We start from the raw sequence: 72,089 nt of genomic DNA on the forward strand, positions 1-72,089 counted from the left end.
GGTGAACGAATTACTGTCGAGCAATAGATAGAGCCACGAAAAGTCATGACGATATCTAAGGCAACGATCATACATATAGGCATCACGTCCGAGACAAGTAGACCGATACTTTCTGCATCTACTACTATTACTCCACACATCGACCAATATCCAACATGCATCTAGTGTAGAGTAACGCCTTAAGCAAGATGACATGATGTAGAGGGATAAATTCATGCAATAAATATAAACCCCATCTTTTTACCCTTGATGGCAACAACACGATGCGTGCCTCGCTACCCCTTTTGTCACTACGTGAGGTCACCGCACGGTATGAACCCAAAACCAAGCACTTCTCCCATTGCAAGAATCATAGATCAAGTTGGCCAAACAAAACCCACAACTCGAAGAGAATTACAAGGATATGAAATCATGCATATAAGAGATCAGAAGAAACTCAAATAAGATTCATTGATAATCTGATCATAAATCCACAATTCATCGGATCTCGACAACCACACCGCAAAAGAAGATTACATCGGATAGATATCCATGAAGATCATGGGGAACTTTGTATTGAAGATCCAAGAGAGAGAAGAAGCCATCTAGCTACTAGCTATGGACCAGAAGGTCTATGGTGAACTACTCACGCATCATCGGAGAGGCAATGGTGTCGATGAAGAAGCCTTCCGTCTCCGAATCCCCCCTCCGGCAGGGCACCAGAACGTGCCCCAGATGGGATCTTGCGCAGACAGAAGCTTGCGGCGGCAGAAAAGTATTTTCGTGGATCTCTCTCGTGGTTTTGGATTTTTTGGGGATTTATAGGCGGAAGAAGTAGGGCAGACGAGCCACACGGGCCCCACAAGCCTGCTAGGCGCGGACCCCCCTGGCCGCTCCTAGGGGGCTTGTGGCCTCCCCTAGTGGCCTCTGCCTTGGTTCTCACGCTCCCTGCATATCTTCTGTTCCGGAAAAAATCTTTTCGGAGGTTTTATTCCGTTTGGACTCCGTTTAATATTGACCGCTGAAAGGGGTCAAAAACATAGAAAAAACAGGAACTGGCACTGAGTTAATAAGTTAGTCCCAAAAAATATATAAAAGGCATACAAAACATCCAAAGTTTGACAAGATAATAGCATGGAACCATAAAAAATTATAGATACGTTGGACACGTATCAAGCATCCCCAAGCTTAACTCCTGCTCGTCCTCGAGTAGGGAAGTGATAAAGACTGAATTTTTGATGTGGAATGCTACCTAGCATATTTGTCCTTTGTAACTTCTTTCATGTGACATGAATGTTCAGATCCGTAAGATTCAAAACAATAATTTCCTATTGACTTGAAAACAATAATACTTCAACCAAACTAGCAAGGTAATCATGAACTTTCAAAATAACAAGGCCAAAGAAAATTATCCCTACAAAATCATATAGTCTGGCTATGCTCCATCATCCCCACACAACTAATTTAAATCATGCACAACCCCGGTATTGGCCAAGTAATTGTTTTCGCACTCTTACTTTCTCAAACCTTTTTCAACTCTCATGCAATACATGAGCGTGAGCCATGGATATAGCACTATAGGTGGAATAGAGTGTCGTGGAGGTTGTGAGACAAAAAGGAGGAGATGGTCACATCGACTCGGCGTATCAAAGGGCTATGGAGATGCCCATTAATAGATATCAATGTGAAAGAGTAGGGATTACCATGCAATGGATGCACTTAGAGCTATAATTGTGTGAAAGCTCAAAAGGAGAACTAGTGGGCGTGCATCCAACTTGCTTGCTCACGAAAACCTAGGGCAATTTTGAGGAATCGCATCATTGGAATATACAAGCCAAGTTACATAATGAAGATTTCCACTAGTATATGGTGGTGACAAAACAAGAGACTTTCAATCATGAAGAACATGGTGCTATTATGAAGCACAAGTGTGGAAAAAGATAGTAGCATTGTCCCTTCTCTCTTTTTCTCTCTTTTTTTGTTTGGGATCTTTGGACTCTTTCCATATTTTTTTGTGTGGCCAACTTTGGCCTGTTTTTTTTTATTTCCTCACATGGGACAATATTCTAATAATGATGATCATCACACTTTAATATACTCAAAGCTCAATGCTTAGAATGATGATGACTCTTATAGGAAATGCCTCCGTCAGTGTACCAGGATGTGCAACGATCTAGCTTGGCGTATGACTCGCTAGCTATCTTACGATCATGCAATGGCAATATGAAAGTGACGGCACAAGTGATGAGACGGAACGGTGGGAGTTGCATGGCAATAAATCTTGGAATGGCTATGAAAATGCCATAGTAGGTAGGTATGGTGGCTGTTTTTAGGAAGGCATATGGTGGGTTTGTGCACCAGCGAAAGTTGCGCGGCACTAGAGAGGCTAGCAATGGTGACAGGTGAAAGTGCATCTATACCATGGACTCACATTAGTCATGAAGAACTCACATACTTATTGCGAAAGTTTTTATTAGTAATCGAAACAAAGTGCTCTATGCATACTCCTAGGGGAAGGGTTGGTAGGTGTTAAAGATCGCGCGATCCCGACTGCAACACAAAGAATGACAATCAATAAATCAATTATGCTCCGACTTCCTAACATAGCGGTTCACCATACGTGCATGTTACGGGAATCACTAATTTCAACACAAGTATTTCTAGATTCACAACACCCTACTAACATAACTCTTAATATTACCAAATCCATGTGCCAAAACTAGTTGAGAGGAATCAAACTTCTCTTTCTAATCAATGCACATGAAGATGGAAGTTTTATTGTATCCTCTTTGGGTGCCTATCACCTTTGGGACTACTTTCATAGCACAAGCCAACTACCAAGTTACTAAGAGAGAGCACTCTCAAAAAGATATAAGTGAAGATCGAGAGTTCTTATTTCTCCAAAATATGACACCGCTGTGCTCTAAAAGATCTAAGTGAAACACTTAGAGCAAAGTTGTCTAGCTCAAAAGATATAAGTAAAGCACATGTGAGCTAAATTGCCTAACTCAAAAGATATAAGAGAAGCTCAAAGAGTATTCTAGCAAATTCAAGATGAGTGCATGTCTCTCTCAAAAGGTATGCAGCAAGGATGATTGTGACACAACAAAAAGAAAAGACTCCTACGATACAATACGCTCCAAGCAAAACACATATCATATGGTGAATAAAAATATAGCTCCAAGTAATGTTACCGGTGGATTGAAGACGAAACAGGGGATGCCTTCCCGGGGCATCCCCAAGCTTAGGCTTTTTGGTGTCCTTTAAATTGGCTTGGGATACCTTGGGCATAACCAAGCTTGAGCTCTTTGCACTCTTTATCCCTTTGTCCATAAGAACATCCCCCAAAACTTGAAAACTTCACAACAAAAAACTTAAACAGAGACTCGTGATATCATCAGTACAAGAAAACAAACTACCACCTTTTTACGTACTGTAGCAAACTTGATTTCTATTTATATTGGTGTTAGATTACTGTATTCTCACTTCTCCATGTCTAATACCCCCCGATACTATCCATAGTTTCATCAAAATAAGCAATCAACACAACAAAAACAGAATCTGTCAAAAACAGACCAGTCTATAGCAATCTGTATACTTCGTATACTTTTGGTATCTCAAAAATTCTGAACAATTACGACAATTTGGGAAATTGTCATGTCAACCAGCAGCAAAAAGAATCAACTTAAAATCTCTTTCTGGATAAAAATAAAAAATAATTTCGTGAGCGAAAAGTTTGTGTCTTTTTCCAGCAGGATCAAACAACCATCACCAAACTAGTCATAAAGGTTTTACTTGGCTCAAACACAAAAAGAAACTCAAAAGACACAATCATAAAAGAATTATGATGTGTGGACACAACAAAACAGAAAGCAAAAAGTAAAGATAAATTCATTGGCTTGCCTCCCAACAAGCGCTATTGTTTAACGCCCTTAGCTAGGCATAAGGTGATAGAATCACGTATCGTCGTCTTTGTTACTCAAACCATAAGTAGCCCTCATCATGGATTCATAAGGCAATCTTATTTTCTTTCAAGGAAAATGTTCCATGCCCTTCTTTAAAGGAAATTGAAATCTAATATTCCCTTCCTTCATATTGATGACAACACTAATACTCCTTTGGTAAGGTCTACCAAGAATGATAGGACATGTAGGATTGCAATCAATATCAAGCACAATGAAATCCACGGGTACATAGTTCCTATTTGAAATAATAAGAACATCATTGATCCTTCCCATGGGTTTCTTAACAGTAGAATCCGCAATATGCAAATTAAGAGAGCACTCATCAATCTAATTAAAGCCTAGAACATCACATAAAGACTTTGGAATCGCGGAAACACTAGCACCCAAATCACACAAAGCATTGCATTCATAGTTTTTGATCTTGATTTTGATAGTAGGTTCCCAGTCATCATGTAGTTTTCTAGGAATAGAAACCTCCAATTCAAGTTTATTTTCAAGAGATTTCATCATAGCTTCGACGATATGATCGGTAAAGGCCTTGTTTTGGCTATAAGCGTGTGGAGAGTTTAGCATGGATTGCATCAAGGAAATACATTCAATCAAGGAGCAACTATCATAATTGAATTCCTTGAAATCCAAAGTAGTAGTTTCATTACTACTCAAAGTTTTGATATCCTCTACTCCACTTTCAATGTTTTTAGCATCAAGATAGATAGACTCCGAATCATTGGGGTGTTTTTCAACCAAGGTGGATTCATATCCATACCCATCATCATTAGGTTTGACACTAGAAAACAAGGATTCAATGGGAGTGATACGTCCATTTTGCATCATGTTTTCATGTTGATATTTATCGCTTCTTGGGCTGTTATTTCACTTCACGGTACAATTCTTATGCCTTTTCTCTCTTATTTTGCAAGGTTTACATGAAGAGGGAAAATGTCGGCAGCTGGAATTCTGGCATGAAAATGGAGAAAAGTTGAGATACCTATTCTGTGCAACTCCAAACTCCGTAAAAATCAACGAGGATTTTTTCCAGATTTATAAAAAATACTGGGAAGAAGAAGCGCCAGAGGGGCGCCAGGGGTTGGCCCCAAGCCTGCACGGCGCGGCCACCCCCCAGGCCATGCCATGAGGGCTTGTGGGCAACCTGCTGGCCCACTTGCCCCCCTCTTCTGCTATATGAAGGGTTTCGTCTGGGAAAAAAATGAAGGATGAGGTTTTTCATGGATTCGCCGCCGCCACGAGGCGGAACTTGAGCAGAACCAATCTAGAGCTCCGGCAGGACGATCCTGCCGGGGAAACTTCCCTCCCGAAGGGGGAAATCGTCACCATCGTCATCACCAACACTCCTCTCATCGGAGGGGACTCGTCACCATCAACATCTTCATTAGCACCATCTCATATCCAAACCCTAGTTCATCACTTGTAACCAATCTCCGTCTCGCGACTCCGATTGGTACTTGTAAGGTTGCTAGTAGTGTTGATTACTCTTTGTAGTTGATGCTAGTTGGATTACTTGGTGGAAGAGTTTATGTTCAGATCCTTCATTCTAATCATTACCTCTCTGATCATTATTATCATTATGCTTTGTGAGTAGTTACTTTTGTTCCTGAGGACATGGGATAAGTCATGCTAATAGTAGTCATGTGAATTTGGTATTCGTTCGGTAATTTGATATGTTGTATGTTGTTTTTCCTCTAGTGGTGTTATGTGAACGTCGACTACATAACACTTCACCATTATTTGGGCCTAGAGGAAGGCATTCAGAAGTAGTAAGTAGATGATGGGTTGCTAGAGTGACAGAACCTTAAACCTTAGTTTATGCGTTGCTTCGTGAGGGGCTGATTTGGATCCACTAGTTTAATGCTATGGTTAGGCTTTGTCTTAATTCTTCTTTCGTAGTTGCGGATGCTTGCGAGAGGGGTTAATCATAAGTGGGATGCTTGTCCAAGTAAGGGCAGTACCCAAGCGCCGGTCCACCCACATATCAAACTATCAAAGTAACGAACGCGAATCATATGAACATGATGAAAACTAGCATGACAGAAAATCCCGTGTGTCCTCGGGAGCATTTTTCTTCCTATAAGACTTTGTCCAGGCTTGTCCCTTGCTACAAAAGGGATTGGGCCACTTTTCTGCACCGTTGCTACTTTTGTTACTTGTTGCTTGCTACGAATCATCTCACCACACAATCACTTCTTACCAACAATTTCAATGCTTGCAGATTTTACCTTGCGGAAAACCACTTGTCAGATCCTTCTGCTCCTCGTTGGGTTCGACACTCTTACTTATCGGAAGGACTACGATTGATCCCCTATACTTGTGGGTCATCAAGACTCTTTTCTGGCGCTGTTGCCGAGGCATGAAGCGCCTTTGGTAAGTGGAACTTGGTAAGGAAACATTCATATAGTGTGCTGAAATTTATTGTCACTTGTCACTATGGATACTAATCCTTTGAGGGGCTTGTTCGGGGTATCTTCACCTCGAACGGAAGCACAAAGAGTTTCTCCTCAACCTGCTGCACCTACTGAAAATATTTTCTTTGAATTTCCTTCGGGTATGCTTGAGAAACTTCTGGCTAATCCTTTTACAGGAGATGTAACATCACATCCAGACTTGCATCTAATCTATGTAGATGAAGTTTGTGGTTTATTTAAGCTTGCAGGTTTGCCCGAGGATGAGGTAAAGAAGAAGGTCTTTCCTTTATCTTTGAAGGATAAGGCGTTGACATGGTATAGGCTATGTGATGATACTGGATCATGGGACTACAATCAGTTGAAATTGGAATTTCATCAAAAGTTTTATCCTATGCATTTAGTACATCGTGATCGGAATTATATTTATAATTTTTTGCCTCGTGACAGAGAAAGCATCACTCAAGCTTGGGGGAGGCTTAAATCAATGTTATATTCATGCCCCAATCATGAGCTCTCGAGAGAAATTATCATTCAGAACTTCTATGCTCGGATTTCTCATGATGATCGCACCATGCTTGACACTTCTTGTATCGGTTCTTTTATGAACAGAGATATTGACTTCAAATGGATTTATTGGAGAGAATTAAACGCAACTCTGAAGATTGGGACCTTGAAGAAGGTAAGGAGTCAGGTATGAATTTCATGTTTGATTGCGTGAAATCCTTTGTTGAGACAAATACTTTTTGTGACTTTAGCGCTAAGTATGGACTTGACTCTGATATAGTAGCTTCATTGTGTGAATCATTTGCTGCTCATATTGATCTCCCCAAAGAGAAGTGGTTTAATTATCATCCTCCTTTAGAAGTCAATGTAGTTAAACCCACTCCAGTTGAAGAAAATTCATTGCCTATAATGATCCTGTGGTTCCTAGTGCTTACATTGAGAAACTAACTTTCCCTGTTAGGATAAAGGATCATTCTAAACCTTCAACTGTGATACGTACAGGCTATATTAGAACACCTACACCCCCTGAGAAAATTAGAGTTGAACCTAGCATTTCTATTATCATAGATCTTCTGTCCGACGATGTTGAGGGACATAATATTCACTTATGTGAAGATGCTGCTAGAATTGCTAAACCTCACGCTAGAGACAAACATAGGCCTGTTGTTGGCATGCCTGTGGTTTCTGTTAAGATAGGAGATCATTGTTATCATGGTTTATGTGACGTGGGTGCTAGTGTTAGTGCAATACCTCAATCCTTATATGATGAAATCAAAGATGAGATTGCACCTGTTGAGATAGAGCTTATTGATGTCACTATTTAGCTTGCCAATAGAGATCTATCTGCCCTGTGGGAATTGTTAGGGATGTTGAAGTCTTGTGTGGTAAACCGAAGTATCCTGCTGATTTCCTCGTTCTTGCTACCGCACAAGATAGCTTTTGTCCCATCATATTTGGCAGACCCTTCCTCAATACCGTCAATGCTCATATTGTGTGTGAGAAGCAAACTGTCACTGTTGGCTTTGAAGGTGTGTCACATGAGTTCAATTTCTCCAATGGTAGACAACCTCATGAAAAGGAGTTGCCTAGTAGGGATGAAATTATTTCCATAGCTTCTATTTCCATGCCTCCTACTGATCCCTTAGAGCAATACTTGCTTGAGCATGAAAATGATATGCACATGGATGAAAGGGATGAGATAGATAGAGTTGTCTTAGAACAATATCCGATCCTTAAGAATAACTTTCCATGTTGAACTGCTTGGGGATCCACCCCCACCAAAGGGTGATCCTGTGTTCGAGCTTAAACAGTTGCCTGATACTCTTAAGTGTGCTTATCTAGATGAAAAATAGATATATCCTGTTATTATTAGTGCTAGCCTCTCAAAGCATGAAGAAAAGAAGTTACTAAAAACTCTGAGGAAGCACCGTGCTGCTATAGGATATACTCTTGATGATCTTAAGGGCATTAGTCCCACTCTATGCCAGCACAAGATCAAAACTGATCCTGATTTCAAACCAGTTGCTGATCATCAAAGGAGACTGAATCCTAAGATGAAAGAGGTAGTAAGAATAGAAATACTAAAGCTCCTGGAAGCGGGTATTATCTATCCTGTTTCTCATAGCGATTGGGTGAGTCCGGTGCATTGCGTCCATAAGAAGGGAGGCATTACGGTTGCCCCTAATGATAAGGATGAATTGATCCCACAGAGGATTATTACTGGCTATAGGATGGTGATCGATTTTAGGAAATTGAATAAGGCCACTAGGAAAGATCATTACCCTTTGCCTTGTATCGACCAAATGCTAGAAAGGTTGTCTAAACACACACACTTCTGCTTTGTAGACGATTATTCTGGTTTCTCCCAAATACCAGTTGCACAATCTGATCATGAGAAAACCACTTTCACCTGCCCTTTCGGTACCTTTGCTTATAGACGTATGCCTTTTGGCTTATGTAATGCACCTGCCACCTTTCAAAGATGTATGATGGCTATATTCTCTGACTTTTGCGAAAAGATTGTTGAGGTTTTCATGGATGACTTTTCCGTTTACGAGTCTTCCTTTGATAATTGCCTAAGGATCCTTGATCGAGTCTTAAAGAGATGTATAGACACCAATCTTGTCTTGAATTGGGAGAAGTGCCACTTTATGGTTAATGAAGGCATCATCTTAGGACATAAAATTTCTGAAAGGGGTATAGAAGTTGATAAGGCTAAGGTTGATGCAATCGAGAAAATGCCATACCCCACAGATATCAAAGGTATAAGAAGTTTCCTTGGTCATGCTGGTTTCTATAGAAGGTTCATTAAAGACTTCTCTAATATTTCTAGGCCTCTTACCAATCTCTTGCAAAAGTATATTCCTTTTGTTTTTGACGATGATTGTGAGGAAGCCTTCGAAATACTTAAGAGATCTTTGATAACTGCACATATTGGTCAACCATCTGAATGGAACTTACCTTTTGAGATCATGTGTGATGCTAGTGATTATGATGTTGGTGCTGTTCTAGGGCAAAGAGTCGATAAGAAGTTGAATGTTATTCACTACGCTAGTAAAACTCTAGACAGTGCCCACAGAAACTATGCTACTACGGAGAAGGAATTCTTAGCAGTCGTGTTTGCATGTGAAAAAGTTCAGGTCTTACATAGTTGATTGCAAAGTCACTATTCACACTAATCATGCTGCTATTAAGTACCTCATGGAGAAGAAGGACGCTAAACCTAGACTTATCAGATGGGTTCTCTTGCTACAAGAATTTGATTTGCACGTTGTTGACAGAAAGGGTGCTGATAACCCCGTAGCAGATAACTTGTCTAGGTTGGAGAACGTCCTTGATGACCCACAACCTATTGATGATAGCTTTCCCGATGAGCAATTGAATGTCATCAATGCTTCACGTAGTGCACCGTGGTATGCTGATTATGCAAATTATATCGTTGCCAAATACATACCACCTAGTTTCACGTACCAGCAAAAGAAGAAATTCTTCTTTGTCTTGAGACACTACTTTTGGGATGATCCTCACATTTATAAGGAAGTAGTAGAGGGTGTTATTAGACGTTGTGTACCTGAACATGAACAGGGACAGATCCTACAGAAGTGTCACTCCCAGGCCTATGGAGGACACCATCCGGGATATAGAACTGCACACAAGGTATTGCAATCAGGTTTCTATTGGCCCACTCTCTTCAAGGATGCCCGTAAGTTTGTCTTGTCTTGTGACGAATGTCAAAGAGTAGGTAATATTAGCAAACGTCAGGAAATGCCTATGAACGATTCACTTGTGATTGAACCTTTTGATGTCTGGGGCTTTGATTATATGGGACCTTTTCCAAAATCCAATGGGTATACTCATATCCTAGTTGCTGTTGATTACGTCACTAAGTGGGTAGAAGCTATCCCCACTAGTAGTGCTGATCACAACACCTCTATCAGCATGCTGAAAGAAGTTATCTTCCCTAGATTTGGAGTCCCTAGATATCTAATGACCGAAGGTGGTTCACATTTCATTCATGGTGCTTTCCATAAAACGCTTGCTAAGTATGATGTCAACCATAGAATTGCGTCTCCCTACCATCCTCAGTCCAGTGGTCAAGTAGAGCTAAGAAACAGAGAGATTAAACTAATTCTGCAAAAGACTGTCAACAGGTCTAGAAAGAATTGGTCTAAGAAGCTCGACGATGCACTGTGGGCTTATAGAACTGCCTATAAGAATCCCATGGGCATGTCTCCGTACAAAATGGTGTACGGTAAAGCATGTTATTTACCTCTTGAGCTAGAGCATAAAGCTTATTGGGCAATCAAAGAGCTCAAATTTGATTTCAAACTTGCCGGTGAGAAGAGGTTATTTGATATTAGCTCGCTTGATGAATGGAGAACTCAGGCATATGAGAAAGTCAAGTTGTTCAAAGAAAAGGTTAAGAGGTGGCATGACAAGAGGATACAAAAGCGTGAGTTCAATGTAGGTGATTACGTCTTGCTATATAACTCTCGTTTAAGATTCTTTGCAGGCAAGCTTCTCTCTAAATGGGAAGGTCCCTATTATGTTGAGGAAGTATATCATTCTGGTGCTATAAGATCAACAACACGGAAGGTAATTGTCCGAGAGTGGTAAATGGGCAGAGAATCAAGCATTATATCTCACGTACTCCCATAAATGTTGAAAGCAATATTATCAATACCATAACTCCAGAAGAATACCAAAGGGATATTTATCAGCCTGTTTCAGACTCCGAAAACAAAGAGGTATGTGTTTCGGTAAGAAAACAGAGTCCAAAACTTTTCCAGTGGGAAATTTTCTCCGTTTTGAAATATTTGAAAAAATACAAAAATTGGAAGTAGTCCGGAAAGTGCGCGAGGAGGCGACAAGCCTGCACGGCACGGGCCCACCCCCTGGCCGCGTCGTGAGAGCTTGTGGCCACCTCGTGCACCTCCCGGACTCCGTTTTCGTGCAGGGTACTCTTTCTGGTCTGGAAAAAATCATTATATATACTCCCGTTTGTTCTGACCCCTGCATCACGCAGATTTCCTCTGTTTTCGTTTCGAGCTTGTTTTCTGCCGCAGATTTTGGGCAAGATGTCGTCTCAGGAATCTGTGGGGGAGAACAATCTCCCTCGAGCCTTTGGAGAAGTAAATGCTGATCTGAAAAGAATGGAGGCCAAGGAGAGGCTACGTAAAGAAACCAATGGAAAAACTAAGGAGAGGAATCAGGCGTGGGATGAAGTGCAATCTGTGCTTAACAAGCAAGAAGTTGAGGAAGTGGATTTCCTCCAACCCTACCTCCACCTAGTGTCTCCATCCTTGATTGAACTCTTTAGGTTTTGTGAAACAACTCATGCTCGCAATACTTGTCTCACTCGTGAAGTTGTTTTGCTAGAAAAACATATCGCAGATCTCCAAGGTATAAACCAAAGATTAATGGCCCTCTTGGAGTCAAAGATTGCAACTACTTGACCACCTTCACCTCCAAAGGAAGACAATTAAACATTGGTATGGGCAATCCCCTTGGCTTGTGCCAAGCTTGGGGGAGTTGCCCCGGTATCGTATCACCATCACATCTTTTGCCTTTACCTTTGTTTTAGTTTTCCTTTTCAGTTTTCTCTTTCTCTAGTAGTTAAAAGTCTTAGTGTTTTAGTCTTGAGTTTTGCTTTGTGTCACCCCAATGTATTCGAGCTCGTGAGCCATATAATAAAGAGTGTCTTAGTTGAAGGGCTTTGCCTCTTGCCATGATCAAAAGAGTGAGAATACAACAAAAGCATGAAAGATCATGTAATGATCTTATGGGAAGTGATGGCTTCACATATAAAAAGAATGAGGATTGAAACTTGTTGAGGGTAGGCAAACGTAGACCTTGGTCATCGTTGCAATTAATAGGAAGTGATAAACAAGGAGAGGTTCACATATAAATATATCATCTCTGACACCATCTATGATTGTGAACACTCACTAAACTATTGCATGCCTAGAAGTAGATGTTGGACAAGGAAGAAAAAATAATGAATTGTGTTTGCTTGGCTCCGAACAATGTTATATGATTAGAGATCCCTTAGCATGTGATGATTGCTTCCACCTCATATTAGCCAAACCTCCCGCACTAAGTAGAGATACTACTTGTGCATCCATAAACTATCAACCCAGTTTTGCCATGAGTGTCCACCATACCTACCTATGGATTGAATAAGATCCATAAAGTAAGTTGTCATCGGTGCAAGCAATAAAAATTTCTCTCTAATATGTATGATCTATTAGTGTGTAGAAAATAAGCTTTGTACAAAACTGTGATGAGGAAGACATAAAAGTGACAGACTGCACAATAAAGTTCTTTATCACAGGAGGCAATATAAAGTGACGTTCCTCCACACTAAGATGACACACATCCAAACCTCAAAAGCGCATGACAACCTCTGCTTCCCTCTGCGAAGGGCCTATCTTGTACGTTTACTTTTTGCCCTTGAAAGAGTCATGGTGATCTTCACCAATTCCATATTTCGCCTTTATCTTGGCTAACGTCATATGCTCGGGAAAGATCTATATTCATATGTCAACTTGGAGGTAAGTATTCATGAATTATTATTGTTGACATTACCCTTGAGGTAAGCAGTTGGGAGGCAAATACTATAAGCCCCTATCTTTCTCTGTGTCCAACTGAAACTTTGATCTCATCAGTACCACGTGAGTTGTAGCAATTGTAGAGAATGAAAGAATGTTTGAGTATGTGGATTTGCTTTACAAGCTCTTATTTGACTCTTTCTGATGTTGTGATAAATTGTAATTGCTTCAATGACTAAAGGCTATCGGTTGTTACTTCTCGGTAAGGTTCTTGATCCATGCTTTACTTTGTGAAGGAATTATCACTTTAGCATGAGAGATTATATGTTGGTATTGCTGTTCTGATCATGATCATGATGCATGCATGTCCGTATCTTGTTTTGTCGACACCTCTCTCCCTAAACATGTGGACATATTTATTGAGCTAGGCTTTCGCTTGAGGACAAGCGAGGTCTAAGCTTGGGGGAGTTGATACGTCCATTTTGCATCATGTTTTCATGTTGATATTTATCGCTTCTTGGGCTGTTATTTCACTTCACAGTACAATTCTTATGCCTTTTCTCTCTTATTTTGCAAGGTTTACATGAAGAGGGAGAATGCCGGCAGCTGGAATTCTGGATGAAAGTGGAGCAAAGTTGAGATACCTATTATGCGCAACTCCAAACGCCGTAAAAATCAACGAGAATTTTTTTCCGGATTTATAAAAATTACTAGGCCGAAGAAGCACCAGAGGGGCGCCAGGGGTTGGCCAGAAGCCTGCACGGCGCGGCCACCCCCAGGCCGCGCCATGAGGGCTTGTGGGCAACCTGCTGGCCCGCTTGCCCCCTCTTCTGCTATTTGAAGGGTTTCGTCTGGAAAAAAATCAAGGAGGAGTTTTTTCGTGGATTCACCGCTGATACGTCTCCATCGTATCTAGTTTTCCAAACTCTTTTGCCCTTGTTTTGGACTCTAATTTGCATGATTTGAATGGAACTAACCCGGACTGACGTTGTTTTCAGCAGAATTGCCATGGTGTTATTTTTGTGCAGAAATGAAAGTTCTCGGAACGTCCTGAAAATTTACGAAGAATATTTCTGGAAAATATGAAAAATACCTGCGCAAAGATCCACCGGAGGGGGTGAGCCAGTGGGCCAAAAGCCCCGTGGACGCGGCCACCCCCCAGGCCGCGCCTTCACGGCTTGTGGGGGCCACGTGGCTCTGCCGCCCCCAATTCCACCGCTATTTATTCCCTTTCGTCCCGGAAAAAATCAAGAGAGAATATTTCATCGCGTTTCACGACCAAAGGCGCCGCCACATCCCGTTCTTGCCCTGGAGGGCAGATTTGGAGTCCGTTTTGGGCTCCGGGTCAAGGAGATCGTCGCCATCGTCATCATCAACCTTCTTCCCTCTCCAATTCCATGAAGCTCTTCATCGTTCGTGAGTAATCTATTTGTAGGATCGCTGGACGGTGATGAGTAGGATGAGATCTATCATGTAATCGAGTTAGTTTTGACGGGGATTGATCCCTAGTATCCACTATGTTCTGAGATTGATGTTGCTACTACTTTGCCATGCTTAATGCTTGTCACTAGGGCCCGAGTGCCATGATTTCAGATCTGAAATTATTATGTTGTCACCAATATATGTGTGTTTTAGATCCGATCTTGCAAGTTGTAGTTACCTACTATGTGTTATGATCCGGCAATCCTGGAGTGACAATAACCGGAACCACTCCCGGTGATGACCATAGTTTGAGGAGTTCATGTGTTCACCAAGTGCTAATGCGTTGGTCCGGTTCTTTATCAAAAGGAGAACCTTAATATCCCGTAGTATCCATTTGGACCCCACTGCCACGGGAGGGATGGACAATAGATGTCATGCAAGTTCTTTTCCCTAAGCACGTATGACTATACACGGAATGCATGCCTACATCACATCGACGAACGGGAGCTAGTCACATATCTCTCCGTGTTATAACTGTTGCATGATGAATGTCATCCAACAAATCACCGATCCATTGCCTACGAGTTTGTCCTACTGCTGCTGTTGCTTGTGTTTGCTCTGCTGCTGTTACTACTGTTGCTGCTACTGTTACTTGCTACTATTGTTACTTGCTTAGTCCTGCTACTCCTGCCACTACAATTGCTACTGCTGTTACTTGCTACTGTTGCTACCTGCTACTGCTGTCACTATTGTTGTTCCTTGCCGCTACTGTTACTCGTTACTCTGCTACTACCTGCTACAATACTTTTCTGGCGCCATTGACACTTCAGTTAGGAATAATCTTCCATCAACAGATTGTTTCCTAGCACCGTTGCTATCATACTACCTTTGCTGCTTATATCCTGCTTGCAGATACTAATATTTCAGGTGTGGTTGAGCCCACAACTCAACTGCTAATACTCGAGAATATTCTTTCACTCCCATCGTGTTGAACCAACAAATTTGGGCTGAATACTCTACCCTCGAAAACTGTCGTGATCCCACACGCTGGTGGGCCATTGCAAGACAATTGCTAATTGTTCAGCAACTGGGAGCAGCTCTTTTCTGGCGCCGTTGTCGGTGAGGCATCAAGTCAGGAATAGTTGCACGTCAACAACATTTTTCTGGCGCCGTTGCCGGGGAAGGATAACTATATTCTCTGAGTCACTTCGGATTTATATCTGCTGATCACTATGAAGAATCTGAAAGATCCAAGAACCAAAGTCTTGCCCTCAACTACGAGGGGAGGTAAGGAACTGCCATCTAGTTCTGCACTTGATTGACCTTCAGTTATGAGTAAGTTTGCGACACCACCTCCTACTAGAAATCTTGATATGTCGCCTGTGCTAGATGATGCTAGAGATGCTACTGCTATTGATGCTGCTTATGATGCTACTATGCCTGATACTGCTAGAGATGCTATGCATGATACTGCTAGAGATGCTATGCCTAATACTGCTAGAAATGCTATGCGTGATACTGCTTTGCCTGATACTGCTAAAGATGCTATGCCTGATACTGCTAGATATGCTATGCCTGATACTGCTAGAGATGCTATGCCTGATACTGCTAGAGATGCTATGCTTGATACTGCTTTGCCTGATGATGCTAGAGATGCTATTTTGCCTGCTGATGCTATGCTTGATACTGCTAGAGATACTACTTTGCCTGATATGCCACTAGGGGTATTCCTTGATGCTCATATTGCTAGAGTTACTGCCAATGCTCGTGATGCTTCTGAAACTGCCGATACTATTGAGATAGAACCTGCTTTTGCTCCTGCTAAACCTAGCTCTCCTAGATATGAATTGCCTGATATACCTGAGGGTTATGTTATGGAGGGAGAGATAGCTGAGGATTTTCTTGCGTGTAAGGATGCCTATGACGCTGAGAAATTACTTCTCAAGTGGAAGGGAAAATCTTTGAAAGCTAGGATGAAATACGACCCGAAGTTTGCCACTTCACCTATCTTTATCACCGATGAGGATTATGAATTCTCTGTCGACCCTGAGATAATCTCTCTAGTCGAATCTGATCCATTTCACGGTTGTGAGTCTGAGAAGGTTGTAGCCCATCTTGCCAAACTACACGATATAGCCACCCTTTTCACTAGTGAGGAGAAGATCCGCTACTACTATATCCTTAAGTTGTTTCCTTTCTCTCTAAAGGATGACACTAAAGCCTGGTTCACTTCTCTTGCTCCTGGATGCGTGAGTAGTCCCCAGGATATGGTCTATTACTTCTGTGAGAAATATTTCCCTGCCCATAAGAAGCAAGCTGCCTTGCAGGAAATATACAAGTTTGCTCAACTCAAAGAAGAGAGTCTCCCACAAGCTTGGGGGAGGCTCATCCAGCTACACAATGCTTTGCCTGATCACCCTCTTAAGAAGAACGAGATACTTGATATCTTCTATAACGGACTTACCGATGCTTCTAGAGACCACCTAGATAGTTGTGTCGGTTCTATTTTTAGGGAACGAACTATTGAACAAGCTGAGATTCTACTGAATAACATCTTGATCAGCGATAATGCTTGGACTATTCCCGAACCACCTCCTAAGCCAACTCCTAAGAAAATAGGTATTCTATTCCTCAGTCCCGAAGATATGCAAGAAGCCAAGAAATCTATCCAAGAGAAAGGCATTAGATCTGAAGAAGTCAAAAATCTACCGCCTATCGAGGAGATCCATGGTCTCGATAACCCGATACAGGTAGTAGAAGTAAATTCTCTGCGTAGGTTTGATGAGAGTGATATTCCTTTTGACAAACCTGCTAGCCTATGCTTTCATGAATTGGACAACTTTGTTGCCGAACAATAGAGTTTCAATGATTATGTTATCAGACAATTGGAACAAAGTACTCGTATGCTTAGTCATTTAAGTGCTTGTGTAGACAGAAATGTCAATGATCTAAAGCTTGTGAGTAAACATGCCTCTATGATTACTACTCAGGTAGAACAAGTACTTAAAGCTCAGAATGACTTACTCAATGAATTAAATGACAACTCTGTCAGAGTCATTACAAGAGGAGGCAAAATGACTAAGGAACCTTTGTATCCTGAAGGCCATCCTAAGAGAATTGATCAAGATTCTCAAGGAATTAATACCGATGCACCTAGTCATCCTAGAAAGAAGAAAAAGGATGATAGAAACCTACATGTCAGTTCACCAAATACTGTCACACCTGAAGAACCAAATGATATTTCTGCGTCTGATGCAGAAACACAATCTGGTGATGAACATGAACCTGGTGACAATATGGACAGCGATGTTCATAATAATGCTCAACCTAGCAATGATAAGGATGTGGAGATTGAACCTACGGTTAATCCTGATAACCCACAACCTAAGAGATACGATAAGAATGACTCCACTTCTAGGAAGCATGGTAAAGAAAGGGAGCCATGGGTTCAGAGACCTATGCCCTTTCCTCCTAAGCCATCTAAGAAAAAGGATGATGAGGATTTTGAGCACTTTCTTGAAATGTTGAGACCCGTCTTTCTGCAGATGCGGTTAATTGATATGCTCAAAATGTCTGTGTATGCCAAGTACATGAAAAATATCGTGACCAATAAACGGAAGATACCAGATCTTGAGATCTCCACCATGCTTGCCAATTACACTTTCAAAGGTGGAACTCCTAAGAAACTTGGTGATCCCGGAATGCCCACTATACCTTGCTCCATTAAAGGAAACTACATAAGAACTGCCTTATGTGACCTTGGAGCCGGTGTTAGTGTTATGCCTCTCTCTCTTTATCGTAGACTTGAGTTGGATAAGTTGAAACCCACTGAAATTTCTTTGCAAATGGCCGACAAATCAACTGCTTTCCCTATCGGCATTTGCGAGGATGTGCCTGTTGTGGTTGCTAACACCACTATCTTAACATACTTTGTTATCTTGGATATTCCCGAGGACGATGCCATGGCTGTCATCCTGGGAAGACCCTTTTTAAACACTGTAGGGGCTGTTATAGATTGCAACAAAGGCAATGTCACTTTCCATGTCAACAGGAATGAGCATACAATGCACTTTCCGAAGAAACGGTATCAAGTACATTGCATCAATACTATCGAAAAAACTTCATCGATTCTTATTGGGAGCTTTGGATGCCCTATTCCTCGTGTTAAGATGAAGTATGATTTGCCTGTTGGGGAGATTCATATCCCCATTGAGGTGACTTAGTGGCTATTCGACAATTCTCCGTTTCCTTTTTGCGATTTGAAAAAGTTTTGTCATGAGGATTTGATCAACCCCATTGGCGGATTTCTTTCGATGACCATGAAATGGATGAATCAAAGAGTCACATACCTCTGTTTTAAGCTCTCACTTTCTGTTGCTTAGAAGAAAAATGATAGATTTAGTTTAGTTTTCCCTGTTTCCTGTTTTAGCGTCCCAGAGAAAAGTACCCCAAAAATAAAAGTTCTCAGATGGTCTTGAAAATCAAATATGAGTTTTTGTGGATTTTTTGAAAAATACTTGGACTGAGAGCTGGCCTGGGGGCCACACGAGTGGGCCACAAGCCGTGTTGCTGCCGCCTCGCCCCTGGCCGCGGCCACCAAGCTTGTGGGGCCCACAAGGACCCCCTACACTCATTCTAGCTCCCATCCTCTTCTTCTACCTCCAGAAAAAATCGTTTCGCAGCTCAAACCCGTGTTCTTGCTCATTTGGTTGTGATTTTCGATCTCCTTGCTCAAAGCACCATTCTCCGAACCGTTTTGGGGAAATTACTCCTTGGTAAGTGACTCCTCCATTGGTCCAATCAGTTTCTACTCTAGTGCTTTATCCTTCGTGTATTCTTGCTACCTTGGTGACCCTGTTCTTGAGCTTGAAATGTTGATTTTAGCTGGTCCCAAGTAGTTTTAGCGCGTGATACGGTCTCTAGGCACTAGTAGGAGTAGTTGCTATAAGGTGTGGTTGGTCTTTATTCACTTTTCTCTTTAACTTAAAAAATTTCAGCAAAAAGAAATTATGTTCAAGAGGAAGTTTCATGGTGGTTCCTCAAGTAAGAAGGGTCCCTGTATTTCTATTCGGGAGCCCGATCCTCATCAACTAAGGGACGCACCTGTACAACCATGTGAATGGCCTTCCGATGAGTTCATGATCGAAGCAGGCTTCAAGGATGAGTTTGATACACTTGTCCGCAATGCCGGGTTAGAAGAATTTCTCTCAGATAAACGTGAACAATATGCTATGCTCACTGCCTCTTTTGTGCGTAGATTTAAATTTTCAGTTGGCCGTGACTCATCCATACTGTTTGATCTGTATGATAAATCCTACACCATGGATTTGGAGGATTTCAATAGGATTTGCAAGATACCCGATGGGGGTAGTCTTAATGATCCCGCTAAGTCTTCGGTTAGAGATTTTGTCTCTAGTATAACTATTGGCGAAACTCGAGACATCACGCAAGCTACCATAGGAAGCATTCATTTCCCTGCCTTGCACTACTTTGCCCTCTTCATAGGTAGATGCATTTACGGCAAGGTTGAACATTGCCACCTATGCGCATCCGACCTTAGTATCATGAAGAGCGCAGTGACGGGTGACAAAAGCTTCAACATGGGAGCTATTATAGCAAGGAGGCTGAATAAGAATGCTATTGATGGGGATTTCTTTGGCGGGATCTATGCCACTCGCATAGCAAATTTTCTTGGAGTACCCATCCGCGCACGAGATCTCCCGCTCCATACAGCTTTCCTTGACCGCGTCGCCATGACACGCTACCAGTTCCTTGAGAGGGATGATGAATCCCTCCTATACCGATTGATATTTAACCGACAGCGTGTTTTCCATATTACCCTTCCTGCTCCTGCTTTCTTTGACTTTCAGGTAAAACAGAGATATTACATAACCAGAGGAGAGACAGAGGAGTATGAGAGGGAGGCGAAGGCTGCTCGCCTCCGTGAGGCAGCTATTCAGGCAGTGGTTGCAGCGCTCCCGTATAACCCCGATTATGATTTTGGGTTTCGCCAGGACCGTCCTTGGGAGTAGACCAAGCTAGGCTAAAAGACTAAGTTTGCGGGAGTACGTGTTTGCACCAGCTTTACATTCATGCTTATGCTTTCACTTTGTTAGTCGGTGTTTACACTTTGCCACTGTATTATCCATGCTAGTTTATTTTCGTTTTCTTGTTTTCTTAATTTGTGTCCTTCTGGGAAAACCCAAAAAGATTTTCCTTTCTTCTTTTTCTTGTTGGGATCTTTCCCGTGTAAATAGTTTTCTTTTTCTTTGGGTCAAGGTAGAAGATATTGGTTAAAATGTTTAGTGGCTCTTGCATGCATACGTGTTATCTTTCAAAGAGCCATATTACTTTGTCTTCTCCTTTGTGTTTGCCTGCAGATTCCAGCTTTAGTCCAATGCACGAGCACTCTTATTATTGTTCACATCGTTCGATCATGCAAGTGAAAGGCAATGATGATGATATATGATGAAGTGGCTGAGACAGGAAAAGCTGGTATGAACTCTATCTATTTTGTTTTTGTAAATATGACTAGCTTGTCGTTACAGATTTAGCTTTGTTGAGAGAGAACCATGTTTGCAATGACAACTTAGAGATCATAGTTTATGATGCCATGCTTAATTAGCTAGGAGCTTATAATGGTTTGTCTTGAATGCCAACATAGATTTTGAGATGGTATTCTCCTTTGAATGATTCAAGTGGCTTGACTTGGCGCATGTTCATGTATATAGTTGGAAAAAAATCAACATAGCCTCTATGATGTTCGTGTTCATGGTGATTTATATCCTTCTCATGCTTGCACTCAATGTTAGTCAAAGTCATTGCATCTTGATGACTGTTGTCGCTCTCTAGTTGGTCGCTTCCCAGTCTTTTGCTAGCCTTCACTTGTACTAAGCGGAATACTGCTTGTGCATTCACTTCCATAAACCCAAAAGTTTTTCCATGAGAGTCCACCATACCTACCTATTTGCGGTATCTACCTGCCGTTCCAAGTAAATTTGCATGTGCCATTCTCTAAACCTTCAAGAAATAATATGTTTTGCTTGCCCGAACCGCTCATGTGGTGACTGGGGGCTATTGGTATCTTCCATGTTAGGCGTGTTATCCTCGACATGTGTTTATTCACTGTCATTCACGAGAAAGGGGCTGGTAATTGGAATGCCTAGTTCCACGCTTAAATCGAAAACATAACTGTAAAACAAGACTCCTCCCGGATTGATGTTAGTATGGACGGTACCCGAGGATTCGACTAGCCGTGGAGTGTGATTGATTGGTGGTGGGGGAGTTAAAATTTACTTTTCTGTTTGGGAACCGCCTACAGCATGAGTAGCATGGAAGATATTGAGAACTCTTGGTCATTGCGTTGACAATGAAAGCATGCCACCCAAAATTATTATCTCTGTTTTCAAAACTTGAGTTGTGGCACCTCTGCAAATCCATGCTTCCCTCTGCGAAGGGCCTATGTGTCACATCCCTGATCCCTATTAGGTTTAGTAAGATGTGCTCATGTTTTTTCCAATGCATCCAAGGAAATGAAATGAAAACCCAAAAGCAAAGCAAGAAATCCAAAGCAAAACCCGAGCCACCTTTTATTCAAAAGTTTTCCAACAAGTGCCAAATCAATGAACCCAAAATGGCCTTCATAAAAGTTCAATATTTCTGATAAATGTTGAAAACAAAATATCAGAGAGGAAACTTATTTTAAAACTACTTTTGGCATTTTAAATTTAATTGGAAAGCAACAGAAATCAACTATATATTTGATTTTAAATAATTCAAAGTTTCCAAAAATGTTGAAAACTTTATGAGTGGTTGGAAATATTCCAACTAACACTCTAATATTTTTCAAACTATTTTAGGAATAGTTTGGAGCCAAAAATAAAACAAAACAATATCAGAAAGAATAAAACAGAAACAGAAATGAAAAAAGGGGGAAAGAAGCTTACCTGTCGCTCACGTGAGGCCCAGCCCACCTAGCGCCTGTCGTCTTCCTCCTTGCCAACGAGGAGCAGGAGGTGGCCGCCGCTTGATCCGGTACGGCCACGCACCTGTGCATCTGCCTGGCCGCCGCGTCGCGCTGGCGCAATGGGGATAAGCTCCCCAAAGGCCTCCCCGAGCTCATCCCCTCCTGATCCCCCCCTGTTCTCTCCCTCTCTCTCGGCCGCCATGACCGAAGCTTGAGCTCAAGCTCGCCATCGCTCCTACCCCTCTCCCTCTCACCTGAGCTGCGCAACAGCTTTGCCCTGATCCCCTGAACCTCTCCAACTATTCGTCCAACACCGAGAAGCTCTGAAACGCCGTGACGCCATCGTCTTCCTCCTCGGGTCACCGGAGCTCGCCGTCGTCGTTCTCTCTCCTCAGGCCATCCCCGCGCCCACTCTTGATGCCTCTGCACTCCCCGTGAGCTCAGGGTCCTTTCCCCTAAGTTTTCCCCTTCGATCCCAAGCTCTAGGCCCCGATTCCATCGAAGCCCGACGAGATCCGCCACGGGACCTCGTCGTCGGTAGCCCTCCGGTGATCGGCTGGTCATTCTGAGGCCACCAATGGCTTCAATGTGTCGCATAGGTGATCTAGGAGCTAAGCCCCGCACGAGATACCCTCTGTTTCGATGACCCCGATGATGCCCGAGCTTCGTCCACTGCCAAGCTCGTCACCGGCGTCATCTCCGGCCATTTCATCCCCTGCTGCGTGCAAAAATGGAGCCGCGGGTGAAGTGTCGTTCGTCTGGTGCCCTCCGCGTGAAGTTTGGTCATCGAAGATGCATTTCCGAGCCCTCTACCGTTCTGGTGGTCGCCGGAGGCTCACCGCTGGCGAGATAGACCTCACCGCCGGTGGAACTGACCCCCCCCCCGAGCCTATGACAAGTGGGGCCAGCCCCCAGGCTAATTAGGATTAGTCTAATGAAATAATTAATTAAATAAAAACTTAAACAGACACTGACATGTGGGTCCAACCCTGATAATTAGTAAATTAAGTTAAATTTAAACTAAAAACTGGCCAGAGTCACTGACCAGTGGGTCCCACTAGTCAGGTTTGACTTTCAACGGCCAGTTGGACCTGCTGATGTCATGCTGATGCAATAAAGACTTTTCTATTTACAAATAATTCCAGAATAAGTTCGAAACTTTGCAAATTCATAGAAAAATGAATATAACTCCAAATTTGAGAAATAATATATGTGAATGGATCAGAAAAATCAAAGGAATCCAATGGTGCTATTTTCATGCATGAAAAACAAAGTTATGAAACAGCATCAAGTCAAATCAATTAAAAGAATGTGATAAATTATAATTCAAATGATATTTGAATTATGATTTCAAATCAAGATCACCCCAAAGGGTTTTGCTAGTCATTTCAAACGATGCTACATTGCATTTCATGCATCATTTTGTTGCATATGTTTGATATTGATTGATTGCTGTTATTCCGGTAGGCTCCGCCCCTCCGGATACGTCTGATTATCCGACTGACGGTTATCACCCCTATGCTGAGCAACAAGGCAAGCAACCATTTTGATCATCCCGATAAATCCCATGTTCTTTCTCCTGCTCTTACTTATTGCATTAGGATCAAATGCTTCAAATGCGTTTGCCACGTTAGTTGAACCCACTTCCTTTGCATGACCTGTCCTTGTCACAGTAAATAGCTGAACCTTGCAACCTAGCATACCTGGTAGATGCTTGAGCCATGATGTGCCTTATCCTGCTATGCATGCTATGCTTAGAGTTGTGTATGGTCTGTCATCTGGGTGATGAACAGGATCGTGAGAATGTGTTCAGTTGGTAAAGGTCGTGTGTTGAACCTGATTTGGTAAAGGTACCGGTGAAAGGCTATGCAGGAGTACATGGCGGGTTGTTTCATTGGAACTGTCCTTAGGAACTGAGTTCCGTGTATGTAATCCAAGACTAGATACTACCACACGGTTGGATACTTAATTGACCCTCTTGACTTTTTAATCACTTAGTACTCAGTCCAGGAGTTGCAAGTAGTTTCTGCTGTTTATAGTCGTGCTGGAGGCCGTGCGTAGCGCTGACCTTAGATGTGGGCTATGATGCGGTAGGCCGTGGCACAGTGTACCAAGTGGCACCTGGATGGTGGGCTTGGGAACCCTGCGCAAATCGTTTAGGGCCGTGGCGGAAACCTCGGCCGGACTTCCGTGCGGGTTACCCTCAGATAGGCGATAGACTCCGGACTAAGTATTAGCATGGTTAACGGTCGTGGCCGAATCCCTCGCTGGGCTTCCGCTTGAAGGTTGCCGAGGTGCATGACGTGCACATGGCGATAAGCGGCAAGAGCGTGTGTGTAGAAGTGCAGCACTGCAGGGTTATGATCTATTCGAATAGCCGCGTCCGCGAATATGGACTACTTGGAAACATATGTTGTTCATAGATAACTATAATGGCTATTCATAAAATTGTCAAGATAAGCGTGAGTGTCGTGGATGGCATTTCCGTAGGGAGACGAGATGATTCCACGATAGAGTATTGTGGTGGTGTTAGTGTACTCGTGTGCGAGAAACATAGTTGTCAAAACTATTTAAAAATGCAAGTTGTCTAGCAAAGAGTCAAATGCTGGCTTTCCGCATGAAACCCCACAACTCCTTGATGATACATTATATGAGTAGATAGATTATCCTAAAGTCTTGCTGAGTACTTTTGTACTCACGTTTGCTTAATAATTTGTTGCAGAGGTTGTTAATAACCCTAATGGAGGGTTCTTCCTAGACATCGACGATGACGAGTAGCTGGTATCCCAGCTACGATCTGGCCCTAGGTTGGGTCTGTAGATAGTCAGGGCATGTGCCTTTATCTTTCCATCTGTGTGTACTCAGACAATTTTACTCTTCCGCTGGCTTGTAAGACTTGTGTGTATGAATTATGATGATGGGTCGTGAGACCCCTATCTGTGTAATATTATGTGTGAGGCTCTTCCGATCCTTCTAAATAAAGTTTGTATGTTTATGGTTATGTTGTGATGCCATCGATGTATCTATGCATATCGGTATGCCATGCGTACGTGTGTTGTACTTGATATGCATGGGGTTCGAATACCTAGTCGTATGCCTTAGTAGCACTCCTTACTAGGAAATGCCCCTTTGTGCTACCATCGAGCCTTGGTAGTTCGCTACTGCTCCGAACACATTGGTTGACCGGCATGTGTCCTTCTTAGCTGTTTTGTCTGTCCCTTTGGGAAATGTCACGTGTATGTAATGGAGTCCTTGTAGCTTGTTGCGAATCGTCTACATTCGTTGATGACCGACACCTGCTTTGATGGGTCATGTATGCCTGTCCCTGCACGGAACTGCCACTTTAGTTTATGACTAGACATGTCGATGCGGGTTCTTTGACATTGGATTGCTAGTGACACAATGGCATACGCGAGTCAAAAGGCGCAAACGGCCCCGGCTAAGGTAAGGTTGCAACCGTGGGGATAACCGTGTGTGAGACCACAAAGAGATGCGATGTGTTACAGGCTGGATTCCTATGGCTTAGGATCGGGGTCCCGACAGCGTTGGTATAAGAGCCTGACTGACTGTAGGATTACTAGGCCAAACTGGTCGAAGTTGAGTCTAGAATTGCTTTAGTTATACATAAGGTAATTGTTTCTGGAAGGGAACGTAAGACTCTTGCTTCTCTTCTCAAGTTATTCTATTCTGGCCATCATCGTCTTTTCTGCGAGAATTAAGGACTAGGTTACTTATCTTTCTCTTAGGCTCGTGTTTCTGATCGGTAGATTATAGGACAACGATTCGAGAGTTACTTTGGGTTACTTTTATTCCAAAGAAAAGAAAGTAAGTTTTGATGACCATGGAATTGAACTTGATAGTTGAGTGGTTACGCTACCCTATCTTTATGGGTTGTCTCAAAATTGTTTTTGAGCATTTACAACCGTTATGCTGCCCAATTTTATCTCCAGAGCTCTAATGCCTTTGCATTACTCTCTATTTTCAGATGCCTGGTCGTCCTTTTCGATAGGTGGTTCGTCTGACAAGGTGCATTGATGTGTCGGGTCACACGGCCATGCTAGTCAGGATGATGTCACTATCCGGTTACCACTGGTACCCAGAGTACACAGTGGAGGGGCAGTACCGGGATTTCAGTCAGAGCCAGTACCTCTGCACTGTTAGGGTATTCCCAGATTACCTTGGAGATGAGGAGCCGATCCATTGGTCTTATGGATTGGGGTCACTGTTGACATTGCAGTACAAGATGTTGCCTATTCAATGCTGACCATCATGAGGGCCAGACATGCACTGCTGCAAAATTCAGAGTTCTACTATGTTCCTGCCTCTCAGCCAGGAGAAGAGGGATACCTCAGTGGGGTGTACTTTGATTCCTCTATGGAGGATCCGCTGCTGCAGTCCACTGCCGAGATGTTAGAGAATAGAGACAGGGATGCTCGTGCCCTTCGTATGGAGCTCTATGCTACACGTGCCCGTCTGTGGACGGCTTTGACACAACTGGCACCTGTAGTCCCGACAGGGTATGGAGATATGGAGATGCTGAACCCTGTTAGGACCCATCTTCCGGCTCATGTTGACTGGCCTACTATAGGAGGAGGCACCCCTCTTCTGGGACCTCTACTTCCACTATTCAGGGGACCAAGGCCACACACGTGTCCTTACGGATCCGAGGGGTCTCATGGTGGAGTATTTCCTGATCCGCGGGTTGAGCTCCCAGGCCACGGAGGCATTCTTTATGAGATGTTCTATGCGGATGCCTGGACCCGTGAGTGGAAGGATAGTATGGTAGTAGTTGTACTTCCACAGTCCTGTGTATCTTGTGGAGTATGCTTGTGTCGTGAGATGAATTCGGGAGGCATAGATAAAGAATGTATAGGAAGCTTGGAAGGCCTCTGATGAGTAGTTTCATGTTTTTAGTAGTTTTCTCTTCGGTTAAGGTTGTACTGAACTATGTAATGGTGTGTAAGAACCATGGTGTATATATAGCAGTTGCTTGTTACCATGTTGTTTGGATATTCATTTCCGCATTCCGTGTGTTCAGTGCATTCTTAATCCATAGTTAGTGTTGATGTTGATATTGGTCTAAGCTGTGCGTTTGTTTGTCAGGATGGTGTTCACCAGGTTGAACCGTGCCCCTGCTCACGAGCAAGGAGAGGGTAGTCAAGCATCACAGGAGGAAATGCCTCACCCGCCCTCTCTGGCGGAAGTTATGCTTGAGGCAGAGAGAAACAAAAGGGAGACCAACCGTCTGTTAGAGCGTACTGAGCAAAATACGGCTCGTCAGCCTAGGAATGATGTAGTGTCCCTTAGTGACTTTGTGAAGCTGAATCCTCCAAAGTTCCATCACCCCGTTGATCCCTTCGACGCTGATAATTGGTTGTGCAGTATATCGCGCAAGATTCGCTCTGCAAATGTTTCCGGGGCTGACAAGGTGACCTTTGCGGCGTACTTTCTGGAAGGACCCGCTAATCTGTGGTGGGAGAACTTTGAAGCTATGCGTCCTGCCGGACCAGCAGCCACATGGGCAGACTTTAGTGCAGCCTTCCATCTGCACCATATTCCAGTGGGCCTGAGGGACAGAAAGAGAGAGGAGTTCTATGCATTCACCCAAGGAAAATTGACTGTGGATGCCTATTGCCGCGAGTTTGGTAACCTCGCCCGCTATGCAACTGAGGAGGTGCCAACTGATGCCAACAAGCAAGCAAGATTCCGTAAGGGTCTGAGCCCCGAACTTCGTCATGATTTGCGCCTCCATGAATGTACAAGCTTTCAAGCTCTTGTCAACAAGGCGATCAGTGCCGAGACTGGTCATACCGACTATGAAGCCACAAAGAAGCACTCCCGTGACTCTGGCTCATCATCTGGTTCCGCGTTGCCAAAACGCAGGCTGCGGGTTCCAAATAGTTCTCTGCCGCCAAGATATACCCCGAGGCCATCCTATATGGCGCCTCAGGCGAATCAGACCAACCCTCCAGCAAAAACCTATGGTGGTCCAGCTAGCAATGCTGCACCACATGCCAATCAGGTGATCTGTTACAAGTGTGGAGAACCAGGGCATTATTCCCGAGAGTGTCCTCGGAATATGGCTGCCAAGCAACCCGGAAAATCCGTTTGGCAAGGCAAGTCGGGCAAATCTTACTATGTGAAGCCAACTCCTGCACGTGGCCGTGTGAACTATGTCTCAGCAGAAGAAGCTGCAGAGGATCCCGACATCATGCTGGGTACGCTCCATGTTAATCATCACCCAGCGTCTGTTCTTTTTGACACTGGGTCATCTCATTCCTTCATTTCAGAAAGTTATCCACAGTTGCAGAACATGTCTTATGCCAATCCCATTGGTTGTCCAAACCCCTGGTAGTAAGTGGAAAACCTCCAGGATAACCTATGACAATGAAATTCTAGTAGACAGGCTAGTTTTTCTAGCATCTTTGATAGCCCTGAAAACTTCGGATATCAATATCATCTTTGGTATGGACTGGATGTCAGCTCACTATGCCAAGATTGATACTCATTCTAGAAATGTTCAGCTTACCCATCCCTTGGGTAAGATAGTCAATGTCTCTACTCGAGTTGCCAAATGCCAACGCTATTCCCTCAATGCCAACCCTCTTCCGAAACATGAAGACATTCCGGTAGTCCGTGACTTCCCGGATGTTTTTCCAGAGGAACTGCCAGGAATTCCACCTGACAAAGCTATAGAGTTTGTGATAGACCTTGTTCCGGGAACTGTCCCAATAGCCAGAAGACCTTATAAGATGGCACCCCTGGAGCTAGCCAAACTTAAGAAGAAATTAGATGAGGCCTTGAATAAAGGTTTCATTCATCCTAGCTCTTCCCCTTGGGCTTGTCCCGTCGTCTATGTCAAGAAGAAAGACGGAACAGATCGGATGGTTGTAGATTATCGACCAGTTAATCAGGTCACCATAAAGAACAAGTATCCGCTCCCCAGGATCAACGATCTGTATGATCCGCTCGCTGGATCCTGAGTCTTCTCAAAAATGGATTTGAGGTTGGGATACCATCAAATCAAGATCAAGAACGGGGACATTCCAAAAAGGATTTTGTCACTCGTTATGGCCAATACGAGTACACCGTCATGTCCTTTGGTTTAACCAATGCCCCAGCCACCTTCTCTCGCTTGATGAATTCAATCTTCATGGAGTATTTGGATAAATTCGTCGTAGTATACCTCGATGATATCCTCATCTACTCGAAGAATGAACAAGAACATGTCGAGCATCTAAGGCTGGTATTGATGAAACTTCGAGAGCATCGCCTTTATGCCAAGTTTTTGAAATGTGAATTTTGGTTACCAGAAGTGACCTATCAAGGTCACGTGATCTCTGGTAAGGGTATTGCTGCCAATCCCGAGAGAGTTCAAGCTATCCTTGATTGGACTCAACCTGAATCAGTTAAGCAAGTTAGGAGTTTTCTTGGTCTAGCGAGCTATTGTTGCCGCTTTGTTGAGAATTTCTCCAAGGTTGCTAAGCCTCTAACTGAACTCCTCAAGAAAGATAAAAAGTTCAAGTGGAGACCACAGTGTGAGCATAGTTTTCGGGAACTGAAAAGACGCCTGACTTCCGCACCTGTGTTGCTACCACGAGATTTCACTAAGGACTTTGTGTTGGAAATATGCCCTAGAGGCAATAATAAATTAGTTATTATTATATTTCTTAGTTCATGATAATCGTTTATTATCCATGCTATAATTGTATTGATTGGAAACACAATACTTGTGTGGATACATAGACAAAACACTGTCCCTAGTAAGCCTCTAGTTGACTAGCTCGTTGATCAAGGATGGTCAAGGTTTCCTGGCCATAGGCAAGTGTTGTCACTTGATAACGGGATCACATCATTAGGAGAATCATGTGATGGACTAGACCCAAACTAATAGGCGTAGCATGTTGATCGTGTCATTTTGTTGCTACTGTTTTCTCCGTGTCAAGTATTTGTTCCTATGACCATGAGATCATATAACTCACGGACACCGGAGGAATGCTTTGTGTGTATCAAACGTCGCAACGTAACTGGGTGACTATAAAGATGCTCTACAGGTATCTCCGAAGGTGTTCGTTGAGTTAGTATAGATCGAGATTGGGATTTGTCACTCCGTGTGACGGAGAGGTATCTCGGGGCCCACTCGGTAATACAACATCACACACAAGCCTTGCAAGCAATGTAACTTAATGTAAGTTGCGGGATCTTGTATTACGGAACGAGTAAAGAGACTTGCCGGTAAACGAGATTGAAATATGTATGCGGATACTAACGATCGAATCTCGGGCAAGTAACATACCGAAGGACAAAGGGAATGACATACGGGATTATATGAATCCTTGGCACTGAGGTTCAAACGATAATATCTTCATAGAATATGTAGGATCCAATATGGGCATCCAGGTCCCACTATTGGATATTGACCGAGGAGTCTCTCGGGTCATGTCTACATAGTTCTCGAACCCGCAGGGTCTGCACACTTAAGGTTCGACGTTGTTTTATGCGTATTTGAGTTATATGGTTGGTTACCGAATGTTGTTCGGAGTCCCGTATGAGATCACGGACGTCACGAGGGTTTCCGGAATGGTCCGGAAACGAAGATTGATATATAGGATGACCTCATTTGGTTACCGGAAGGTTTTCGTGCATTACCCGAAAAGTTTCGGGCTCATCGGTAGTGTACCGGGAGTGCCGGGAGGGGTGCCGGGGACCATCGGGAGGGGTGTCACGCCCCAAGGGGTCTCATGGGCTATGGGAAGAGATAAACCAGCCCCTAGTGGGCTGGAATAAGTTCCCACTAAGGCCCATAAGGTTTGAGAAGGAAAAAACACAAGGTGGAAAGAGTTTCCAAGTGGGAAGGTGGAATCCTACTCCAAGTAGGATTGGAGTAGGACTCCTCCACCTCCAATTTCGGCCAAACCTTTAGGTTTTGAGGCTGCCTCCTCACCTCCCTCCCACCTATATATACGGAGGTTTTAGGGCTGATTTGGGACGACTTTTCCATGGCAGCCCGACCACATACCTCCACGGTTTTTCCTCTAGATCGCATTTCTGCGGAGCTCGGGCGGAGCCCTGCTGAGACAAGGTCATCACCAACCTCCGGAGCGCCGTCACGCTGCCGGAGAACTCTTCTACCTCTCCGTCTCTCTTGCTGGATCAAGAAGGCCGAGATCATCGTCAAGCTGTACGTGTGCTGAACGCGGAGGTGCCGTCCGTTCGGTAATAGATCGTGGGACTGATCGCGGGATTCTTCGCGGGGCGGATCGAGGGACGTGAGGACGTTCCACTACATCAACCGCGTTCACTAACGCTTCTGCTGTACAATCTACAAGGGTATGTAGATCACTCATCCCCTCTCGTAGATGGACATCACCATGATAGGTCTTCGTGCGCGTAGGAAATTTTTTGTTTCCCATGCGACGTTCCCCAACAGTGGCATCATGAGCTAGGTTCATGCGTAGATGTCTTCTCGAGTAGAACACAAAAGTTTTTGTGGGCGGTGATGTGTGTTTTTCTGCCCTCCTTAGTCTTTTCTTGATTCCGCGGTATTGTTGGATTGAAGCGGCTTGGACCGACATTACTCGTACGCTGACGAGAGACTGGTTTCATCGCTACGAGTAACCCCGTTGCTCAAAGATGACTGGCAAGTGTCGGTTTCTCCAACTTTAGTTGAATCGGATTTGACCGAGGAGGTCCTTGGATGAGGTTAAATAGCAACTCATATATCTCCGTTGTGGTGTTTGCGTAAGTAAGATGCGATCCTACTAGATACCCATGGTCACCACGTAAAACATGCAACAACAAAATTAGAGGACGTCTAACTTGTTTTTCCAGGGTATGCTTCTGATGTGATATGGCCAACGATGTGATGTGATATATTGGATGTATGAGATGATCATGTTGTAATAGATAATATCGACTTGCACGTCGATGGTACGGCAACCGGCAGGAGCCATAGGGTTGTCTTTATAACTAACGTTTGTGCTTGCAGATGCGTTTACTATTTTCCTAGGACGTAGCTTTAGTAGTAATAGCATGAGTAGCACGACAACCCCGATGGCGACACGTTGATGGAGATCATGATGATGGAGATCATGGTGTGACGCCGGTGACAAGAAGATCGTGCCGGTGCTTTGGTGATGGAGATCAAGAAGCACGTGATGATGGCTATATCATGTCACTTATAAATTGCATGTGATGTTAATCCTTTTATGCACCTTATTTTGCTTAAAACGACGGTAGCATTATGAGATGATCTCTCACTAAAATTTCAAGACGAAATTGTGTTCTCCCCGGCTGTGCACCGTTGCTACAGTTCGTCGTTTCGAGACACCACGTGATGATCGGGTGTGATAGACTCAACGTTCACATACAACTGGTGCAAAACAGTTGCGCACGCGGAACACTCGGGTTAAGCTTGACGAGCCTAGCATGTGCAGACATGGCCTCGGAACACATGAGACCGAAAGGTCGAGCATGAATCATATAGTTGATATGATTAGCATAGAGATGCTTACCACTAAAACTATTCTCGACTCACGTGATGATCGGACTTGAGATAGTGGATTTGGATCATGTACCACTCAAATGACTAGAGAGATGTACTTTTTGAGTGGGAGTTCTTAAGTAATATGATTAATTGAACTAATTGTCATGAACATAGTCTAATGGTCTTTGCGAATTACGATGTAGCTTGCGCTATAGCTCTACTGTTTTATATGTTCCTAGAGAAAATTTAGTTGAAAGTTGATAGTAGCAAACTTTGCAGACTGAGTCTGTAAAACCGAGGATTGTCCTCGTTGCTGCACAGAAGGCTTATGTCCTTAATGCACCACTCGGTGTGCTGCACCTCGAGCGTCGTCTGTGGATGCTGTGAAAATCCGACATACACGTTATTATGACTACACGATAGTTCAGTACAAAAATACTTAATGGCTTAGAAGCAAGGCGCCGAAAACGTTGTAAAACGTCACGGAACATAAGTGATGTTCTAAAGAGATGAAATTGTGATTTCATGCTTGCGCCCTTGTTAAGAGGTACGATACCTCCGACAAGATTCTTTTTCCACAAAGCACAGGAGAAAAGGCTCAATCGTTGAGCATGTGCTCAGATTGTCTGAGTACGACAATCGCTTGAATCAAGTGGGAGTTAATCTTCCGGATGAGATAGTGATAGTTCTCCAAAGTCACTGCCACCAAGCTGTGAGAGCTTCGTGATGAACTATAACATATCAAGGATACATACAATGATCCTTGAGCGATTCGCGATGTTTGACACTTCAAAAGTAGAAATCAAGAAGGAGCATCAATAGTTGATGGTTTGTAAAACCACTAAGTTTCAAGAAAGGCAAGGGCTAGAAGGGATACTTCGTGAAACGGCAAAACAGTTGCTGCACTAATGAAGAGACCCAAGATTAAACCCAAACCCGAGACTAAGTGCTTCTGTAATGAGGGGAACAATCACTGAGGCGGAGCAACTCAAGATACTTGGTAGATAAGAAGGCTGGCAAAAGTCGAAAGAAGTGTATTTCATATACATGATGTTGATGTGTACTTTACTAGTACTCCTAGTAGCACGAGGGTATTGGATACCGGTTCGGTTGCTAAGTGATTAGTGACCCGAAATGAAAGCTACGGCATAAACGGAGACTAGCTAAAGGCAAGGTGACGATACGTGTTCGAAGTGTTTCCAAGATTGATATGATCAAACGTCGCACGCTCCCTCTACCATCGGGATTGGTGTTAAACCTAAATAATTGTTATTTGGTGCTTGCGTTAAGCATGAACATGATTGGATCGTGTTTATTGCAATACCATTATTCATTTAAAGAGAATAATGGTTACTCTATTTTCTTGAATAATCACCTTCAACGGTTTATTGAATCTCGATCGTAGTGTTACACATGTTCATGATATTGGTGCCAAAAGATACGAGTTGATGATGATAGTACCACTTACTTGTGGCACTGCCGCTTGAGTCATGTTAGTATAAATTGCATGAAGAGGCTCCATGCTGATGGATCTTTGTACTCACCTGATTTCGAATCACTAGTGACATGCAAATCATACCACATGAGCAAGGCCTTGTTTTCATTGAGATGAAATAAGATAGTAACTTGTTGGAAGTGGTACATTTTGATGTATGCAGACCAATGGGTGCCGAGGCACGCAGTGGATATCATTATGTTCTTACTTCACTGACGATTTGAGTAGATACAGGAGTATTTACTTAATGAATCACAAGTCTAAAATGTTGAAAAGTTCAATTCCGTTTCAGAGTGAAGTTCGTCGTAACAAGAGGATAAATTTTCTACGATATAATCATGGAAATGAATATCTGAGTTACGAGTTTTGGTACACAGTTAAGACAATGTGGAAATTGTTTCGCAGTTCATGCCACCTGGAACATCATAGTGTGATGATGTGTGTGAACGTCATAGCCACGCACTATTTGGTATGGTGCATACTATGATGTCTCTTATCGAATTACCACTATTGTTTATGGGTTATGCATTAGAGACAACCGCACTCACTTTAAATAGGGCACCGCGTATTTCCGTTGAGATGACACAGTATAGACTGACGTTTAGAGAACCTAAACTGTCGTTTCTTGAAAGTTTGGGGTTTCGACACTTATGTGAAAAAGTTTCAGTCTGATAAGCTCAAACCCAAAGCGGATAAATGCATCTTCATAGGATATCCAAAACAGTTGGGTACATCTCCTATCTCAGATCCGAAAGCAAAGTGTTTGTTTCTAGAAACGGATCCTTTCTCGAGGAAAGGTTTCTCTCAAAAGAATTGAGTGGGAGGTAGTAGAACTTGATGAGGTTATTGAACCATCACTTCAACCAGTGTGTAGCAGGGCGCAGGAAGTTGTTCATGTGGCGCCTACACCAATTGAAGTGGAAGCTGATGATGATGATCATTGAGCTTCGAATAAAGTTACTACAAACCTCGTAGGTCGACAAGGTCGCGTACTGCTGCAGAGTAGTACGGTAACCCTGTCTTGGAGGTCATGTTGTTGAGCAACAGTGAACCTACGAGTTATGGAGAAAGCGATGGTGGGCCCAGATTCTGACAAATGGCTGGAAGCCATGAAATCCGAGAGAGGATCCATGTGTGAAAACAAAGTGTAGACTTTGGTAGAACTACTTGATGGTCATAGGACTATTGAGTAAAAATGGATCTTTAAAAGAAGACAGACGATGATGGTGATAAGTCACTATTAAGAAAAGCTCAACTTGTCGCAAAGATGTTTTCGATAAGATCAAACAGGTGACTATGATGAGACGTTCTCACTCGTAGCGATGCTAAAAGTCTGTTAGAATTATGTTAGTTGTTGATGCATTATTTCTGAAATATTGCACGTAGGATGTCAAAACATTGTTTTCTCGACGGTTTCCTTGAGCAAACATTGTATGTGATACAACCAGAAGGTTTTGTCGATCCTAAAGATACTAGCAAGTATGCAAGCTCCAGTGATCCTTCAATGGACTGGTGCAAGCATCTCGGAGTTGGAATATACACTTTGATGAGATGATCAAAGATTTTGGGTTTGTACAAGGTTTATGAGAAACTTGTATTTCCAAAGAAGTGAGTGGGAGCACTATAGAATTTCTGATAGGTATATGTGGTTGACATATTGTGGATCAGAAGTAATGTAGAATTTCTGTAAAGCATACAAGGTTGTTTGAAAGAAGTTTTCAAAGGAGTACCTGGATTACGCTACTTGAACATTGAGCATCAAAGATCTATGGAGATAGATCGAAAGCGCTTAATAGAAGTTTCAACAAGATGCATGCCTTGACAAGTTTTTGAAAGAGTTCAAAATAGCTCAGCAAAGAAGGAGTTCTTGGTTGCGTTGTGAGGTGTGAATTTAAGTAAGACTCAAAACCCGACCACGGCAGAATAAAGAGAATAGACGAAGGTCGTCTTCTATGCCTTAGCCATAGAATCTAAAGTATGCCATGCTGTGTACCGCACCTGATGTGTGCCTTGACTCAAAGTCTGTTGAGAGGTACAGAGAGTGATCCATGATTGAATCACTAGCAGCGGTCAAAATTTATCCTTAGTAACTAATGGACTAAGGATTTTTTCTCGATTATGGAGGTGGTTAAAGAGTTTGTCGTAAAGGGTTACGTCAATGCAAGCTTTGACACTAATCCGGATAACTATGAGTAGTGAAACGGATTCGTATAGTAGAGTAGATATTTGGAGCATTTCCGAATAGCACGTAGTAGCAGCATCTATAAGATGACATAAAGATTTGTAAAGAACGCACGAATCTGAAAGTTTCAAAACCGTTGACTAAAACCTCTCTCACGAGCAAGACGTGACCAGACCCCATAACTGTATGGGTGTTGGATTCGTTGGAATCACATGGTGATGTGAACTAGATTATTGACTCTAGTGCAAGTGGGAGACTGTTGGAAATATGCCCTAGAGGCAATAATAAATTAGTTATTATTATATTTCTTAGTTCATGATAATCGTTTATTATCCATGCTATAATTGTATTGATTGGAAACACAATACTTGTGTGGATACATAGACAAAACACTGTCCCTAGTAAGCCTCTAGTTGACTAGCTCGTTGATCAAGGATGGTCAAGGTTTCCTGGCCATAGGCAAGTGTTGTCACTTGATAACGGGATCACATCATTAGGAGAATCATGTGATGGACTAGACCCAAACTAATAGACGTAGCATGTTAATCGTGTCATTTTGTTGCTACTGTTTTCTGCGTGTCAAGTATTTGTTCCTATGACCATGAGATCATATAACTCACGGACACCGGAGGAATGCTTTGTGTGTATCAAACGTCGCAACGTAACTGGGTGACTATAAAGATGCTCTACAGGTATCTCCGAAGGTGTTCGTTGAGTTAGTATAGATCAAGATTGGGATTTGTCACTCCGTGTGACGGAGAGGTATCTCGGGGCCCACTCGGTAATACAACATCACACACAAGCCTTGCAAGCAATGTAACTTAATGTAAGTTGCGGGATCTTGTATTACGGAACGAGTAAAGAGACTTGCCGGTAAACGAGATTGAAATAGGTATGCGGATACTAATGATCGAATCTCGGGCAAGTAACATACCGAAGGACAAAGGGAATGACATACGGGATTATATGAATCCTTGGCACTGAGGTTCAAACGATAATATCTTCGTAGAATATGTAGGATCCAATATGGGCATCCAGGTCCCGCTATTGGATATTGACCGAGGAGTCTCACGGACGTCATGAGGGTTTCCGGAATGGTCCGGAAACGAAGATTGATATATAGGATGACCTCATTTGGTTACCGGAAGGTTTTCGTGCATTACCGGAAAAGTTTCAGGCTCATCGGTAGTGTACCGGGAGTGCCGGGAGGGGTGCCGGGGACCATTGGGAGGGGTGTCACGCCCCAAGGGGTCTCATGGGCTATGGGAAGAGATAAACCAGCCCCTAGTGGGCTGGAATAAGTTCGCACTAAGGCCCATAAGGTTTGAGAAGGAAAAAACACAAGGTGGAAAGAGTTTCCAAGTGGGAAGGTGGAATCCTACTCCAAGTAGGATTGGAGTAGGACTCCTCCACCTCCAATTTCGGCCAAACCTTTAGGTTTTGAGGCTGCCTCCTCCCCTCCCTCCCACCTATATATACGGAGGTTTTAGGGCTGATTTGAGACGAGTTTTCCATGGCAGCCCGACCACATACCTCCACGGTTTTTCCTCTAGATCGCGTTTCTGCGGAGCTCGGGCGGAGCCCTGCTGAGACAAGGTCATCACCAACCTCCGGAGCGCCGTCACGCTGCCGGAGAACTCTTCTACCTCTCCATCTCTCTTGCTGGATCAAGAAGGCCGAGATCATCGTCAAGCTGTACGTGTGCTGAACGCGGAGGTGCCGTCCGTTCGGTACTAGATCGTGGGACTGATCGCGGGATTGTTCGCGGGGCGGATCGAGGGACGTGAGGACGTTCCACTACATCAACCGCGTTCACTAACGCTTCTGCTGTACAATCTACAAGGTACGTAGATCACTCATCCCCTCTCGTAGATGGACATCACCATGATAGGTCTTCGTGCGCGTAGGAAATTTTTTGTTTCCCATGCGACGTTCCCCAACACTTTGTTATCTACTGGGATGCCTAGCGACAAGGACTAGGTTGCATTCTCATGCTGGATCGTCATGTGATTGCATATGTATCTCGACAGTTGCGTCCACATGAGTATAATTATCCCACACATGATCTTGAGCTTGCAGCAGTAGTCCATGTACTTAAAACCTGGCGACATTACCTTCTTGGTAATCGTTGCGAAATATTCACTGATCACCAAAGTCTGAAATATATCTTCACCCAGCTGGATTTGAATCTCAGGCAAAGACGGTGGGTTGAGTTGATCACGGATTACGACTTAGGGATAACTTACACCCCGGGGAAGGCCAATGTTATGGCTGATGCACTAAGTCGTAAGTCTTATTGTAACAACTTGATGCTACAACGAGGTCAACCACATCTCTATGAGGAATTTCGGAAGTTAAATCTTCAGATTGTTCCTCAAGGATTACTTTCTACCCTGGTGGCGAAGCCTACTCTTGGGGATCAAATCATAGCCGTGCAGGCATATGATAAGGGTATATCCCAGATCAAGGAGAATATTGCTAGCGGAAATGCTAGGGATTTCTCTATCAATGAGCAAGGTGTTGTGTTCTTTCAGAATCGTCTAGTGGTTCCTAAGAGCAAACATCTGTGGCAATTGATCCTTAAGGAGGCTCATGATTCTCCTCTCACCATTCATCCTGGTAGTACTAAGATGTATCAGGACCTACGCGAGAGGTTTTGGTGGACTAGGATGAAGAGAGAAATTGCTGAGTTCGTTGCTAACTGCGACGTTTGTCATCGAGTTAAGGCAGAACATCAAAGGCCTGCTGGCACCCTTCAACCTTTAGCTATTCCTGAATGGAAATGGGATAAAGTCAGTATGGATTTCATCACCAGATTTCCCAAGACCAAGAAAGGAAATAATGCTATCTTTGTGGTCATTGACCGTCTTTCCAAAGTAGCTCATTTTCTTCCAGTTCGTGAGAGTATAACAGCTAGCCAGCTAGCAGAGTTATATATCTCTCGAATAGTGTCTCTTCATGGTGTTCCTCTGGAGATTAACTCAGACCGTGGGAGTATCTTTACTTCTCGCTTCTACGAGATTTTTCAGAATGCCATGGGGACTCACTTATCTTTTAGCACTGCTTTCCATCCTCAATCAAGTGGTCAAGTAGAAAGAGTAAGTCAAGTTCTAGAAGATATGCTCCGAGCTTGTGTTATATCGTTCGGTATGAATTGGCAGAAGTGCCTTCCATTCGCCGAATTTGCTTATAAGAATAGTTATCAATCAAGCTTGGGCAAAGCTCCTTTTGAAGTTCTGTATGGACGAAGATGTCGAACACCTCTTAATTGGTCAGAAACCGGAGAGAGGCAACTCTTTGGTCCGGATACGATCCAGGATGCAGAAGAGCAAGTTCGCATTATTCGCGAAAAGTTGAAAACAGCCCAGTCTCGTCAAAAGAGCCAATATGATCGTCATCATAAGGTTGCGACCTTTGAAGTTGACGAGCAGGCTTACCTTCGGGTTACACCTTTGAAGGGTACCCATAGATTCGGTATCAAGGGTTACACCTTTTAGCATTCTTGCCAAACGAGGATATGTTTCCTACGAATTGGAACTTCCTCCGCATCTTTCCAAGGTTCATGATGTATTCCACGTCTCGCAACTCAGGCGTTCCTTTTCGAATCATATCCGTGAAGTGGACCACGAAACGCTTGATCTCCAAGATAACCTTTCATACCGAGAATACCCTGTGCGTATTCTTGATCAAGCTGAGCGTACTACTCTATGTCAAAACCTCAAGTTTCTTAAAGTTCAATGGCCAAATCATTCGGAAAAGGAGGCAACATGGGAAATAGAGGATCGTCTCCGACTTGAGTATCCCGCGCTATTCCCGACGACTTCCAAATCTCGGGACGAGATTCTTTTGAGTGGGGGTGAGTTGTCACATCCCTGATCCCTATTAGGTTTAGTTAGATTTGCTCATGTTTTCTTTCAATGCATCAAAGTAAATACAATGAAAACCCAAAAGCAAAGCAAGAAATCCAAAGCAAAACCCTAGCCACCTTTTATTCAAAAGTTTTCCAACAAGTGCCAAATCAATGAACCCAAAATGGCCTTCATAAAAGTTCAATATTTATGATAAATGTTGAAAACAAAATATTAGAGATGAAACTTATTTTCAAACTACTTTTGGCATTTTAAATTTAATTTAAAAGCTACTGAAATCAAATATATATTTGATTTTAAATAATTCAAAGTTTCCAAAAATGTTGAAAACTTTATGAGTGGTTGGAAATATTCCAACTAACACTCTAGTATTTTTCAAACTATTTTAGGAATAGTTTGGAGCCAAAAATAAAACAAAATAATATCAGAAAGAATAAAACAGAAACAGAAATGAAAAAAGGGGGAAAGAAGCTTACATGTCGCTCACCTAAGGCCCAACCCACCTAGCGCCTGTCGTCTTCCTGCTTGCCAGCGAGCATTACGAGGTGGCCGCCGCTCAATCCGGCGCGCTCACGCACCTGTGCGTCTGCCTCACCGCCGCGTGGCGCTCGCGCAATGGAGATAAGCTCCCCGAAGGCCTCCCCGAGCTCATCCCCTCCTCATCCCCCCTTGTTCTCTCTCTCTCTCTCTCGGCCGCCATGACCATAGATTGAGCTTGAGGTCGCCGTCGCTCCTGCCCGTTTCCCTCTCACCTGAGCCGCGCAACAGCTTCTCTGTGATCCCCTGAAGCTCTCCAGCTAGTCGCTCGACGCCGAGAAGCTCTAGAACGCCGTGACGCCATCGTCTTCCTCCTCGGGTCACCGGAGCTCGCCGCCGTCGTTCTCCCTCCTCAGGCCATCCCCGCGCCCACTCTCGATGCCTCTGCACTCCCCGTGAGCTCAGGGTCCTTTCCCCTAAGTTTTCCCCTTCGATCCCGAGATCTAGGCCCCGATTCCACCGGAGCCCGACGAGATCCGCCACGGGACCTCGTCGCTGGTAGCCCTCCGGTGATCGGCTGGTCATTCTGAGGCCACCAATGGCTTCAGTGCGTCGCGTAGGTGCTCTAGGAGCTAAGCCCCACGCGAGATGCCCTCTGTTTCGATGACCCCGATGATGCCTGACCTTCCGCTGCCGCCAAGCTCGTCGTCGGCGTCATCTCCGGCCATTTCATCCTCTGCTGCGTGCAAAAATGGAGCCACGGGTGAAGTGTCGTTCATCTGGTGCCCTCCGCGTGAATTTTGGTCATCGGAGATGCATTTCCGAGCCCCTCCGCCGTTTTGGTGGTCGTCGGAGACTCACCGCCGGCGAGATCGACCTCGCCGCCGGTGGAACTGACCCCCCCGAGCCTATGACACATGGGGCCAGCCCCCAGGCTAAATAGGATTAGTCTAATAAAAATAATTAATTAAATAAAAACTTAAACAGACACTGACATGTGGGTCCAACCCTGATAATTAGTAAATTAAGTTAAATTTAAACTAAAAACAGGCCAGAGTCACTGACCAGTGGGTCCCACTAGTCAGGTTTGACTTTTAACGGCCAGTTGGACCTACTGATGTCGTGCTGATGCAATAAAGACTTTTCTGTTTAAAAATAATTCCAGAATAAGTTCAAAACTTTGGAAATTCATAGAAAATTGAATATAACTCCAAATTTGACAAATAATATATGTATATGGATCAGAAAAATCCAAGGAATCCAATGGTGCTATTTTCATGCATGAAAAACAAAGTTATGAAACAGCATCAGGTCAAATAAATTAAAACAATGTGATAAATTATAATTCAAATGATATTTGAATTATGTTTTCAAATCAAGATCACCCCAAAGGGTTCTGCTAGTCATTCCAAACCATGCTATATTGCATTTCATGCATCATTTTGTTGCATATGTTTGATATTGATTGATTGTTGTTATTCGGGTAGGCTCTGCCCCTCCGGATACGTCTGATTATCCGACTGACGGTTATCACCCCTGTGCTGAGCAACAAGGCAAGCAACCATTTTGATCATCCCGATAAATCCCATGTTCTCGCTCTTGCTCTTACCTATTGCATTAGGATAAAATGCTTCAAATGCTTTGCCACGTTAGTTGAACCCACTTCCTTTGCATGACCTGCCCTTGTCACAGTAAATAGCCGAACCTTACAACCTAGCATACCTGGTAGATGCTTGAGCCATGATGTGCCTTATCCTGCTATACATGCTATGCTTAGAGTTGTGTATGGTCGGTCATCTGGGTGATGAACAAGATCATGAGAATGTGTTCAGTTGGTAAAGGTCGTGTGTTGAACCTGATTTGGTAAAGGTACCGGTGAAAGGCTATGTAGGAGTACATGGCGGGTTGTTTCATTGGAACCGTCCTTAGGAACTGAGTTCCGTGTATGTAATCCAAGACTAGATACTACCACACGTTCGGATACTTAATTGACCCTCTCGACTTATTAATCGCTTAGTACTCGGTCCAGGAGTTGCAAGTAGTTTCTGGTGTTTATTGTCATGTTGGAGGCCGTGCGTAGTGCTGACCTTAGAGGTGGGCTATGATGCGGTAGGCCGTGGCACGGTGTACCAAGTAGCACCCGGATTGTGGGCTTGGGAACCCTGCGCACATCGTTTGGGGCCGTGGCGGAAATCTTGACCGGACTTCCTTGCGGGTTACCCTCAGATAGGCGATAGACATGGACTAAGTAATAGCATGGTGAACGGTCGTGGCCGACTCCCTCGCTGGCCTTCCGCTTGAAGGTTGCCGAGGTGCATGACATGCACATGGCGATAAGTGGCGAGAGCGTGTGTGAAGAAGAACACCCCTACAGGGTTATGATCTATTCGAATAGACGTGTCCGCGGGTATGGACTACTTGGAAACATATGTCGTTAGTAGATAACTATAATGGCTACTCATAAAATTGTCAAGATAAGCGTGAGTGTCGTGGACGGCATTTCCGTAGGGAGACAGGATGATTCCATGATAGAGTATTGTGGTGGTGTTAATGGACTTGTGTGTGAGAAACATAGTTGTAAGAACTATTTAAAAATGCAAGTTGTATAGCCAAGAGTCAAATGTTGGCTTTCCGTATAAAACTCCACAACTCCTTGATGATACATTGCATGAGTAGATAGATTATCCTAAAGTCTTGCTGAGTACTTTTGTACTCACGTTTGCTTAATAATTTGTTGCAGAGATTGTTAATGACCCTAATGGAGGGTTCTTCCTAGACATCAACGAGGACGAGTAGCTGGTATCCCAGCTACGATCTGGCCCTAGGTTGGGTCTGTAGATAGTCAGGCCATGTGCCTTTATCTTTCCATCTGTCTGTACTCAGACAGTTTTACTCTTCCGCTGGCTTGTAAGACTTGTGTGTATGAATTATGATGATGGGTCGTGAGACCCCTATCTGTGTAATATTATGTGTGAGGCTCTTCCGAGCCTTCTAAATAAAGTTTGTATGTTTATGGTTATGTTGTGATGCCATTGATGTATCTATGCATATCGGTATGCCATGCTTATGTGTGTTGTACTTGATATGAATGGGGTTCTAATACCTAGTCGTATGCCTTAGTAGAACTCCTTACTGGGAAATGCCCCTTTGTGATTCCATCGAGCCTTGGTAGTTCGCTACTGCTCCAGACACATTGGTTGACCGGCATGTGTCCTTCTTAGCTGATGTGTCTGTCCCTTTGGGAAATGTCACGCGTATGTAATGGAGTCCTTGTAGCTTGCTACGACTCGTCTACATTCGTTGATGACCGACACCTGCTTTGCTGGGTCATGTATGCATGTCCCTGTACGGAACTGCCACTTTAGTTTATGACTAGACATGTCGATCCAGGTTCTTTGACATTGGATTGCTAGCAACACAACGGCATACGCGAGTCAAAAGGCGCAAACGGTCCCGGCTAACGTAAGGCTGCAGCTGTGGGGATAGCCGTGGGGATAACCGTGCGTGAGACCGCAAAGAGATGCGATGTGTTACAGGCTGGATTCCTATGGCTTAGGATCGGGGTTCCGACACTGTCTATTTATTTTCCTGTTGAGTCATCCTCTTCTTATATAAGCACCAATTAGATAAGTGTTTTCAAAGTGCTCTGCATTTATGTTTTGTGGTCTGAGAAAGAGCTAGCGAGATACCACCTATTCATATTGCTTCATGCTTGTTTTGATAGAATTGTTGGTATCTCAAACTCATTATTATTTGCTCGCTAGCTATTTATGCCATTGACATTAGTTTACCATGATACCTTTGTGTCACTTGCTTATGTGGTTAACTTGTGATCTTGCTGAAATTCTGGTTATGAGTTAGACATATTTGCAACAACAAGATCAAACAGAGTTTGTCAAAGTTTTTCTTTCTCTTTCAGTTTGTGAACTGAGTTGCTTGACGACAAGCAAGGTTAGCTTGGGGGAGATGATACATCTCCATCGTATGTACTTTTCCAAACTCTTTTGCCCTTGTTTTGGACTCTAATTTGCATGATTTGAATGGAACTAACCCGGACAGACGTTGTTTTCAGCAGAATTGCCATGGTGTTGTTTTTGTACAGAAATGAAAGTTCTCAGAACGTCCTGAAAATTTACGAAGAATATTTCAGGAAAACATGAAAAATACCAACGCAAAGATCCACCGGAGGAGGTGAGCCAGTGGGCCACAAGCCCTGTGGCCGCGGCCAACCCCCAGGCCGCGCCGTCAGGGCTTGTGGGGCCCACGTGTCTCTGCCGCCCCATTTCCAGCACTATTTATTCGCTTTCGTCCCGGAAAAAATCAAGAGAGAAGATTTCATCGTGTTTCACGATCCAGAGGCGCCGCCACATCCTGTTCTTGCCGTGGAGGGCAGATGTGGAGTCTGTTTTGGGCTCCGGATCAAGGAGATCGTCGACATCGTCATCATCAACCTTCTTCCCTCTCCAATTCCATGAAGCTCTTCATCGTTCGTGAGTAATCTATTCGTAGGCTCGCTGGGCGGTGATGAGTAGGATGAGATCTATCATGTAATCGAGTTAGTTTTGACGGGGATTGATCCCTAGTATCCACTATGTTCTGAGATTGATGTTGCTACTACTTTGCCATGCTTAATGCTTGTCACTAGGGCCCGAGTGCCATGATTTCAGATCTGAAATTATTATGTTTTCACCAATATATGTGTGTTTTAGATCCGATCTTGCAAGTTGTAGTTACCTACTATGTGTTATGATCCGGCAACCCCGGAGTGATAATAACCGGAACCACTCCCGTTGATGACCATAGTTTGAGGAGTTCTTGTGTTCACCAAGAACTAATGCACTGGTCCGTTCTTTATTAAAAGGAGAACCTTAATATCCCGTAGTATCCATTTGGACCCCGCTACCACGGGAGCGATGGTCAATAGATGTCATGCAAGTTCTTTTCCCTAAGCACGTATGACTACACACGGAATGCATGCCTACATCACATCGATTAACAGGAGCTAGTCACATATCTCTCCATGTTATAACTCTTGCATGATGAATGTCATCCAACAAATCACCGATCCATTGCCTAAGAGTTTGTCCTACTGCTCCTGTTACTTGCTTTGCTTTGCTGCTGTTACTACTGTTGCTGCTACTGTTACTTGCTGCTATTGTTACTTGCTTTGTCCTGCTGCTGCTGCCACTACTATTGCTACTACTGTTGCTACCTACTATTGCTGTCACTATTGTTGTTCCTTGCCACTGTTGTTACTCGTTACTCTGCTACTACCAGCTACAATACTTTTCTGGCGCCATTTTTACTTCAATTAGGAATAATCTATCATCAACAGATTCTTTCCCAGCACCGTTGCTATCATACTACCTTTGCTGCTTATATCCTGCTTGCGGATACTAATCTTGCAGGTGTGGTTGAGCCGACAACTCAACTGCTAATACTGGAGAATATTCTTTCACTCCCATTGTGTCAAACCAACAAATTTGGGTTGAATACTCTACCCTCAAAAACTGTCGCGATCCCACACGCTGGTTGGCCATTGCAAGACGATTGCTAATTGTTCAGCAACTGGGAGCAGCTCTTTTCTGGCGCCATGGCAGGTGAGGCATCAAGTCAGGAATAGTTGCACATCAACAGCAGCTGCCACGAGGCGGAAGTTTAGCAAAACCAATCTAGAGCTCCGGCAGGACGATCCTGTCGGGAAAACTTCCCTCCCTGAGGGGGAAATCGTCGCCATCGTCATCACCAACACTCCTCTCATCGGAGGGGACTCATCACCATCAACATCTTCATCAGCACCATCTCATATCCAAACCCTAGTTCATCACTTGTAACAAATCTCTGTCTTGTGACTCCGATTGGTACTTGTAAGGTTGCTAGTAGTGTTGATTACTCTTTATAGTTGATGCTAGTTGGATTACTTGGTGGAAGAGTTTATGTTCAGATCCTTGATGCTACTCATTACCTCTCTGATCATGATTATGATTATGCTTTGTGAGTAGTTACTTTTGTTCCCGAGGACATGGGATAAGTCATGCTAATAGTAGTCATGTGAATTTTGTATTCGTTCGATAATTTGATATGTTGTATGTTGTTTTTCATCTAGTGGTGTTAAGTGAACATCGACTACATAACACTTCACCATTATTTGGGCCTAGAGGAAGGCATTGGGAAGTAGTAAGTAGATGATGGGTTGCTAGAGTGACAGAAGCTTAAACCCTAGTGTATGCGTTGCTTCGTAAGGGGCTGATTTGGATCCACTAGTTTAATGCTATGGTTAGACTTTGTCTTAATTCTTCTTTCGTAGTTGCAGATGCTTGCGAGAGGGGTTAATCATAAGTGGGATGCTTTTCCAAGTAAGGGCAGTGCCCAAGCGCCGGTCCACTCACATATCAAACTATCAAAGTAACAAACGTGAATCATATGAAAATGATGAAAACTAGCATGACAGAAATTCCCGTGTGTCCTCGGGAGCGTTTTTCCTCCTATAAGACTTTGTCCTGGCTTGGTACTTACTACAAAAGATATTGGGCCACTTTTCTGCACCGTTGCTACTTTTTTTACTTGTTGCTTGCTACAAATCATCTCACCACACAATCACTTGTTACCGACAATTTCAGTGCTTATAGATTTTACCTTGCTGAAAACCACTTGTCAGATCCTTCTGCTCCTCATTGGGTTCGACACTCTTACTTATAAAAAGGACTACGATTGATCCCCTATACTTGTGGGTCATCAGGGAGTCACACCAAGCAATTTAAGATCTTCGTGATTCTCATCACGAGAAGACGCCTTTTTAATCCATTCATGTCTAACACGAATTTATGGGGTTCTTTCTTTACTCTCATTCATGGAAACACGCATAGCTTTCAAAGTTTAATTCATATTGAGCTTGGGAGGAGCACATCTAACTTTCAAAGCATCAATATCAATAGACATTCTATCAACGCTCCTAGCTAAATCATCAATTTTGAGTAGTTTTTCTTCTATGGACGCGTTGAAAATCTGTTACGAGTTGATAAACTCTTTGATATTACTCTCTATATCAGAGTGTAATTTATTGTAATTTCCATGAGCATTGTTGGAGGAGTTGCCAAAGTTATTAGAGGGATTACTAGGAAAAGGCCTAGGAATATAGTTTCCTCTAAAAGCATTGTTGTTGCCAAAATTAGTCCTACCAACAAAATTAACATCCAAGCTTTCATTGCTACTCTCAATCAAGGAAGACAAGGGCATATCATTTCGATCTAAAGGAGCACCTTTACTAGCAAACAATTTCATTAACTCATCCATCTTAGCACTCAACAAGTTAATTTCTTCTATAGCGTGTACCTTTTTACTAGTAGGTGACCTTTCAGTGTGCCACTGAGAATAATCTGTCATGATATTTTCTAGGAGTTTTGTGGCTTCTCCTAATGTGATTTCCATGAAGGTTCAACCGGAGGCGGAGTCCAAGATATTTCTAGAAGCAAAATTCAAACCAGCATAGAAGATTTGTATAATCATCCAAAGACTCAATCCATGAGAGGGACAATTTCTAATCATCAATTTCATTCTCTCCCAAGATTGTGCAACATGTTCATGATCAAGTTGCTTAAAATTCATGATATCATTACAGAGAGAGATAATCTTAGCCGGTGGGAAATACTTGGATATATAAGCATCTTTGCACTTGTTCCAATAATCAATACTATTTTTGGGCAAAGATGAAAACCAAGTTTTTGCTCGATCTCGCTATGAGAACGGAAATAGATTCAATTTAATCACAACATTATCCACATCTTTCTTCTTTTGCATATCGCAAAGCTCAATGAAGGTATTAAGATGGGATGCGGCATCTTCACTAGGAAGGCTGGAGAATTTCTCTTTAATAACAAGATTCAACAAAGCAGCATTGATTTCATATGATTCCACACTAGTGGCGGGAGCAATCGGAGTACTAATAAAATCATTATTATTAGTATTCGAGAAGTCACAAAGTTTGGTGTTTTCAGTCATGGTGACTTCAGCAAGCAGACAAGCACACAAGCGAATAGAAAGCAAGCGAAAGAAAAGGCGAACGAAAAAGGAAAATATTTTTGTAAATTTTTGTTTTTCGGAAGTGGAGTAGAGGAAAACGAGAGGAAAAAAGTAAATGCAACAGTTGAGTTTGCGACACATACATGGATAAGCTTCACTTGATGCTCCCCAGCAACGGCGCCAGAAATTCTTCTGGCTACCTCTTGAGATTGCGTTGGTTTTTTCCCTTGAAGACGAAAGGGTGATGCGGCACAGTAGCAGTAAGTATTTCCCTCAGTTTTAGAACCAAGGTATCAGTCCAGTAGGAGTATCAAGATGAAGCACCGATGTACCTGTGCAAAAACAGCAAACTTGCACCCAACACTACAAAGGGGTTGTCAATCCCTTCACGATTGATTGCAAGGTGAGATACTAAGGCGGAAAGTGCAACAAAGTAAAAGTGTAGGGCTGAATATATGATGTGAAGTAGACCCTGGGGCCATAGTGTTCACTAGAGGCTTCTCTCAAAATAGCAATATTACGGTGGGTGAACGAATTATTGTCGAGCAATTGATAGAACCGCGCAAAGTCATGACGATATCTAAGGCAATGATCATACATATACGCATCATATCCGAGACATGTAGACCGATACTTTCTACATCTACTACTATTACTCCACACATCAACCGCTATCCAGCATGCATCTAGTGTATTGAGTTCATGACAAACAGAGTAACGCCTTAGGCAAGATGACATTATGTAGAGGGATAAATTCATGCAATAGATGTAAACCCCATCTTTTTACCCTTGATGGCAACAACACGATGCGTGCCTCGCTAACCCTTCTGTCACTGGGTGAGGTCACCGCACGATATGAAACCAAAACCAAGCACTTCTCCCATTGCGAGAATCATAGATCAAGTTGGCCAAACAAAACCCACAACTCGAAGAGAATTACAAGGATATGAAATCACGCATATAAGAGATCAGAAGAAACTCAAATAAGATACATAGATAATCTGACCATAAATCCACAATTCATCGGATCTCGACAAACACACCGCAAAAGAAGATTACATCAGATAGATCTCCATGAAGATCATGGAGAACTTTGTATTGAAGATCCAAGAGAGAGAAGAAGCCATCTAGCTACTAGCTATGGAGCCGAAGGTCAATGGTGAACTACTCATGCATCATCGGAGAGGCAATGGTGTTTATGAAGAAGCCCTCCATAACCGAATCCCCCCTCCGACAGGGCACCGGAACGTGCCCTAGATGGGATCTTGCGGAGACAGAAGCTTGCTGGGGCGGAAAAGTATTTTCGTGGATCTCTCTTGTGGTTTTGGATTTTTCGGGGATTTATAGGTGGAAGAAGTAGGGCAGACGAGACACACGGGGGCCACAAGCCTGCTAGGCGCGGGCCCCCCGGCCGCGCCTAGGGGGCTTGTGGCCTCCCCTCGTGGCCTCTGCCTTGGTTCTCACGCTCCCTGCGTATCTTCTGTTCCGGAAAAAATCTTTTCGGGGGTTTTATTCCGTTTGGACCCCGTTTAATATTCTCCTCTAAAAAGGGTCAAAAACACGGAAAAAACAGGAACTCGCACTTGGCACTGAGTTAATAAGTTAGTCCCAAAAATATATAAAAGGCATACAAAACATCCAAAGTTTGAGAAGACAATAGCATGGAACCATAAAAAATTATAGATACGTTGGAGACGTATCAGAAGTTAAATTCCGAAGGTTGCCAATTCCTTGGTCATTCTTTGTGAAGTTGTTCTTCAAAGAAACAAAATTGTGTTTCTCTCTCATCCATTGAAGCCGAGTATGTAGCTGCTGAAAGTTGTTATGCTAAGTTGCTTTGGATGAGGCAAACTTTAAAGGATTACGGTTTTAATTATGAGAAATTGCCTCTTTATTGTGATAATGAAAACGCCATCTCAATCTCCAATAACCCGGTCCAACACTTCAAGACGAAGCACATTGATATTGGTCATCATTTCCTCCGGGGTCATATCAAGCGCCAATAGATTGATCTTATTCACCTCGACACTAATGAACAACTTGCAGATATTTCCACGAAGCCAATGGATGACGCAAGATTTCACGAGTTAAGACATGAGCTAAATATCATTGATTCGAGCAACACGGTTTGATGTTAGGCACGCCCCACCACTCTCATCATACAATATTGTTTAGATGTAGGCATCGATTTACGGGGGGTGTTGTTCTCTCACTGAACTCTCCCTCCCCCCATTATGCATAAATTGATCAAGTCTTTCACATTAGTCATTTTGATGACACTTGTGCTTCAAAGACGAGTTTTGTTCATGGGACCAAGGTTAAAACCTTCACGGTGCCATACCGTTTGACTCAAACATAGGTGGCTTCGGCCAACGCCCCCTCGTGTTCATGTTTGTTTCGAATGCCTCTTGGATCTTATTCTCTGCTGTTATTTTTTCCTTAAGAGCCTAGATGTGTGTATCCTTCATGGGTGGTTCCATTATATTTTATTTTCGCACCCTTGGGGTATACCTCACCATATCTTAGTGCCATGCTTCCAACCCAGGCCTTCCTCCTCCCGGAAACCCTATTTTCAAATGGTATGCATCTTGACATGACGTTGATGTCGGTTGCCGAGCAGTACAACCGGTCTATCACTTGGGCACCTCGCTATATCGTCCTCGCGGTACAATCGGTGTGACCGGCGGTTCTACCGCTGGTCACCCGGCGTGTACTACTGGTCGGTTCTACTAGCAAGTTTCTGGAAGTTCTTCCTCGGCCTCCCAGCGCTAGTACGAGGGATGGTACAACCACTCCTTGGAGTGGTACAACTGCCCGCAGCCTGGGTAGTATATGAATGGTGCAGGCCAAAGGCGTATCTCTTTTTCCACTTCGTTCTCAACCTCCCCTCCTACCCTAGATTTCGGCCACCGTCTCCATCATCTCGGAGTGCCCTCCGACGCCCTAGATCCGTGGGACTATCTCGAATCTGCTCCGTGGAGGCCCCCTCCTCTCCGATCTCTTCCCATGGACACATGTAATGTCTAGTTTTCCTTCTTCCTTGGTTCCTCCTAGTGGATCCACCATTGTTAGGGCATTACTTGGAGTCCCGTGTTTTTGTCCAAACTTTTGGGTGGAAGAGATCCTAGTATTCAACTCTATTGCTTGCGATAGTCTAAAATGTTAAAATATTTCTACATGGTTTGAATCCACGTGCGTCAGTTTCTCCTCGAAGTTGTGGTGCCTGTGCTCAACGGTACAACCGGTTTTACTTGTGGTACAACCGCCGGAGCGGTCCAACCGCCTAGTCGACGAGTTCAACCGGATGGTCTGAATCCTGTAACACTGTTTTAGTTTCTCCACTTCACATTCAATATGTTCCTCCACTTTTGCATACATTCCTCTTATCTTTTTTGGGTATCTTGTGTTCTTCTCGCATGTGTGTGCAGGTGCCTTGGGGTCTTGCTCTGCTCCTCGACAAAAGACCAAGAGCGGGCCCGTAGGCTCTAGCGGGCTAAGAAAAGTATAGAAGAGAAAGTGGCCATTCCTACCAAGACATCCTGTCGTGAGAAGGCTGTGGCTGTCAAGAAAAAGGTTGATATGCCTTTGAGAAAATGAAAGCTACCAGATTGGGAGAAGTATCACCTCCGGAATCCCTATGATGTCCCTCTTGCTCCCCGTTGGACCAGTGCTCAATTTAGAAATGAGATGCATATCAGGATTGCGCATGATTTCTTTTAGCACAACGAGAACAGGATCATCAATTAATGGACTATTGTTCTTGATCACTTGAGCGACAACCCATATTACTTTGGTTTGGCCTTATCACCGTGCGAGGAATTTGAATTGATCAAGCTCATGTCCATTGACTTTGACTTTGATGTGCAGGTTGTTGATAAGTTCTATGACACCTTTCACTTTGGCACTGACAATGATAGTACCCTATCCTTCATGTGCCGTTATGACTTTTTTAGTGTTCATTGGAGGAAATTTTGCAATGCTCGTGGTTACGATGATATCGGTCTCTCCGGAAATGGTGGCATCCGTCCTCATGACTGTGCCTCTCCAATGGAGAAGGAGGAGCTCGCCGCTCTCTGCATTCCAGTGTGTGGTATCCTTGGGGAGTCCAACAATTTGCTGACAGTTTATGACATCATGCATCGTGTCTTCCACAATGTGCTTTTGCCCAAGGTTGGGAATCAAGATGAGATTCATGGCTATCTGGTGGATTTCCTTGTGGCTATGCATACCGAAGTCGGCTCTGGTGCTACTTTTGATGTTTCCAAGTGACTGTTCAGGAGGTGTATGATATGGTCATTAACCGGAAGGTTCCTATTTATGCTATGTTTGTCATGTGCTTTCTGTAGTCGGTTCTCAGAGTTCGTAGGCCTAGTGAGGCGCTATCTTCTCCAGAAAAACTAACCGTGCATGCGATCAAGCATCTCAGGAAGAAGAAGCATGCTCTGCCTCGCATTCCTCCTGATCACCATGAGGATGTTTTTGCTACTTCTAGCGACAACAATTTTGACCTCGAGGCCGGGGCCAAGCCCTCTTGGGTTACCAAGCTCACTGACAAGGAAAAGAATACCTTCTTTTTGTAGTCTCATCTTCACTAGAACCAATATGATGCCCATGTTAACGAGAAGCTAGCGAGACACAAAAAGATTCAGATTATGCGGGCTCTCAGACTTTAGATTGAGACTGGTTTTGAGAAGACCATCACTCCTTAGGAGAAGTGGATCTACGAGCACAACACCTAGAGTGATGATGAGACCTCAGGTCATCCTGCTGCTGCACCTTGTGCTCCTTCTTCTAATGACATTACAGAGGATGATGGGGAGCATGACAATGATGATGATTCTGAGGAGATCGAGTAGTCGGAGGAGGACGACTGAGCTCTGGGTGTGAGCATCACTCTTTTCCTTTTTGGTGTCTTGATGTCAAACAGGGAGAGAGTATTATTAAGAGAGCATTTGCATGTATGTGGTTATCTGATGTGTCTCTTCCAAGTCAAACTTTTTTATCACTTTTTAGTTGTTTTCTGGACCATGTGTGGAGACCTTGTGTGTGGTGTGAGACAGACGATCCCAACTTAACCTAAATTTATCTATTTCGTGTCTCTTATATTTAGTAGAGCCTGCATATCTTTGGTACCCTCTATTATGCTCTACTTGTAGATTTTCTTGTTGGTGTCTATTTTTTGTACTATGTTATCGGTCTATTATTTCAACGGGAGCACTGATACGTCTCAAACGTATCTATAATTTTTGATGGTTTCATGCTGGTATCGTGTCAACTTTGGATGTTTTATACACGTTTTATATCTTTTTTGGGACTAACTTATTAATTCAGTGCCAAGTGCCAGTTCTTGTTTTTTCTGTGTTTTTAACTCTTTTCAGATCTAATTTTTGAACGAAGTCCAAATGGAATAAAATCCCCGAAATGAATTTTTCCAGAAAAGAAGACGATCGGGGGACTTGAGGGCCAAGACAGGAGGCCCACAGGGAGCCCACAAGCCCTCTCGCCGCGGCCAGGGGGCGCGGCCACCAGGCTTGTGGCCTGCCTGGCGCTCCCCTGCCCTAGCTCTTTGGCCTATATATTCCCTAAAATCCCAGAAAAAATCAGGGCGTCCACGAAACCACTTTTCCTCCGCCGCAAGCTTCCGTTTCCGCAAGATCTCATCTGGAGACCCTTCCCGGTGCCCTGCCCGAGGAGACTTTGGAGCTGGAGGGCTTCTACATCAACATCGTTGCCTCTCCAATGACTCGTGAGTAGTCTACTTCAGACCTACGGGTCCGTAGTTAGTAGCTAGATGGCTTCTTCTCTCTCTTGGATCTTCAATACAAAGTTCGCCATGATCTTCATGGAGATCTATCCGATGTAATCCTCTTTGGCGGTGTGTTTGTCAAGATCCGATGAATTGTGGATTTGTGATCAGATTATCTATGAATTATATTTGAGTCTTTGCAGATTTCTTATATGCATGATTTGATATCCTTGTAAGTCTCTCCGAGTCTTGGGTTTTCTTTGGCCAACTAGATATATGATTCTTGCAATGGGAGAAGTGCTTGGTTTTGGGTTCATACCGTGCGGTGACCTTTCCTAGTGACAGATGGGGCAGCAAGGCACACATCGTATTGTTGCCATCAAGGGTAACAAGATGGGCTTTCATCATAGATTTGAGATTGCCCATCTACATCATGTCATCTTGCTTAAGGCGTTACTCTGTTCTTATGAACTCAATACACTAGATGCATGCTAGATAGCGGTCGACGTGTGGAGTAATAGTAGTAGATGCAGAAAGTATCGGTCTACTTGTTTTGGACGTGATGCCTATATGTATGATCATTGACATAGATAACATCATGACTTTGCGCGGTTCTATCAATTGCTCGACAGTAATTCGTTCACCCACCGTCTACTTGCTTTCATGAGAGAAGCCACTAGTGAACACTACAGCCCCGGGGTCTATTCACAACTATCATCTCAGCTTTTACTTTTACTTTGCTTTGTTTACTTTTTGCTGTCAGTTCTTTCTTTGCAAACAATCTATAAGGGATTGACAACCCCTTCATAGCATTGGGTGCAAGATCTTTGTGTTTGTGTAGGTACTTGTGACTCGACGCAATCCTCCTACTGGATTGATACCTTGGTTCTCAAACTTAGGGAAATACTTACCGCCGTTGTGCTACATCACCCTTTCCTCTTCAAGGGAACACCAATGCAAGGCTCCAAGGCCGCGGGGGAATCCTTTGCATATTTGCCAAGGAAATCCCTATAGGCGTAGCCAGCAGCAGAAGGATTTCTGGCGCCGTTGCCGGGGAAGGTCTTTTGTTGCCGTAGCAGAAGAATTTCCGGCGCCGTTGTCGGGGAGGATCGCTTGTCGAGGAATATCAAGACAAGAATAATCTCCCGTCAACACGCCAATTTTTCTGGCGCCGTTGCCAGGGAGAGATCAAGTCAAGATCTATCCAAGTAAGTGTCACAAACTCATCTCTTGCATTTACCTTTTTTGCCAGTTGCCTCTCGTTTTCCTCTCCCCCAGTTCACAATTTGCCTTTTTCGTTTGCCTTTTTCGTTCGCTTTTTTGTTCACCCTTTTCTCTCGCTTGCTTTCTGTTTGCTTGTGTTCCCATGTGCCTTCAATATGCTTGCATCTTCGCTTGCTAAGAATCTAGTGACATGGATCCTCATCCACTTGCTAATCTTTTCAAGAGGTCCAACTATGTTGAACCAATTGCTAGGGAGTTTTTCTCACTAGATTATCTTTATGGACTTTTGCTTGAGATGCGTGAATCTGAAAATCGTGATGAAGAAATTCATGAAGTGATTCACGAGGGCTCCTTGGATGAAAAGCATGATTGCAATGGTTCCACTATAAATTCTATTAGTGGCAATCATGCTAAAATTATGCAAAACCCTAAGCTTGGGGATGCTAGTCTTGGTATGTCCACTACTTGTTGCAAAGATCATGATTGGGGTGATGATTTTTCTTTTGATCTTAAAATTTTGTTCAAGCCTCAAGTGGGTTTGGAGAAGTCCTGACTTTAGATGATAATCCCACTATTTTTGAAGAGCGTCAACTTTGCATGCATGTGGGTCATGAAAAGAATATCATATGTGATAGCTATATCGTTGAATTCGAATATGATCCCACATGTAATGAGAGAGGAAAATACTGTGGTAGAAACTTTCATGTTACTAATTCACCTCTCGTGATGTTGAGATTGCTCTTGTCTCTTTCTTCTTCCTTGCATATGGCAGCTATTGGTTGTCTTGACAATTTGTTTTCCTATAAAATGCCTATGCATAGGAAGTATGTTAGACTTAGATGTGATTTTCACATGCTTTAGGATGCTCTCGTTGTGCTTCAATTCTTTGCTTTTGTGAGAGGATCATTGACTGCCTAGCTAAGGGCGTTAACCAATATCACTTGTTGGGAGCCAACCCAATGAATTTATCTTTTTTATTTCTGTTCTGTTGCGTCCACACTTTCACAATTATGTTGTGATTGTGTTTTTTGTGTTTCTTTTTGTGTTTGAGCCAAGCAAAGCCTTTATGACTAGTCTTGGTAATGGTTGTTTGATCTTGCTGGAAAAAGACATAAACTTTTCGCTCACGAGATGATTTTTCAGTTTTATTCAGAAATAGCTTTTGAGTTGAGTATTTTTTATGCTGATTGATATGATTTTTCCCTAGATCTTCGTAATTTTTCAGAATTTTTGAAGTACCAGAAGTATACGAAGTATACAGATTGCTACAGACTGGTCTGCTGTTAACGGATTCTGTTTTTGTTGAGTTGGTTGCTTATTTTGATGAAACTATGGATAGTATCGGGGGGTATTAGCCATGGAAGATTGAAAATACAGTAACCCAACATCAACATAAGTATAATTTAAGCTTGCTACAGTACCTAAGGAAGTGGTGATTTCCTTTCTTATACTAATGATATCACGAGTTTCTGTTTAAGTTTCGTGTTGTGAAGTTTTCAAGTTTTGGGTGAAGTTCGTATGGACAAAGAGATAAAGACTGGAAAGAGCTCAAGCTTGGGGATGCCCAAGGCACCCCAAGTTGATTCAAGGATGCTGAAAAAGCCTAAGCTTGGGGATGCCCCGGGAAGGCATCCCCTCTTTCGTCTTCAATCCATCGATAACGTTACTTGGGGCTATATTTTTATTCACCACATGTTATGTGTTTTTCTTGGAGCGTCTTGTATCGTAGGAGTCTTTTATTTTTGTTGTGTCACAATCTTCCTTGCTGCACACCTAGAGAGAGAGACATGCACTCACCGTGATTTTGTCGAGCTTCACTTATATCCTTTGGTTAGACAATTCAGCTCACAAGTGTTTCACTTATATCTTTTGAGCTACTTGATTTTGCTCTATGTGTTTCACTTCTATCTTTTAGAGCACGGAAGCGCGTGGCGTGGTAGTTGATCTATGCTATGAAATTAGTCTCAAAAGGGGTAGTTATCCAAAGAGATATGAAAACTTCCACGTTCATGTGCATTGAGTAGGTAGAGAAGTTTGATTCATCTCAATTAGTTTTGAGTTGTGGTTGTGGTAATATTGAAGTTATACTAAGTAAGGTGTTGTGGATCTAGAAATACTTGTGTTGAAGTTAGTGATTCCCGTAGCATGCACGTATGGTGAACCGCTATGTGATGAAGTCTGAGCATGATTAGTTTATTGATTGTCATTCTTTGTGTGGCGGTCGGGATCGCGCGATGGTTTATACCTACCAACCTTTCCCCCAGTAGTATGCGTTGAATGCTTTCTTTCGATTACTACTAAAACTTTTGCAACAAGTATATGAGTTCTTCATGACTAATGTTGAGTCCATGGTTTAGATGCACTTTCACCTTCCACCACGACTATCTTCTTTAGTGCCGTGAAACTTTCACCGGTGCATAAAACCCACCATTAGCCTTCCTCAAAACAGCCACCATACCTACCTACTATGGCTTTTTCAAAGCCATTCCGAGATATATTGCCATGCAACTACCACCATGACATGTTCCACCACTTCTACATTACCATTGAATGATCATAAGATAGCTAGCATGATGTTTCCATTGATGTCTAGGCCATGCATTTCATCATTACCGAAGGCATTTCATATAGAGTCATCCTTGCTCTAAGTTTTGAGTTGTAAGTGTGCTGATCATCATTGATGGAGCATTGTCCCATGTGAGGAAATAAAAGAGGCCAAAGATGCCCACAAAAATAAAAAATAAAAATATAAAAAAAGGCCAAAGAGCCAACCAAAAAAATGAGAGAAAAAGAGAGAAGGGACAGTGCTACTATCTTTCCAAACTTGTGCTTATTGAGCACCATGATCTTCATGATTGAGAGTCTCTCGTTTTGTCACCACCATATAGCTAGTGGGAAATTTTCATTATATAATTTATCTTGTATATTCCAATGATAGGCTTCCTCAAAATTGCCTTAGGTCTTCGTGAGCAAGCCAGTTGGATGCACACCCACTAGTTTTCTTTAAGAGCTTTCACTTACTCTTAGCTCTAGTGCATCATTTGTATTGCAATCCCTACTCATTCACCTTGATATCTATTGATGAGCATCTCCATAGCTCATTGATATGCCTAGTCAATGTGACTATCTTATCCTTGTTTGCCTTGCAACCTCCACCACACTCTATTCCACTTATAGTGCTAAAACCATGGCTCACGCTCATGTATTGCGTGAGAGTTGAAAAAGTTTGAGAAAGTAAAGGTGTGAAAACAATTAATTGGCCAATACCGGGGTTGTGCATTATTTAAATTCGTTGTGCAAGGATGATAGAGCATGGCCAGACTATATGATTTTGTATGGATAACTTTCTTTTGGCCTTGTTATTTTGAAAGTTCATGATTACCTATTGTTTTGAATCGAACAAAGGACATCTATGCTAGGTTTGCTTGAAGTATTATTATGTCCACGTCAATAGCAAACTATTGTTTTGAATCGAACAAAGGACATCTATGCTAGGTAGCATGAAAGCATCAAAAATTCATTCTTTATCACTTCCCTACTCGAGGACGAGCAGGAGTTAAGCTTGGGGATGCTTGATACGTCTCAAACGTATCTAAATATTTGATGGTTTCATGGTGTTATCTTGTCAACTTTGGATGTTTTATACACCTTTTATATCTTTTTTGGGACTAACTTATTAATTCAGTGCCAAGTGCCAGTTCCTGCTTTTCTGTGTTTTTGACTCCTTTCACATCTGATTTTGGAACGGAGTCCAAACGGAATAAAATCCCCGAAATGAATTTTTCCAGAACAGAAGTAGATCGGGGGACTTGAGGGCCAAGGCAAGTGGCCCACAGGGAGCCCACAAGCCCTGTCGCCGCGGCCAGGGGGGTCGCGACCACCAGGCTTGTGGCCTCCCTGGTGCTCCCCTGCCCTAGCTCTTTGGCATATATGTTCCCTAAAATCCGAGAAAAAATCAGGGCGTCCACGAAACCACTTTTCCGCCACCGCAAGTTTCCGTTTCTGCGAGATCTCATCTGGAGACCCTTCCCGTTGCCCTGCCGGAGGGGACTTTGGAGCTGGAGGGCTTATACATCAACATCGTTGCCTCTCCAATGACCCGTGAGTAGTCTACTTCAGACCTACGGGTCCGTAGTTAGTAGCTAGATGGCTTCTTCACTACTGGAATCAGAGAATTTGCCATCTGCTGCTTCTTTGCCGTCTGCTTCCCAAGACACTCTTTGCCATCAGCTACCCAAAACCAGACGGCAAAGAGCAGGCTGATGGAAAACATCCTCTTTGCCATAATTGTACTCTTTGCCGTCTGCCAGCTGACGGCAAAGCACATGCAGGTAGACGACAAAGAACCCACCCCACACCGCCCTCTAACCCATAACGGTCCAACACTTTGCCGTCAGCCTATTACCACTCTGCCGTCGGGGGCAGACGGCAAAGAGGCAACTAGACCTAACGTCGTCAACCTCCACCCCACCCCCTCTCTCTCCCCCTTAATGGTTCACCACAGCCCCCTTCTCTCTCCCCGCGCCGCCGCTGGAGCTCGCCCCCTCCTCCTCCCCGTGACCTGCCACCGGAGCTCGCCCTTCTCCCCGTGACCCGCCGCCAGAGCTCGCCCCCTCCTCCTCCCTGCGACCTCCTCCTCCACCACCATGCCCCTGCTCCACCACCGCCCCCTCCTCTCCGTGCCCTGCTCCACCACCGCCCTGGTGCCCTCCTTCCCGCGACCCGCTCTCATCCACCATTGCACCACCCCTCGCCCTCGTTCCCTCTCCTCCCCGTGACCCCCTCCTCCACCAGCTCCGGCCAGGTCATCCACCGCCCTGACCGTCACCACCCCGGCTGCCCACTACTAACCAAGGTGATTTTTTTTTGCTAATTAACAGATTTAGTGGTACATGTAGTTTAGTTGGTAGGTTAGTTAATTAGTAGATTTAGTGGTATTTTAGTTAGTTGGTAGTTTAGTTAGTTAGTAGATTTAGTTAGTTAATTAGTAGATTTAGTAGGTAGTTTAGTGGTAGATTTTGTTTTGTTAATTAGTGGTAGTTAGATTCTTTTTTAGTTACTTAGTGGTAGATTATGTTTTTGTTATTTTTTTGCTGTTTAGTGTTGTATAGGTTTAGCGATAGGTTTAGTTAGCTTGGTTAGTTAGGTTAGTTAGTTAGTTAGCTTAATAGAAAGAAGAGGAAGAAGTAGAAGAAGAGGAGGAGGAGAAGAGGAGAGGAGGAGGAGAAGAAGAAGAAGAAGAGGAGGAGAAGAAAAAAACAAGAAGGAGAAGAAGAGAAGAAGAAGAGAAGAAGAGAAGAACAGAATAAGACATAATTAGCCCATTTCGCTCCAAAATGCCCTAATAACCTCAAAATAGCATAAGAACCTTGGTTAGCTCATTAATATTATATACTTAGCTTGTTTTCCTCTAAAATGGGATAATTAGCCCATTTAGCTCCAAAAAGACATAGTTAGCTAATTTAGCTCCAAGAAGAGGAGAAGAGGAGAAGAAATAGGGAAAATGAAAAGAAAGAAGAAGAAGAAGAAGAGAAGAAGGAGGAGGAGGAGGAGGAGTAGGAGGAGAAGGAGGAGAAGGCCAAGGACCTTCTAGGCCTTCTCCTCCTCCTCCTCCTCCTTCTCTCCTTCTTTATTTATTCTTCTTCTCCTCCTCCTTCTTCTTCTTCTCCTTCTTCTTCTCTCCTCCTTCTTCTCCTCCTTCTTCTCTCCTCCTTCTTCTCCTCCTTCTTCTCCTTCTTCTTCTCTCCTCCTTCTTCTCTCCTCCTTCTTCTCCTCCTCCTTCTTCTCCTTCTTCTTCTCTCCTCCTTCTTCTCCTCCTTCTTCTCCTTCGCCTTCTATTCTTTTTTCTTCTTCTCCTCCTCCTTCTCCTTCCCCTTCCCCTCCTCCTCCTCCTCCTCCTTCTTGTTTTTATTCTACTTGTTCTCTTCTTCCTTCTTCTCTTTCTTATTCAATTTAGCTTATTTGTCATATATATGTTGTTGTTCTTCTTCTTCTGACTTTCTTATTCCCATTTTGTAGATTGGATGTACTACATGCATGGAAGCTGGCATTGGAGTGGTTTAGTTTCCATTTTTATTTGAGTTGATGAACAATGTGGAACTATATGTATATGTATATATGGATGAACAATATATGTGCAACTATATCTATGTATATATGGATGAAACTTTGTATGTGTTGGTTCTTTTGATATATGGGATGTACGTTGATGAACAAATGGCATTGATGAGCTTTATATGTATATCATATATGTGTTGTGACCTATTTATCATATATGTGCTATGAATTATATGTATATGTGTTGTGAAATAGAAAAAATAAACAAAAATGTGACAATATAGGCTCTTTGTCGTCTGCCAGCTGATGGCAAAGGCCTTTGCCGTCAGCTGGCCGACGGCAAAGGTGCCACGTGGCGCCCAGCTATGCAACCTGGGCAGTAGCAGCTGGCCATATAGTATCTTTGCCGTCTGCTTCCAGGGGGCAGACGGCAAAGAAGAGGGCACAGAGGAGGGGGGAGGGGTAGGCATACGGCAAAGAGTTGAGGGGGGAGGAGGAGGAGGCAGACGACAAAGAAGAGGGGGAGGCAGAAGGCAAAGAAGAGGGGGGGAGGAAGACGGGAAAGAAGAGGGGGAGGCAGATGGCAAAGCCTCCGTTAGCCCCTGACGGAGGCAACGCCTGTCTGTTGGCGTCTCGATCACTTTGCCAACTGCTCTTATGAAAAGCTAACGGCAAAGCTCTTTCCCGTCCGCTTTGGGGAGACAGACGGCAAAGAAGCTACGATGCCGTCGTAGGCTGACGCAGAAATTTTGCCGGCCGTGAGATTCTTTGCCGTCTGTGATATTCTCTTTGCCGTCCGGGATTCACTCTTTGCCATTTGTGATGGCAGATGGCAAAGAAGCTAATTCATGTAGTGCTTCTGTCTCTTGGATCTTCAATACAAAGTTCTCCATGATCTTCATGGAGATCTATCCGATGTAATCCTCTTTGGCGGTGTGTTTGTCGATATCCGATGAATTGTGGATTTGTGATCAGATTATCTATGAATTATATTTGAGTCTTTGCTGATTTCTTATATGCATGATTTGATATCCATGTTAGTCTCTCCGAGTCTTGGGTTTTGTTTGGCCAACTAGATCTATGATTCTTGCAATGGGAGAAGTGCTTTGTTTTGGGTTCATACCGTGCGGCGACCTTTCCCAGTGACAGAAGGGGAAGCAAGGCACGCATCGTGTTGTTGCCATCAAGGGTAACAAGATGGGCTTTCATCATAGATTTGAGATTGTCCATCTACATCATGTCATCTTGCTTAAGGCGTTACTCTGTTCTTATGAACTCCATAAACTAGATGCATGCTGGATAGCGGTCGACGTGTGGAGTAATAGTAGTAGATGCAGAAAGTATCGGTCTACTTGTTTTGGACGTGATGCCTATATGTATGATCATTGCCATAGATAACGTCATGACTCTGCATGGTTCTATCCATTGCTCGATAGTAATTCGTTCACCCATCGTCTACTTGCTTTGATGAGAGAAGCCACTAGTGAACACTACGGCCCCCGGGTCTATTCACAACTATCGTCTCAGCTTTTACTTTTAGTTTGCTTTGTTTACTTTTTGCTTTCAGTTCTCACTTTGCAATCAATCTATAAGGGATTGACAACCCCTTCATAGCGTTGGGTGCAAGCTCTTTGTGTTTGTGTAGGTACTTGTGACTCGACGCGATCCTCCTACTGGATTGATACCGCCGCTATGCTACATCACCCTTTCCTCTTCAAGGGAACACCAACGCAAGGCTCCAAGGCCGCGGGGGAATCCTTTGCATATTTGCCAAGGCAATCCCTATAGGCGTCGCCAGCAGCAGAAGGATTTCTGGTGCCGTTGCCGGGGAAGGTCTTTTGTTGCCGTAGCAAGCACTATCACATTTATGAGCATATCAATGATGCACACATTCAGGGGGAGCTCCCATTTTTCTAGACCATCAGTTCAAATTGTGTAGTTGTCATCATCCACCAAAAAGGGGGAAATTGTTAGGGCATTTTCCTGCCTTAGTGTTTTGGTGATGATGACAACTCACTATGTGATCTAATCGTGTGTCAAGATCTTTAGGTACTTCACTTTGGATACAAGATGATTGGGCTCCCCCCCCCGGCGGAAAAGAACAAACACAGTGTTCTCTACCTCTTTATTTCTTTGGTCATAGTGAACCCGTACTATTAAGAGGGAATTCACATCGGAAGGTAGTGGGTGAATCAATACACGCACACATTCTTTGTCTCCCACTCAATTCTACATTGATCATTGAGAGAGGTCCTCATTTCTATTCCTATCAATTGTTTCCTCACTTAGCAATTGTACCGCTAGGATTGGTACGTCCGGTATAACTACCACTCCACGGGTGGGGCGGTTGTACTCCCAAAGTCAAGCTAACCCTAAGTGGCGGCTTCAGGTGGTTGTACCGTCCCACTACCGCCGCATCACCGGACTAGCATCTGTTTTGGTGCGGTACTTGGGCGGCTGCGCACCGGTTTTTCCTATCATATATCTTTGACGGTACTACCGGTGTACAGGGCGGTTATACCGCTCAGGACTTAGCCACATCCACGTACCTATTCCTAGCGGTTGGACCATGGCAACCACCGCTTCAATCATTGCTCGAGGGTGCTTCCTCTCTATTTCCATGTGATAGTTGGTCGCTGGTGGAGCGGTTGTTCTAGTCCTCTGACGAGCCGGTACTACCGCTCCGGCCACCGGTTGTACCGTTGGCTAGGGTTAGTGTGAAATATCTGTATGAACCGATTGTACCAGTGCACAAAGCGGTTGTTGTGACATCCTCAACTTTTGCTATAGTAATGTATGTAATTAAGCTAGAGTGATCCCACGCTAATGATGCCACGTCACCGTGATTTCTATCGTTGATCTCGTGTTAGTCGAAACCGAGTCAAATTCAAAATTTCAAATAAGTCAAACGAGAAAAGTTTTCGAATGTTAAAATAAAAATGTTGCATGAGTTACAAATATTCCTTTATTATTTATAGAATTGCATCGGGAATTTTTGAAATTATTTAAAACCCTATATATTTAAAACAGAAACTATAAAAAAACTCCAGAAAGGCCGGCCCAAATGGGCCACACCCCCAGCCCAACTCACCAGGGGGTATTTAACCCCCGTGGGAAACCCTAACTACCCCAACGCCAGTCCGAGTTCCCTCCCACCGACGCCAGTAGCCCCCCCTCGTCAGCGCCCTCCCCATCATCTCCGACCGCCCTCGCTGGTGCCCGTCTCGCGAAACCACCGGCCACCACCACTCCTCCTCACCGAGCCCCTCCCTGCGACCTCTCCTCTCTCCGCTGTCGGATCCACAACGCCGGCCCACCCCGCCTCCAGATCCACCTCGGCATCGCCCCGCACTGCCACGTCATCCTCGCCGGCTCCAACACCTCCACACTGGTCTTCCTCGTGCCCTCCCCACGCCCATTGCCCCCCTGCACGTCGCCGGCGAGCCCCGGGAGCTCCTCCCTTCCCTCCCCTCTCCCTCCGCGTCTGTCGACAGTGGCCAATGCCCTGCTACCCGCGCACATGTGCATCCGCTCGCCGCACGCCTCCACCCGCACGTGGTCGCGCTCGTCGCGTCCGTGCTGCGCCCCCGTGAGGCGGCGCCCTCGTGCACTCAAAGCTGCTGCTGTCCAGCCCCCTATCGCCGTCGTTGACCACCGAGGACCTCGCCCCCTCGCACCCACCACCGCCCCACTACAGCCGGCGAGCCCCTATGGCTGGCTTGGCACCGCTGCCTGCCGCCGCCTATGCGAGTGTGTGTGTGTGTGGCCATGGGCCACTGACCAGTGGGGCCAGCCCCCCACTGTCTATGACACAGGGGCCCCACCCCCCTAAGCGGTTTAATTTTAAAAAAATGAAAAAATAAGTAAGTAAGTAATAATAAATAAAATAATAGTTAATTAATCTAATTAACCTAATTAAGTGTACTTAAATTAACTAATGAAGTGTAATTAACTTAATGACCTAATTTACTTAATTAATCTATTAGTTACGCTAAACAGTTAATGACACTAAGTCCCACACGGAGGTTGACCAGTCAACTGGTCTTTTGACTGCTGACATCATGCTGATGCAGTAAATGCATTTTTGTTTAACTTACATATGTTAATTCCAAAAATGGTTTAAAAGTTCAGAAATTAATATAAAATAAACCGTAGCTCCGATGAAAACAGTTTCAACATGAAAATTGATCAGCGGAACGAGACGAACCCGGTTAAGCTATCCGTGTGTGTGTCACACGTCCCTAGCATAGTGAACATGGAACTTTTCCATCATTTTCGTGTGGACGGTAATAGCCAGAGACCCGGGAAATATCATTTGATATTTTCCCGACCCGTCTATGACGGATGTTACTGCGTTAGTTCATGCCTAGCCTGCATATTGCCATGTCATGGTTAGTGTTGCGCCTGTTGCTGTTATTTATTGTTTCTCCCCCCTCTTCTTGCCGGTATACCCCGAGGCTGACGCTACTGCTGCGTACATCTACCCTCCCGACGACCAGCCCTTTGCCGCAGAGCAACAAGGCAAGCAAACCCCCCTTGATCATTCCTATATCGCCTATGTCTTTCTACCTACTGCTTGCATTAGAATTTTGCTACTTTTGTAGTTAGCTCCTATATCTGATGCATAGCCTATTTTTCATGAACTACTACTTTCAGTATTGTACTTTTAATCTTCTTAGTATAGGTGGAGCAGTCATCCCCTCTGACCCCTTAGTGCACTTGCCCCGCTTAATTGTCGAGTCTCGATCCCTGATCGACGAGCCAGATCCGACACAACACTTACACCCCCCTTAGTTGTGCGACACTACAGAGATAATATCGGGTACCGAGGGTGACACCTAGCGGAGTACTCCTGATGATATATCTGTAGTACAGCTAGTCGGTCAGGGTTATCGAGGGTGATTCCTCTTTCACCACTCTCGACGATGTCTTTGTCGTCCAACACCTCAAGTGCGGGTCCCTCGATGGTGATTCCTCTCTGTCCACCTTGGCGGTTAGATCGTTCGGGATCCAACGAGGGTGATGCCTCGGATCCCCCTCACGTTACAACCACACAGTTACTTGACCATGTTACTGGGATCTTTGATGAATAGATGTTAGGCGGCTGGCTTCCCGCGTGGATGTGTCGATGACTTAATTAAAATGATAATGGATTTGGGTATTCGATCTAGGTTGGTTACAAGGCCTTATTATGCACTAACCGTTTGCGTGGGAAGAATTATGGGTACTCGACGTTGCGGTATCAGCCGAAGCTCTTCAGACGTCAGCGATGGAGCGGCGCGTGCCCGAGTGGTCCCGAGATGCAACACTCTTGTATTAAGGGGTGCTCGGACTGACATCGGCCGCCCTCGCATCGTGCAGGAGCGCGGAGGGCAAGTGGGACCACGAGCCCTCTATGCTTATGAGTTAGACCGGCGGGCTGGCCTCTCTGCTGAGCTTAGGTGGGGCTAGGACGTGTCTATATTCCGAGGCCGGGCATGACCCAGAAAAGTGTGTCCGGCCATAGTGTTATCGAACGCGTCGGGGAATATGTTGTGCACCCCAGCAGGGAAGAACTTATCTATTCGAATAGTTGTGTCCACGATTACAGGACGATTTGGAGTTGTGCCCTGATCTTATATAACTACAACTGTTACTTAACTGGAATATTTGCTCCGTGATCGCTTCCACGCAGGGAGTCGAGGGAGGATCTCTGGGCGTGACCTCATATTAATATTGCTGCAACAATATGACTATTAATTGTGTTACCTTGCTCTACTCTCATCTATTGCTACAACACCCTGAAGATGCTAGTCTTCAATAGGTCTAGGCCTTCTCTCTCTATTCTTGCATTGCTGCAGTCAGTCCACATATAAACCCCCCTTTTGTTTGATACTGATGCATAATTAGCATAGTTCTAATGTAAGACTTGCGTGTACTTTGGATGAGTACTCACTGTTGCTTTGCTCCCCCCTTTGCCCCCTTGATCCGTTCTGCGACCAGATGATGGAGCCCAGGAGATGGAGTTTCTTGTCGACGCCTGCCACCCCGATGGTGTGATCTTCGTGGAGGCTGCTGAAGACCAGGAGTAGTTTAGGAAGTTCCTAGGAAGGTGGCCTCGCCTCATTCGATCGTGTTTCTATTGTGCAAGCCTTCTCTAAGGCACCCCCATGTTTTCTATCTATAATCAAATATTGTTGCTTCCGCTGACTCGTGTGTTTATTGAGCTTCTGTATTCTAGTCCTTGAGGCCCCTGGCTTGTAATATGAAGTTTGTATGTTTTATATGTGTCTTTAGTTGTGTTGTGATATCTTCATGTGAGTCCTTGAGTTTGATCGTACGCATTTGCGTGTATGATTAGCGTGCGAGTAAATCGAGGACGTCACAAGTTGGTATCAGAGCCGACTGCATTTAGGTAGCCCCCTTTCCAACTCCTTGGCCGAAGTTGAGTCTAGTGTTTGAAAAACTTTACTAACACTGATGTTTTGGCTTACGGGCCCACATCTCAATTGGGTGGTATTAGTATCTTTTACTCCTTTCCTGTACTCTGGGCTCTACTCTCTCTTCTCTTTCGGGTTAAAGATTTTACTAACTCTAACTCTAGGTTCTCGTAAATACTTCCTCCTGGAGAGCCCCGTATTCCAGACGATGGCTTGATCCGTCAGAAGACTCGGATGATACTCTCTGATGTTTCTCTCGAGAACTTGTGCCCATTGCTCTTGCGATTTCCCTTCCTCCGTCAACCACTATGGATGACTACATATCAATATCGTTCATACTTTATTTTCCAATTTCTCTTTTTTCATGAGATGCAACAAATTATATTATCGGGGATTCATCCATCATCACTTGTCATGGGTATCGAAAGTTCTTCGAGCTGCTATTCGATCTTCTGGAATCCTTAGTAGCCTCTTGCTCTTGACCTCTCTCACATGCTTGCATTATGGATAAGTCCATATGTCTAGCCGCATTCATTAAATTCCTTTGTGAATTTCCTGTGATCTTATTGATTCTACCTTTGTGTGAATGCACACAATCATCTGTGGATACTCATAAATTATCTTTCCGGCTCAGACGTCCTTTCAGATAGGACCTGGTTCTCAACAAATCAACATTGATTGATTGTCCATCTAAGTTCATTCAACTTACTTGTATTTGATCAGAGCATCTGATTACGACACACCCACCTCGGGATCCTAATTCCTTTGGTAATTCAGTATCAGTATTTTTCAGATGTTCTATAACCCGATGCATTGCATCCTGTCTCCCTCTAATTGAGTATCGATACTCACATGAGGTCCTTGTAGATTGTCAGACCCATTGCTCGGTTATTATCCGACGGAATCCTTTACATTTAAAAAAAAATCTTGTGATATTGTTCCCCTGATACATAGTGCCCTTGGTAAATTGTGTCTTCTCCAACTGATAAATTGCATCCTACGATTTTGTCGACATACTCTGTTTTCAAGCATGTGTTGATTACTCTTGAAGTTTGTGGTATATGTTCCTAATATGCCCCGACGGGTTGAACCTATGCCTTCCTAAAGCAATATGACCCGAAGAGTTTTCACGAGTCTTACTCTTCTGGTCTTCTGTCGGATATTCTTTCAAAGCTACAACATGATCAAAGGCGAGGAGTAAATGGCAGGTGATGCATTGATGAAGTGGGAGTCGACATTGAACTTTGTGTTCATGCCCATGGAAACGACGTTGATCCTATCCTAGAAGCTTCTCCTATCAATAATCATACTTTATATGATTTGATCTGGTATATGTGGTTTGGTACTTTGCAACCATGGTTCCGACCATGTTGTCCTAACTTGATTTCATTCTCAAACGAGTTAAAGTACTTGTCTTCTTCAGATCAATACATCGGTTCAAGATTTAATGTTGATCTACCTCCGAGTATTATCCCTCGTATCCCGAGAATATCATGGAGCTACATAACTTCTTGTGAGCTCCTCATCAACTATGATATTTTCATTAATTCCGGTTTCCTTGTGTTTGAGTTGTTGGGCACTCAAGGACACTAATAACTGAATCGGGTATGCACTACGATTCAATAACTCTTAGTAATATTCCTTGCATATAATTTTGTAGCCGATCATGTCTTTCCAAGATGTTAAGCTACAACATCATCGTCATGCGAAAGCTTGACCATGCTATCTATGTCCTCCATCCCTGGAGCACATTTCTGACTAGCGATAAGCTTACATCGGGTTTTCAGTACCATGTTGGTTGTTTTGAAAAGCAATTTCAATTCAGAGTTAACAGTCTTATCTCTGGTTCCGAAAACCTTTTGCTTCCCCGTTTGTTTTCTTGATGTCGTCGCTGATCGATTACATCTTCGTGAAGCTTCTCAACAAATGTGTCGTGATCACCACCAACATTCTGACCTCTTCAAGGGTATCTGACACGTCCATTTTGCATCATGCTTTCATGTTGATATTTATCGCTTTATGGGCTGTTATTACGCTTCACGGTACAATACTTATGCCTTTTCTCTCTTATTTTGCAAGGTTTACATGAAGAGAGAGAATGCCGACAGCTGGAATTCTGGCCTGAAAAAGGAGCAAGTTTGAGATACCTATTCTGCGCAACTCCAAAAGCCGTGAAAATCAACGAGGATTTATTTTGGATTTATAAAAAATAATGGGCCAAAGAAGTACGAGAGGGGAGCCAGCAGGAGGCCACAAGCCTGCTAGGCGCAGATCCCCTGGCCGCGCCTAGGGGGCTTGTGGGCTCCCAGCTGGCCCTCTGGCCCCCCTCCTTTGCTATAAGGAGGGTTTCGTTCCAGAAAAAATCAAGAGGAGGCTTTCGGGAGGAATCGCCGCCGCCACGAGGCGGAACTTGAGAAGAACCAATCTAGAGCTCGGGCAAGGTCGTCCTGCCGGGGAAACTTCCCTCCAGGAGGGGGAAATCATCGCCATCGTCGTCACCAACACTCCCCTCATCGGAGGGGACTCATCACCATCAACATCTTCATCAGCACCATCTCATCTGCAAACCCTAATTCATCTCCTGTAACCAATCTCTGTCTCGCTACTCCGATTGGTACTTGTAAGGTTGCTAGTAGTGTTAATTACTCTTTGTAGTTGATGCTAGTTGGATTACTTGGTGGAAGATTATATGTTCAGATCCTTGGTGCTACTCATTACCTCTCTGGTTATGGATATGATTATGCTTTGTGAGTAGTCCATTTGTTCCTGAGGACATGGGATAAGTCATGTTATAAGTAGTCATGTGAATTTGGTATTCGTTCGATATTTTGATGTGTTGTATGTTGTCTCTCCTCCAGTGGTGTTATGTGAACGTCGACTACATAACACTTCACCATTATAAGGGCCTAGAGGAAGGCATTGGGAAGTACTAAGTAGATGATGGGTTGCTAGAGTGACAGAAGCTTAAACCCTAGTTTATGCGTTGCTTCGTAAGGGGCTGATTTGGATCCACTAGTTTAATGCCATGGTTAGACTTTGTCTTAATTCTTCTTTCATAGTTGCGGATTCTTGCGAGAGGGGTTAATCATAAGTGGGATGCTAGTCCAAGTAAGGGCAGTACCAAGCACCGGTCCACCCACATATCAAACTATCAAAGTAGCGAACGCGAGTCATATGAACATGATGCAAAACTAGCTTGACAGAAATCCCCACGTGTCCTCGGGAGCACTTTACCTCCTATAAGAGTTTGTCCAGGCTTGTCCCTTGCTATAAAAGGGATTGGGACGCTTTGCTGCACCTTTGCTACTTGCTACTTGTCACTTGCTACTTGCTACGAATCATCTTGTCACAGAACTACTTGTTACCGATAATTTCACTGTTTGCAGAGATTACCTTGCTGAAAACCACTTGTGAGATCCTTCTGCTACTCGCTGGGTTCGACACTCTTACTTATCAAAAGGACTACGATAGATCCCCTATACTTGTGGGTTCATCAGTATCAATTGAATGCATGATGAGAAATACCATCCTTGCCCCTCGATGATATGTGTTATCATCGACAAACCTTATTGCCTTCCCTCCAACACAAACTTGATCATGTTTTGTGTTGTCCCTTAAGTTCCTTGCTACTCAGCTTATGTTATCTTCTACCTTGGAGCATTACTATCTTTTATGTCAAGAATGTTGTGACAATTGCACATGTCTTAAGAATTCTTGATATAGCAATACTTCTCGACATCACCATTCATTTCTTCGTCCCGTGCTGTTTCAAATCGGAATACCAACAAGTGAACTCTGATGTATGATTC

Source organism: Hordeum vulgare, chromosome 2H (genome assembly GCF_904849725.1).
Source record: "Hordeum vulgare subsp. vulgare chromosome 2H, MorexV3_pseudomolecules_assembly, whole genome shotgun sequence".
In the NCBI taxonomy this organism is placed as follows: domain Eukaryota; kingdom Viridiplantae; phylum Streptophyta; class Magnoliopsida; order Poales; family Poaceae; genus Hordeum; species Hordeum vulgare.